General features: G+C 34.5%; 3 protein-coding genes, 3 long non-coding RNA genes and 1 other non-coding gene across 9 annotated transcripts; 4 read left to right on the top strand and 3 right to left on the bottom strand.

Annotated features, from left to right (window-relative positions):
• The first annotated feature begins 17,107 nt into the window (after window positions 1-17,107).
• LOC25479632 (uncharacterized) lies at window positions 17,108-17,694 on the top strand. Its single transcript, XR_003008647.2, has 2 exons — window positions 17,108-17,267; window positions 17,396-17,694. It is a non-coding gene; the product is annotated as an uncharacterized lncRNA (long non-coding RNA).
• Window positions 17,695-26,589: 8,895 nt separating this feature from the next.
• LOC112420615 (small nucleolar RNA R71) lies at window positions 26,590-26,696 on the top strand. The gene has a single exon (XR_003010788.2). It is a non-coding gene; the product is annotated as a small nucleolar RNA R71 (small nucleolar RNA).
• Window positions 26,697-28,936: 2,240 nt separating this feature from the next.
• On the bottom strand, window positions 28,937-31,342 carry LOC112419928 (uncharacterized). The gene is made up of 5 exons (XR_003010128.2): window positions 30,779-31,342; window positions 30,308-30,549; window positions 29,774-30,161; window positions 29,435-29,673; window positions 28,937-29,208 (listed from the first exon to the last, which is right to left on the bottom strand). It is a non-coding gene; the product is annotated as an uncharacterized lncRNA (long non-coding RNA).
• An 8,342-nt stretch (window positions 31,343-39,684) lies between these two features.
• LOC25483517 (uncharacterized) lies at window positions 39,685-40,186 on the top strand. The gene is made up of 2 exons (XR_003007549.2): window positions 39,685-39,821; window positions 39,982-40,186. It is a non-coding gene; the product is annotated as an uncharacterized lncRNA (long non-coding RNA).
• Window positions 40,187-41,390: 1,204 nt separating this feature from the next.
• On the top strand, window positions 41,391-42,909 carry LOC25483516 (11 kDa late embryogenesis abundant protein). The gene is made up of 2 exons (XM_013612212.3): window positions 41,391-41,552; window positions 42,221-42,909. Exons 1-2 carry the CDS (start codon window positions 41,445-41,447, stop codon window positions 42,656-42,658), a joined length of 546 nt encoding a protein of 181 aa, XP_013467666.1. The 5' UTR covers window positions 41,391-41,444; the 3' UTR covers window positions 42,659-42,909.
• A 1,498-nt stretch (window positions 42,910-44,407) lies between these two features.
• LOC25483515 (zinc finger CCCH domain-containing protein 44) lies at window positions 44,408-48,333 on the bottom strand. Its single transcript, XM_013612211.3, has 3 exons — window positions 48,051-48,333; window positions 47,049-47,103; window positions 44,408-45,402 (listed from the first exon to the last, which is right to left on the bottom strand). The coding sequence occupies exons 1-3, from the start codon at window positions 48,115-48,117 to the stop codon at window positions 44,643-44,645; spliced, it is 882 nt and encodes a 293-aa protein (XP_013467665.1). The 5' UTR covers window positions 48,118-48,333; the 3' UTR covers window positions 44,408-44,642.
• A 4,452-nt stretch (window positions 48,334-52,785) lies between these two features.
• Window positions 52,786-71,098, bottom strand: LOC25483514 (protein PHOTOPERIOD-INDEPENDENT EARLY FLOWERING 1). Of its 3 annotated transcripts, none has more exons than XM_024776938.2 (21): window positions 70,896-71,098; window positions 70,688-70,779; window positions 67,991-68,071; window positions 67,787-67,897; window positions 67,592-67,672; window positions 67,405-67,493; window positions 67,173-67,309; window positions 67,033-67,097; window positions 65,806-65,941; window positions 64,829-64,927; window positions 64,645-64,715; window positions 64,428-64,562; window positions 62,965-63,000; window positions 61,931-61,999; window positions 61,757-61,819; window positions 58,598-61,667; window positions 58,152-58,216; window positions 58,004-58,062; window positions 56,958-57,726; window positions 55,036-55,556; window positions 52,786-53,825 (listed from the first exon to the last, which is right to left on the bottom strand). In XM_024776938.2, the coding sequence occupies exons 2-21, from the start codon at window positions 70,745-70,747 to the stop codon at window positions 53,405-53,407; spliced, it is 6,138 nt and encodes a 2,045-aa protein (XP_024632706.1). In that variant the 5' UTR covers window positions 70,748-70,779; window positions 70,896-71,098; the 3' UTR covers window positions 52,786-53,404. The 3 variants fall into 3 exon arrangements, with proteins under 3 accessions (XP_024632706.1, XP_024632714.1, XP_013467663.1); XM_024776946.2 differs by having other exon boundaries at window positions 56,958-57,723; XM_013612209.3 differs by having other exon boundaries at window positions 67,033-67,094.
• Window positions 71,099-72,089: the final 991 nt, after the last annotated feature.

The following is a 72,089-nucleotide window of genomic DNA, read 5'->3' as shown; positions in this document are numbered from 1 at the left end:
CCGGTCCATACCCTTGCCTAGAAACCCCGATCGGAACCGTTTCTCATCGAACAAAACCTATGATCGGTACCTGAAGTTAATCAAGGGCACGTGGCATGACAAGGTGATTCGAATCAATCCCGTAGGACCTTATGCTCACCTTCTTCAGATGTTGACTGACAGGAAGTGGGACACTCTCCTAAGTCCAACCACCATGATCGACCCGGACATTGTGAGGGAATTTTATGCCAATGCCATGCCCGACTGTGAAAAAAGGGACATGGACACTCAATTCTCATACACGACCTTTGTGAGGGGGAAGACCATTCATTTTGACCGGGATGCTATCAATGCCTACCTTGGTAACCCGCTCACTCTACCACCACCGGAGGACCCCACGGTCCCAACTTTGTGTGAGTATGGTCGGAAAGATGAAGACAAAGAGTGGGACCATGAGGAGATTGTGAGGGATATTTTGTTGCCAGGAAGGCGTTACAACAAAGGGAAAACGGACGATGGAACCACGGCTAGTTATGCTGACATGACTTTTGAAGCCGCATTTATTCACAAATTCTTGGTGCACAATGTGTGGCCCAAGAGTCATGTCAGCACCACTCCGAAGGCTGTCACCCCTCTTATTTGGCATATTTTAAAAGGAGGGGAGGTTGATGTGGCTAGGATAATTTCCCGAGAGCTTAAGTATGTGGCTTTGAGTGGTCTGACTCATAAGGCCTCAAAAATGTCATTCCCGGGATTCATTATGGGATTGGTCAAGAACCAAGGTGTGGTGTGTACCAGACCCTTCACTGAGACTCTTGTGGGACCCATGGATGATAAATTTCTTAAAAGTCTTGAGAAGGCAGTGGCAGACAAACTTGAGGAGCCATCCTCCAGCATCCCGCACCCTAAGCATGAGCCAGAGTTACCTCAGCAGGAGCCATTTCAGCCCACAGAGCCTGGATCATTTGATTTCTCCTCTTTTTCCACTTATTTTGCTCAGCAAGAGCAAAGAGACCTGAGGCAAGAACAGAGATACCAGATGCAGGAGCAGCGAGATCATTTTTTAATGGACCAGAATGCTGCGCTTTTCAGAAGCCATCGAGGTATCTATCAGTCTCTCTATGATGCTCGCCAAAACCCCGCATACCAGATGCTCACACCTGAGTCATTCGTGGAGTCTTACATGTGGCCTGGGGACAGGCCTACTTTCTATGGAGGGGGTGAACACTATGGCGCAGCGGAAGATGATGAGAGGACTGCTAGTGTTCATGGAGTGGATGACATGGAGGATGATGCGGCGAACCAGGGAGCGCAGTTTTGAGTATTTTTTATTGATGCTTATTGTTTTTCTTTGACATTTTTTTTTTTACTTATTTCTTTTATTTTCATGTTGGAACAATTTATTTTGTCATTATGGTACTATGTTTCGGTATTTTTAGTTTCATTTATTTTGGTTAAATAACTTAGCTTGTTGTTGTTTTTAACTGATTTGCTTTGGATAAATTTTGTTTAATCTTGCTTTTGTTTCTTGAAAAGAAAATTGCTCATGAACATTAATGTTTGAAGTGCTCGGAAGAGCCAAAAGATTGAGCAAACAAACAGGTGTGTGATAATGATTTAGTTGTGAAAAAAAAGCGCAAAGCCAAGGTATTGGTTTCCTGTTTTTCTAGGTCTTTACTAGAATTTGAAACTAGTACTTTGCACAAAAAGTATCTCATCTAATTCTTTTCATAAACATGATTACTCTTGAACCACTTAGTACTTAGCCAAAAAGTGAGGTAGCTTCAATCTGTTGTATTATATGCTGGAGACTGACAATCAATGTTTAACTCGTTTTTGTTATGTTAAATCCAATAATTGTTTGAATTATATGAAAGCATGGAAAGGATCAAGGCACTTTTTGAATTTGAGTGAGACACTTGACCAAATAAAGCCTACCCGTGAGAAGAGCGAGTATCTGATACCCAAATCTGAGCCAAATGAATCAAGTCCTCAAACATGAACTGTCAATATTCATGAGCACGATGCTCATTGAAATTGCCCAAATTGTTAAAAATCCAGTTCATGTTTGTCGCACTGTAGGACTTTGATAATTTTACTTTGTTGAACCCTTAACCTTATTGTACTTTGTCCCTCGCCTTAGAGTTGGGGAACATTCAATTAGAGTTTTGTTGTGTTCAAGTTGGGGAGAAAGGGAGTTATTTTGTGTCAAGCATCATGGTGAATTATTGAAATAACCTGACAACATGGAAGTGTGAAAAAGAAAAGAAAAAGAAAAAGAAAAAGAAAAAGAAAGGAAAATCAAAAATAGAATAAGTTGTCAAGGTTATTGTATAGATTGTTAATCACCAAGGGTTTGAATGATTGGTAGGGAAGGTTATTGGTTTTAATTGTTAATACAAGGAATGTTCCTCTATGATAGGTTTTTTGATTTCAATTTTCCCACATATGACATTTCTTTTGTAGCCCGACCAAGTTATAACCCTATAAAGACCTTTTGATCCATGCTCTTGTGCTTTTTGAGATAATATTTGGATGGAAACCTAACTTAATCAGGATGTTTGCTTGATTGTTGGATGTGTGTTATTACCCTCATTTGTTGATTATTGCGTTGTCTCATCTACTTGCAAAGAAGTGTGTTAGGTGTGGTTCATAGACGATCTTGTTTTTGTTTTGAATTTTATGATGTAAATTTTGTGCTTAGGACTGGTTTCACATTCATAGTTTGTGCTTAGATTAGTGGAAGGCTTCATGCTTGCCCGCGCAATTACAATTGAATCACCACCTGAAATTTTTGTGTTTGAACTGAATGACACCGTGCTAAAAATTTTGTCCAAAGCCTTGTAAGTTTCCTTTTTGATTCTTTTGTTTGAGGACAAACAAAAAGCTAAGTTGGGGAGTGTTTGATAAGTGCTCAAAAGTAACATATTTCATGTGTTAACTTAGGAAAATTAATGACTTGTTTTGCAAGTTATATAAGGAAAAGCTACCATTTGAGTGCAATTTTACCATTTATGCTTTACATGCCTGATTCTACCCCATTTATGCAGGAAACGACAAGCAAGGACGAAAAGAAGGAAGCTCCTGAACCAAGGGCCGTTCGCTTAAGCAAACTCCTGTTCGCTTAAGCGAACCAGTTACAGAGAGCAACCGTTCTGTTCGCTTACAAACACGCTTCCAGTTCGCTCATGAAGAAAGGTCAGTTCGCTTAAGCGAACCATGGTTCGCTTAAGCGACCAAGTTCCAGTGAGCTCCAGGAAAGTTCGCTCACATGTTCGCTTATGCGTCGCTTAAGCGAAGTTCATCCAACTTCAGAGGATAGGGACCACGTGGCAGCACCTCAATGGTCAACTGGAGATTTCCTGGTTGTTCGCTTAAGCTAACTCTTCTTCGCTTAAGCGAACTGGCACGCAGTCAGCCCATATAAATAGTTTTCTCTTCTCTTTCCAAAGATGATTATTACATTTTTATTCATATTTTTCTGGTTTTAGAGAGAGACTAGGGCTTTTCTAAAGAGAGAAACACAAAGCAAGGTAGTTAGGAGTAGATTCAAGCCAAGATTTGTTGAGACATCATGGATCTTGTCATGGAATCTTCACCCTTTCTTCATCCTTTGCAAAGCTATCATAGACATATGTAGCTACATCTACTCTTGTAGTTTTGAGGTATTCAAACAAGCTATTATGTAATCTTTTGATCTTTTAATATATGGTTCTAGCTTATTTATTCAATATTGTTGTTTTTCTTGCTTTTATTGTTTTATTGAGATTCAAAATGATATGGACACATACTTTTGAATCTAGAAATAGAATAACAATCTATCTTAAGTTATCACTCTAGACATGGATGTTAATATTTGATAATCACTTTTAATCTAGGACTTAATGCTTTTGAGTAATTTAATCGGTTGGGAAATCGTCGATTAAATTATCCAATCGACTTTGTGATCGTTTAAATGTTTGGGAAATCGATGTTTAAACGATCCCTTAGAAATAACGATATCATTTGGACACGAATGATATTGTCGAGTGATTGTGATAATATGGTTTAAAAGGCTAGAATCCGTTAATTGATCGAGAGATTGCAGCTGTTACGCTTGGTTGATGTCTCTGACCGCAAGCGGAATAGCCCTATCTCTTCTCGTTTTACTTTTATGTCTATTAGGAAAATAGTTTTACACAAACAAACAATTTATACCCAAACACTTAACGTGACAAATATTGTGAAAATGCTTATGAAATACGCAACTCCCTGTGGACACGATCCTATTATACTTACGTGTAAATAGTTTTATGAGAGGTAAAAATCCTTCATCAATCTTCAGAAGTGTTTCATTCCCCGCTTGGTCGGAAGACGGAATGTCAAGAGTATTATTCCCCGGTTGGTCGGATTACGGAATATTAGGTGTTTCATTCCCCACTTGATCGGAAGACGAAATGTCAAAAGTATTATTCCCCGGTTTATCGGATTACGGAATATAAAGTGTTTCATTCCCCGCTTGGTCGGAAGACGGAATGTCAAGGTAATTATTCCCCGGTTTTTCGGATTACGGAATATAAAGTGTTTCATTCCCCGCTTGGTCGAAAGACGGAATGTCAAGGTTATTATTCCTCGGTTTGTCGGATTAGGAATATCAAGTGTTTCATTCCCCGGTTTGTCGGATTACGGAATATCAAGTGTTTCATTCCCCGCTTGGTCGGAAGACGAATGTCAACAGTGTCATCTCCCGGTATACCGGATGACGAGACGTCACTCAATTTCAGTCTTCTCAAGTTTTATCCCATTGTCTGTTCAGGTTCTGTCTTATTCGTCTTTACCAATTCTAAAGGTAATAGACATGTGTTTATCGTTCTTGTAATGTCATCTTTACCAATTCTAAAGGTAATAGACATGTGTTTATCGTTCTTGTAATGTCGTCTTTACCAATTCTAAAGGTAATAGACATGTGTTTATCTTTCTTGTAATGTCGTCTTTACCAATTTAAAAGGTATTAGACCATTTTTCCTCCCCAGTGGTATCTATCAGTTTTTTCCTCAGTCAATGTTTCTTTGTCATCCTTGCATTCATTATTGCATCATAGGCATTCATACTATTATGTTCATAAGCATTGCATCCTCAGCATTTTAATTGGTCAAAATTGGCGTACTTGATATTTAAGTCTCTTCAACCCGTTGATTTAAAAATTCTTTATTTTTAAATCCCCGTGACGGAGAAACTTAAATAGGGGCATCTGTCATACCCCAAATTTTGATCATTTAAAAAAATTTTACTCGTCTTTTAAACGCCGAAAAACCTCATCGTTTCAGACGAAATTTCGGCAGAGATACCCCAATTTTTGACCTAAGATTATATCATGGGGGTACATAATTGTGTGAACAAAGTAAGCACTAGAAAATTTTTATTTGGAAATGATAAATTAAATAATTAATTTGGTCATTATTAAAAAGTGCTTTCTTGGTCCCCAAGTTTTGCTAAATTATTTTAGAACGCAATCTAGAATATTTTGGAACACAATCTAAAATATTTTGGTAGGCAATCTAATATATTTTAGTGATTGATCTGAAATATATTTTGATACTCAATAATATATATTTATGTACTGAATAACATATTTATGTACTAAATAATATATTTTTGTACTCAATATGATATATTTTGGTAGGCAATCTAATATATTTTAGTGCTTGATCTGAAATATATTTTGATACTCAATAATATATATTTATGTACTGAATAATATAGTTTTGTACTCAATATGATATATTTTGGTAGACAATTGGCATATTTTTGTACTAGATGAATTACTTGTTCCAAAGTTTCTCACCTATCAGTTGTGAAGTTTCTCTATAAATATAGGGTTCACACAATGCATTCAGGACCCCGAAATACACAGTTGATGCTTCCTGTGCTTTTCTTCTCTTCTCCCTCTTTTGACTTGTGTTGACGAGTCTTTCTCCTTTTTCTACTCCTTTCTGCCCTTTCGGTTTCAAGGTATTTTATTTTATTTTTATTTTTCTTTATGTTATAAAAAATACAAAAAAAAAAAAGATTTTGTGGTAATCCAACGTCACTACAAAATTCTTTAACTACAAAATTCTCATACTTTTCATTGCTACATTAGTTTTATATATTATTGAAAATAACAAAAACATTCAAATAAAAAAAAACTTCAAAAATATTTTCTTAATAAACCTTGGTTTGTAACCCAAGTTGCTTTTTCTTTTTATTTTCTTAATCAAATGCTTAATTGAATTAATATTCATACTAGACTTGATTTTCTTGTAATTAAAATTTGACCAACCTCACCTTATTTTATCTCATGCCTTGAGGCGTCTTATCCCTTCTTAAAACTATTTTCTAAAATTTAAAATCAACGAACCCACCAAAAAGAAACTTTTTAGGTGAACTACATTGGTTTTGATCCATTTTCTTTAAGGGTATGTAGGCAAGGGATTTTTATCTTTCCAAAACAAATAAAAATAACCAAAAACATACTTCTTCTCCCTCCATTCTTTCACTTAGATTTTTTAGGTAATAATTTTCAAGTTAGCAAATGAATTTAGCACAAGATAATTTAGGTAAGAGGATCATATGGAATACCATAGACGCTTAGGGTGCTAGCACCTTCCCTTTGCGTAACCAACCCCCGAATCCAAAGTCTCAACAAGGGTTTTTACTCATTTTTTCCCTTCCCAAGAATAAAAATCGAGAGTTCAAAGATTGACGATTCAAATCAATTAACGGTTTGATATCCGAAAATCACGAGCACAATCATTAAAGTTTATTATCTTTAAAATTAATTAGGGATTTTGCTTCAACACTTCTGTTACTGATGTGGATTCTTGAGAAGCTTTTAAGGCAAGTGATTTTACCTTTCTCATTGGTTTATCTCCTTAAAGTATAACTTCATGAGCTCTTAGTGAACCATGAGTACTTCCAAAGTCAAAGAGTTTAAATCTTTGGCTTGAGTAATTGCAGTGACCATAGGCCTCCATGTACTTGGAAGACATCTTAGTATCTTCCTAATTCTATCATGAGTGCTATATACTTTGCCCAGATATCTCATTTCATTCACTATTGTTGTGAATCTATCATATATTTTATCAATGGTTTCATTTTCACTCATTTCAAAGATTTCAACTTTCTGACTCCAATGTCAATTCTTGTTTCTTCGACATGAGTGGTTCCTTCATGATGTACTTTTAAAGTGTCCCACACTTCTTTGGCATTTGTACATTCATCAACCCTTTCACTTTCTTCCAAGGTTAATGCACATGATAAAAATAAGCTAACTTTAGAATTTAACAATACCTTATCTTTTTCATCAGTTGTCCATGTATCTTTTTCTTTTACGACCCCTTCTGTAGTCTTAGGAACATAATCTCCATCTGTGATTACAGCCCACATGTATGTGTCTTGAGATCTGAGAAAGAGTTTCATTTTGCATTTACACAAATAATAGTTAGAACCATCAAAGAGTGGTGGTATGTTAAATGATCCTCCTTTTTTGATGTATTTGACTTTAGACATACTTTTTATTGAATATTTTCTCTAACACTTGTCAAAGCTCTGATGCCAATTGATGTAGATAATAGTCACGGGGGGGAGGGTTGAATTATGACCTTTTTAAAATTTATTCTTGTAACTTAAATTAATTCTAAAGTTGTTGACTTGAATTGAATTAAGTTAGTATGATAACTTCATAACGTTCTGAAGGTTAAATGTAAGAAATAGTTTAAATTAAATTAACTGTGTAAGTGTGTGTAATGTATACATGAAATAAGAGTATAAAGAAGAGAAAAATAACACACAGAGAATTTATAGTGGTTCACCCAATATGGGTTAGTCCACTCCTCGCAATCTTGTGTTGTTGTATCATATGATTATGGTAATCAGCTGGTTCAAACAAGCCTCCCATGTTTAGTGGAGATTCTAATACTTTTTCTTGGTGGAAAACCATAATGTATAGTCATATCATGGGTTTAGATGAAGAATTATGAGATATCCTTGAAGAGGTGTTGGTGATTTGGTCCTAGATGAAGAAGGTGTTGTTGTTGATAGGAAGAAACACATTGCTAATCAGAATAAGCTCTATAAGAAACATGACAAGATCATAGGCATTCTTGTTGCTTCTCTACCTCAGAAAGAATACTTAAAGATGAGTGATAAATCTACTGCTGAAGCAATGTTTGCTTCTTTGTGTTCAAACTATGAAGGTGACAAGAAAGTCAGAGAAACAAAAACTACCATGCTTGTTCAGCATTATGAACTGTCCAGAATGAAAGATGATGAAGACATTGAAACTATGTACTCAAGGTTTAAGAATCTAGTTTCTGAACTTCAGATTCAAAAGAAAAGCTATGTAGTTGCTGATCATGTGAAGAAGATTCTAAGGAGTTTACCTGTTAAGTGGAGACCTAAGGTGACAACTATTGAAGAAGTCAGAGATCTAAACACTCTAAGTCTTGAAGATCTCATAAGCTATCTCAAGTGTCATGATATTGGACTCAATGAACAAGAACATGTGAGAAAGTCTAAGTCTATAACACTGAAGTTTAAGGGAAAGTCTTCAAAAGTTCTCAAAGCTAATGAATCTGAAGATGAATCTCATACTAGAGGTTCTGAAGAAGATCCAGAAGTTGAAGAGATGGTTATGCTCTCCAAAAGACTCCATTATTTAGCTAAGAAAAACAAGAGGTTCTAGAGAAGAAGCAATGGTTACAAAGGTTCAAAAAAAAAGTCAAAAGGGGTGCTTCAAATTCAAGAAAATTGGTCATTTCATTGTTGATTGTCCTCATTTATAGAAAGAGAAATCAAAAGAGAAACCTAAGAAAGAAAATCTCAAATCCAACAATTTCAAAAGGCAAGTCAAGAAGAGTTTGATGGCTACATGAGAAGATCTAGACAATGAATCTGAATCTGAGAAAGATGAAGCTTAAGAAGAAGCAAATGTAACTGTGGGATTAGTAGCTACTGTAACGCCCACTTTCGTTTAATTAATTACTTAATCGAGTTTAGATGATTGTTTTATATTTATATAATATATGTGTGAATTTTGTTGATTTATGACGATTTAGATGATTTGGATGATTTTGATGTGTTTTGATGATTCGATGAGATTATGAGACTTATTTTATTGTTAAATAAAATAAGATTTGAAAATAAAATAAAATATTTAGTTGAGGGCTGTTTTGAGATTTTAGAGAGTTTTGGGGGAGAAAGTGAGATAAGATAAGATATTAGGAAGAGATATAAAAAGGAAAGACCTAGGTTTAGAAAACGTTTTGTACGTACGACTGTTTTTGGAGAAAAGGAGGAAAAGCCAAGAGAAGAGAGAATCACCTAGGGAAAGCTGCGATTTCTTCATACAAGGTAAGGGTGAGACTAATGATTCAGTAATGTTAATTCGTATGATTCTGATGATTAATTAGCAAGAATTAGGATTGAATTGGAGGAACCGAAAACTAGGCCAAATCCCTAAAATTGATGATCAAACGGTAAAAATTGATTATATTGATGTAGAAACTGTCCCTTGACCTTAGAATATGTTTAGAATGAATTCTGGAATTGAAATTAGGCTTAGAACCATGAAATTAGTTGAATTTTTGAAGAAAACTGCATTCTGCCCGAGCCAACATTCATCGCTCGCCCTAGCGAACGATGATCCTCGCCTCGCGAGTGATGAAGTTCATCGCTAGCCACGCGAGCCAATACCCCTCGCCTCACGAGTTACAAGTCATAGCTCGCCACAGCGAACAACCTTACTCGCCATAGCGAGCATGACCAGAGAGCATGTTGATTTTCGTATTTTGGACTTTTGAGTTGAACCTTAGATGTTTTCGAGTACCTTTAGATGTGTATTAAAGATTAGAGAATGACTTAGAACAAGATTGAACCTGGAACAACCAGTATTGGAATTCTGGCTTGTACTCGCCGTGGCGAGCTGATGCTCTCGCCTCGTGAGCACTTCCAGAATTGAGTGCTTTTGAGAATGTCGTGACCTGAGTTGAATGATTTGAGTAGGAATGGAACTTAGGGTAGTAATGTGACCTATTTAAGATGTTAACTGAGATCTGTGAAGTTGTTATGAATTTTTAAGCTGTTTGTAATGTGATTTAATGATTAAATGCATTACTTGATTTATTCTTGAATTACCTTGATGTTGTTGAAAATGAATTGTTATAATGAAGTTATAATGTTGTTGTGATTTGAATATGCTGCCTTTGTTATTTAACTAAGTTGTGTGAGTCATTATAAGATGAATAAGATGTTGTTGAGCTCCAAATTATTGGATGCATATTGAGATGTTGATTAAGATTATTTTAGATTGATTGAGTCCATGCATTAGCATTCATATGTTGGGGGCTGTCATACCCCAAATTTTGACCACTTTTCTCTATTTTTACAGATTTTGTTCGTACTTTTAAAACCGGAAATGTCCGTCGTTTTAGACGAAATTTCAGCAGAGATACCCCAATTTTTGACCTAAGATTATATAATGGGGGTACATAATTGTGTGAACGAAGTAAGCACTAGAAAAATTTTATTTGGAAATGATAAATTAAATAATTAATTTGGTCATTATTAAAAAGTGCTTTCTTGGTCCCCAAGTTTTGCTAAATTATTTTAGAACGCAATCTAGAATATTTTGGAACACAATCTAAAATATTTTGGTAGGCAATCTAATATATTTTAGTGCTTGATCTGAAATATATTTTGATACTCAATAATATATATTTATGTACTAAATAACATATTTATGTACTGAATAATATATTTTTGTACTCAATATGATATATTTTGGTAGGCAATCTAATATATTTTAGTGCTTGATCTGAAATATATTTTGATACTCAATAATATATATTTAAATTTATGTACTGAATAACATATTTATGTACTGAATAATATATTTTGTACTCAATATGATATATTTTGGTAGACAATTGGCATATTTTTGTACTAGATGTATTACTTGTTCCCAAAGTTTCTCACCTATTAGTTGGGAAGTTTCTCTATAAATAGAGGGCTCAGACAATGCATTCAACACACCAAAATACACAGTTGATGCTTCCTGTGCTTTTCTTCTCTTCTCCCTCTTTTGACTTGTGTTGACGAGTCTTTCTTCTTTTTCTACTCCTTTCTGTCCCTTTCGGTTTCAAGGTATTTTATTTTATTTTTGTTTTGCTTTATGTTATAAAAAATACAAAAAAAAGAAGATTTTGTGGTGATCCAACGTCACTACAAAATTCTCTAACCACAAAATTCTCATACTTTTATTTCATTGCTACGTTAGTTTTATATATCATTCAAAATAACAAAAACATTCAAATAAAAAAAATTCCAAAAATATTGTTCTTATTATCTTAGTTTTCTCTAATTTTCAACAAAATTCATCCTACTTGTTTCTTTTAATTTTTTGCTCATTTCTTCACTTGCTTTCAATTGTTGCTTTATTGTGTCTTTATATGATAATTTTTAATTGTTACTTGTTATTTTCACATGTCTATTCTTAATTTCTTGCTTATTACTTCTTATGTCTCATTCATCACAATTTTCCTTATGCTTACTAACGATTTAATCTTTGTTTTGAATCATAGAATGCACATTTAATTTTCTCATCATTTTATTTTGTCATTTACTTAGTGTGTACAAATAGGAAATTGATGTAAGTTTTATTTCTTGCATTTTATTTTGGCATAAAGGCCTTAGGGTTGTATTTAGGAATTGATGTAATAATGTAGGTAACACAAGCACCGACACTTCACATTTATTTATTGTACGTCGTTACGTTAGCTTACCGTTAGTTTAGAAAAAAACCTTTTTATCAAAAAACCTAAACATGTCAAATTCAAAAATCATTTTATTAACAACATTTTCTCTTTATTTTCTTAATCAAATTCTCAATCAATTTTAATTCAACTTCAACCATTTTTAAACTTTAAAATCAATCAACCTCACTTGTTTTCTTTATCTCATGCCTTGAGGCCTCTTTCTCTTCTTAAAACCCATTTTCAAAAATCTTAAAATCAACCTAACCCACCAAAAAGAAACTTTTTAGGTGAACTACATTGGTTTTGATCCCTTTTCTGTAAGGGTATGTAGGCATAGGATTTTTATCCTTCCAAATCAAATAAAAATAACCAAAAACATACTTCTTCTCCCTCCATTCTTTCACTTAGATTTTTAGGTAATAATTTTTCAAGTAAGCAAATGAATTTAGCACAAGATAATCTAGGTAAGAGGTTCCTATGGAATACCATAGATGCTTAGGGTGCTAGCACCTTCTCTTCGCGTAACCAACCCCCGAATCCAAAGTCTTAAGGGTTTTTACTCATTTTTTCCCTTCCCACGAATAAAAATCGAGAGTTCAAAGATTGACGATTCAAATCAATTAATGGTTTGATATCCGAAAATCACGAGCACAGGGGCTCATGCCCTGGAGCTTAATCCTCACCACGATGGAGCATTTGCTCAAATAAATGTTGGGGGCTTATGCCCTGAAAGTATATTAATACTAAACTGTTGGGGGCTCATGCCCTGATTGGTACCACATGCATATAAGAGGTTTAGATTTGCATTGTCGCATTGTCGAGTCAAAAGATGTTATGTTATTGATGATGATTGAATGATGTGATTACTTGATAATTGTTTATCAAAGATGCAATGATGCTTAAGATTGTTTATGTTGTTAATTATGATTTTGAATTATATTGATTAATATTATTGTTTTGAGAAATCTCACCCCTTCTGCTTGGAAATGTTACTCTTCGTATGATTAACTTGCAGGTGATCGAGCTTAGTGTGCAGTTTGCTGTCGTGAGTGGCCTTGCCTCACTTAGTCGTCTAGGTCGCTCTGATACGTAACGGGATGGGGTCTATGTTATGCATGCTTCTTCCCTTTACGTGCTCACTTATTATATTTATGATGTTGATTAACTTATTTGAGATATTGTGATGGGGCCTACGTGCCAAAACGATTTAAGGATATTTGAATTAACTCCGCTGCAATGTTTGAGATATTTTATCGAAAGTTAAATTGTTATTTAACTGTTATGCGAATATGTTTGAATGTGATATCCCGTTAATTGATGATTACTCTGATAATTGTTTTGAAATTTTTATATTGGGAAAACGGGGTGTTACAGCTATCGTGGCTTCTGATGCAGAATCTGGAACAGACTCTGAGGATGAAAATGAGGTATACTCCAAACTAACTAGATTTGAACTTCTTGCGTCTGTCAAAGAGCTTCCCAGTCATTTTCAAACTAGATCCAAAGAGTTGAAAGAGTTAAAAGAAAAATATCTTAGTTTGTTAAAACTATATTAGAAAACTACTTTGGAAATGGAAAATATTAAAAAAGAAAACAGATAATTTAAACAAATGACTGATAAGTCGTCCAAGAAACCCTTGAGTGAGAAAGACATTGCACTTCAAGAGTTTATTGTGCATGTTTATGAAGAATTTTTAAAATTTTGTAAATGCTTAAACTATTTAAATATTTTTATGACAATGAATTTTATCCACTATAAAAAGATCAAAGTATACCTTACCTCGATGAATATTATACACAATATTAATTTTATAATACATTATATGTATGCATAAACATGTTCTCACCCATTGATGCATTATTTCTAGGGACACATCACCTGAAGTAGATAATAGTCAAAAGAAAGGGAGAGTTTGAATTGTGATCCTTTTTAAAATTTATTCATGTAACTTAAATTAATTCTGAAATTGTTGACTTGGAATGAATAAGTTAATATGATAACTTCAGAACGTTTTTAAGGTTAAATGTAAGAAACAGTTTAGAGTAAATTAATTGTGTAAGTGTGTGTAATGTATAGTTGAAATAAAGAGTATAAGGAAGAGAAAAATAACACACAGAGTTTATAGTGGTTCACCCAATGTGGGTTAGTCCACTCCTCACAATCTTGTGAGAGTTTACACTATGGTATTTGAGATACCTTCTCAGATCCTTCACTTTACAAAAATGTTAATCTGAACATATACACACAATTGTATTCTCTAAGCCTCGGCAGGCTTGCAACCTTCTTGGCTAAGTTACCCACTTAGACTTTACATCGTTCTTGCTCAAACTAACACTTTAGTACCCTTAAAGCTAAATGAGACTTTGTTTACAATTTAAGAGGAGTTTGAATGAATTTAGACAAGCGAAGGAAGAAGAATAAGAAGAGAAGATAGTATTAATGATCACTTAAAGATTTTATGAATCTTAGTGATGATCAATTTTTTGTCGCAAGAGCTTCAAACAATCTTAGTTGTTTTCTTGTTTGTTTTGCAAAGGTGTGTGTAATGCAGAACTTTTGATCTCTATTTATAGAATTCTTGGGCTCCTGTAGCCGTTAGAGGGTGACCAATGGTCTTGTGCCATGTGTCATGGACCCCGCTAGCTTTTACTTGAAAATTTGGGTGAACATTATCACCATCTGAGTGTTGTTGTGTTCTTCAGGATGAACATTAGAATGTTGTTGTGTTCTTCATTAGAATATTGATGTTCATCATGATCTTCACCTGGGTTCATTGATGACAGTCTGTCATTCCACATTTTTAGAGTCTTTTTATGATATTTTTGAGTTCACAAGCAAGCATAAGCAGCAAGAAAAGCAAGAAAAATAGAAGATTTTGAAGAAAGTAAAATTGTTGAAAACGTGTCACGATTTGAAGCACAGGATGAGGTTCATTCGACATTGATTAAAATGTGTCACGATGGCTATTTCATGACACGATTTTAGGGACATGTGGCACAAGGAAAGAAATGTAAGCAAGAGAAAATATGATCAAAAAGAGCAAAACAAAAGGTGTCAAGAAGCAATGGAATTAAGAATTCATATGGGCTTATGTTTGATCCAAGAGAAGAAAACGTGACTTGCCACCGAGGGAACTAGGTTAGAAGGTTATAAAAGGAGCTGAACAAGAGGATTCAATTATTCACGTTTTGGCACAAGTGGATCACGTTTTGGAAAGAAAAAGGAACCGCACACATTACGAGACGATTGGAGAAGAGGCAAAGCTCAATTCAACGCATGCACAAAGGAACAAGCCATATCAAGTTTAAGCAATTATCAATATCAAACCATTGTAATTTCTTTTATTTATATTTCTTAATTCTTTTTATCATGTCTAGCTAATTCTCTAGATTAGATATGAGATGATTCTGATGGAACCCTAATTAAAACATGTTTATGTGAAACTCTTTATTATGAATGACAATTTAGTTTTTATTCAATTCAATTGTTCTTAATGCTTTTTATATCCTGATCAAATATAAACATGATTTAGTGAGAATGAATGACTACTGACCATAGCTTTCTACTTAGACAGAATTGAATTGTTCTAATAAACAGGAATAGTCTAGGAATGGATAATCATTTGTTAGTGATATTAGGTTAACGTGCTTAAACCTTCAAAGATTATTAGACCACCTAAGGAATTAGAGGCTATAGTTTGAGAAGAGGGTCCTAAGTCAAGGGATTGATTAGGACTATTTTGTTAACTATCGTGGAACTAGAAAATTATTCATAAGAATAGGTGCAGTATACCAATTAGGGGAACATAGATGATTCGAAAGACCTGATCTCATCTCTCTTCATATTTTCTAACCAAATCTATATTTTCTAATGAATCTTTATTTTATGTTATTTATTTTATGCAATCAAATCAAATCTAAACAAAATATTTTATAATCCTAAATATTTACTTTATTGCTAAATTGAAATTAACACAGTCCTCGTGGATACGAACTTATTTTATTACTTTGATGCATTTTTAGTACACTTGCTAAAATATCTATCATTCATCATTTATGAGTGTATGATGAGTTTCTAGGTTTATCCAATGTGTGCGTTATGATTTTCTGGGCATTATTCATGTGTTGTGTCTTTTGCACAAACATCAGAATGTTGCTTGGATAAAGTTATTCCAGATCTGCATTGGATTGTGTGCAGGAGAGAGAATAGTGGTTTTGCAGCTTCAGACCCATGTTTCTAGGAGATTTGCATGATATTGTATAGTAACAAATCTCATATGTGTCCATCTTTGATTGATTTGGACAAGATCTTCACTTTTGTTTTGCTTTTTAACTTTTCACCTACTGTATTGTTCACAGAATAAAGCATGTGTACAGCTGAACATTTTGACCATTAGCATATTCCATTTGTTTCACTTAGGATGATTTGTAAGACTTGTATTTGATGTAAACAATCCTAATAGTGAAAACATAACTGAAGTGCAGTGATTGCAACATCTAGGATGATATTCTTATTGGAATATTCGTAGTACTTCAATGTTCATAGTCTTAAATGAACCTTAAATATCCTTTTTGACATTAACCTTGTAAATGCCTCTATTGTTTGATTGATTCATGCAAATGTACTTTCCTGGATACTTATTCATGTCACGTGTGACTTGCATGATCTTGATAATGTTCTTGAGATTCTTGGCTTATATAAGAGAAACCTTCTGAACTCTGCTTGAACATTCTGATCAACTCAAACTAACTTTTTGAACTTAAAGTTAGTTCATGAATGCAAATGTCCTTTGATTTCTTGTATCTTTGGTAATATTTTAACCTTGTTCCTGTCTTAGTTAAACACTCAAGAGAACAAGTTAAATACCAAGACATTAATCAAAGTCCATTAATTTCTTTATCATTAAGGTTTATTATCTTTAAAATAAATTTGGGACTTTGCTTCAACATTACCATGGTCCAAAAAAAATCCTTTACTATCACGAAAGGTTAGAAATGTAATGAAACGTCAATTAAATAATATTTAATTCTTATGATTATAAAATTTATAATATGAACTTCTTTCTCAGTGTAAAAAATGGGACAAACACACACACAAATATACCTTCTTTTTTTTTATGAAACACAAATATACTTAAAAGGAATTTCGTAATGATTCTAATTTTTTGAAGGTTTTTTAAAATTTCATAAATGATAAAACCATTTAATTATTTTATGACATAATGGATAAAAATGTAATCAAAAGTCAATTGAATAATTTTTTATTCTTATGATTATAAAATTTACTATATGACCTTTTATAGTGATGTAAGGGACAAACACAACACACTAGTACACTTTAAAAGGAATTTAGTGATGATTCTAGTTTTAGAAGGGTTTTTAAAACTATTTAAATGCAAAGAGAAAAAAATATGACTGAAACTCTAAAGTTTGTGTGTGTTATGTTTCTATTTCTTTCCATGTTTCTTGTCACCAAAGTAACTGATTGTACCCCTCAAAAGAAAGTAACCGATGGTAAGTTATCAATTAATATGATCCACCATTTCATCCTTCTCAAATTTCCTTCTTTACTTCATAGTATATACATGAAATAAATTTTATTATGTTTTAGTAACAATGTTTCATTCTGTTTTTGATTGTAGTGTCTCATCCTTGTACAACGGATAAAGATTGTCCAAAAGTGCAACATGGATATAAACTTAGGTGTCGTAAAGGTCAATGTGTACACATCTAAAAATGTCCAACTGAAAATAATGAGTTCTTGTGCTATCACAATAGTTGTACAATATATCTTTTCTAGAATATTCCACAAGCTCTAATATACTGTTTGTGCATGCACCCAATAACTGGATTTTTTATCTGTAATTTCATGGACCTTGTATTTATTGTATTGTACTCTAAGATGCTAAGATGACAAAAATGAAATGAAATTAAGTAGAAATTTGTTTTGTTTATAGTGTTTACTTATCTCATAAATATGGTGGTATCACTATGGCCTACATTACAAAAATATCACATTTTTTTCAAACCCAACTACATATAAGAATCACATTAATAGTTAAGATGAAAAGTAATATTATCTTACTTTTCACAACAAAATAGGTATTCGATCATTAAAACTGGTAGAATACATTGCAGAAAACATAAATTCAACATCGTAAAAACTGAAATAGCTAGAAGAACCTGCAAACTTTGGTGCATAATTTAATCTTTTTGCATGTAACAAATATAAAATTATTTGATTTTGTTATAGTGTATAATGAAGATACTAAAAAACTCAAACAATGGCATGTTTGATTTGTTTTTATATATTTTAATATTAATATAATTTAGTCTAAAATTGAAAACAATGTTCTACTCAAACAACATTTTGAAAGACACTAAACAGAAAACAAAGTTTTAAATACTATTAGAAAGTTATTTATCAAAGAACTTTCGTTCAAATTAACAAAGGATTTATAAAATGAGAAACGATAACTACAAACATTTTAACACATATTTTTCAACACATTCTTCTTAATTGGTTAAAATTCACATTGGACCCACCAAATTCATACAGACCCACCTGATTTAGTGGGACACATGTGAATCTTAACAAATCAAAGAGAGTGTGTTGATAAGTGTGTGTTAAAATGTGTATTGTTAGCATTCCTCTAAAATGTGTGTTATAAAATATATTTGAAGATAAGATACAAAGAATAGTTAAAGATACAACAAGACAAACAAGAAATGAACACATTATGTTCATAACACTACAAACATTGGGATTTTGCACATACAAATGGGAGAATAAAAAAATGAGGCATTATTAGAATGGAACCAAAATTATCAAACACACTCTATTTGTTGTGATACAAGTCTACAAAAAATGACCAAGAAAATTGCAGTTCTAAAAAGTCTACAAAAAAATTAGCTAAAAATGCTAATTCTAGGTTTTGAAGTTTTCTTATTATATTCATTGTATGTACACAACAATTTTTTGAATTCTCATGTGTGAGTGAAAAATTGAGCTCTTGCCATAATGGAATCATACATTGTATACACGATTTACTCTTGTAATACAAGTCTATTTTTGTTTTGCTATGGGAGAGAGTTAGGAGTAGGCTTGGTTTTACTTTGCTTTGGAATTTGGCTATGTGGACCATCTGAAAGAATCGTAATGATTGGCCATGCCGGTTGAGGTTGAGAAACTTGTGGGAGGGGTCTCTGGCTTTGTTTCTTCTCCTTGGTGGTGGTGTTCTACTTGTGGTTGTAGCCTTGTTGTTGCTTGGGGTGTTGGTCATTTCAAGGTTGTTAAGGATCTTTTTCGATTTCCATACACTACAATTTTGAGATTTTGAGTGTTTAATACCTTTTGTTGATCTTTTAACTTGGATGTCTGAAACAAATTAATTCTTAAATTGTATTTTTCTAACAAATTGATCATTTAAGTAGATATTTTTTTATCTGTAGAGATGAGTGACTCTTGGTACATTTGTAATGTTTTCTATATTTGAGTCTGTAATCAGAGTTTTCTCGAAACATAACAATTTTTCGATGTTCTTGATGTAATTCATGGAGAAATCATGCAAATCGACAAAGCAAGAAATCCGAAGATTTATGTGGTCCTTGGGAAGACAAAGATTGAAGATTCAATAGGCCTCCAAAGACATTACAGAGGGAGGAATTTTGTTCCCAAGTTCCAAGACATCTTACATTAAAGATAACATCAAAACAGATGAAGAAGACATGCATTTCAGCAATGAATTTACACTGAAGCGCCTTGAAATTCTAGCACACTCGTTTTAAGATGTTCTATACAATGTTTCAACGTCAGATGCACAGAGAGCAGATGTTATGTTTAATGTTCCAACATCATGCAAATAAACAAATAAAACGCAAGAAAATAAATAACTAGAAAGTAAATAGCACAAGAGAGTTGTTAACCCAGTTCGTTGACAAACACAAGTACTCTGGGGGCTACCAAGTCAGGAAGGAAATCCACTAGTGTAGTCCTTATTCTAAAGTTCTCAGTAAATCACATTTACAACTTAAGACCTAGGACCTACCCATCTGGACTTCAACCTAGGAACTTCTAGATCTGAGATCCCATCTCACTATCCTACAACCAATCACAGCCCCTATGATTATCAGATTCAAACACAAATGGTGAAGTTAACTTCAAACACAATCTACAACCTTGCTTCAAAGCTTTGGTGTAGGATACGAGTTTACAACTCAATAAAAAGTCCTTAACATGTATCAAGAAGATACAAGAAAGGCTCACAATGAACAAACAGTACTAAACTTGCATCAACACGATACAAGAGTAGACACACAAACAACTCAAAACCCTAAAAACTATTATTTTGTAAAGCTATGGATTTGATACAACTCAACTACAAGTCCTTCCCAGTGTATCAATATGACACAAAGAGAAGCTCAAAAAAAAAAAAGCACAAGGCTTAACAATGAAACCCTAAAAGACTCAATTCAATAACAACCAGAACGCCGACCCGTGCGTCGCACGGGTCTTTTAGAATAGAAAATATAGAGGTGGAAGAAAATACATTAGAAGAATCGTCTTTAAAAAAATGATTTATTGAGAGTATCAAGACTCATTCACTATGCTCATTTACAACACAATCTCAAACATCTTTGTGTTCCACCATCATCAATTGGTGTGACTTATATTCCCTTTTCTCTTCTCTTTCCACTTGACTTGGTTGATGGAGTTGATGCGTCATTTATTGACTATTTTAATATGATTTTTAGTTTAGTTTTATTTAGATTTTATTTGATTTTATATTAGTATTATTTCCTTTTTAGGATAGTTTACTTTAAATTGCATTTTATTATATTTCAGGAATGAATATTGGATGGATTGAGTCTTGGAGCAAAAGAAAGGGACTTGTAGCCGATTGGATGCAAAAATATGAAGATTGAGAGACAAAAATATGTCTCCCCCAAGTCAGAAGCTTGGCACGGCCCGTGCTAGCCATGGCACGGCCGTGCCACCCTCCAGAGTCACTTTTGCTGCTTTTGCTTAGATTTTAAGCTACTCTATTTTTAACCCGAATGTAATAGCTTAGATTTTAAGTCGAACAAATGCTATAAATAGAGTAGCCATCCATCACAAATATTCATCTTTACTTGGAATACAATAAGTGACAATTGCTTTTCTAATTAAAGTTCTTTTCTTTTCCCCCATGTCTACGATGAACATGAGTGAGTAGACTTCTCCTTGTCTTGGGATTGTTGGATCAGTCTAAATGACATAATCCTAATCAAACCAAGCTCTAAGCCTTAATCTTATGTAACCCTAATTTCTTATCTGAATTCACCACTTTAACATGGATCAACCATTATCAAACTGTGGAAACGAAAGTGGAGGGTTTGATAATTGTTTATCCATTATTCCAAATATCAATTCATAAAACGAAAGTGGAGCTTTGATATTCGAACAAGTGAATTCAGACAAGGATTGCAAGGTTAGCGAAATAGGTTTTGCAATCTTTGAGACATATAGTTTCGATCTTCAAGGGAACTAATAACAATCAAGTCAGCGAAATAGGCTTGATTGTTAGAGGAACCAAAATCTAATAGTAATCAAGTCAGCGAAATAGGCTTGGTTGCTAGAGGAACATAAGAGAAACTGTCTTGAGAAATTAGGTCTAACATAACATTATAACCTTATAGTTTTGGTTTGAGAAGGACTTGCTATTTAGATGAAACCAACGATCCCAAGGCTCTTTTTATATTATTAATTTTCAACGCTTGAAAACCCCCAACTTATAATTCTTTTCTCTTCTAATCATCTCTAAAGGTTAATTGAATTGAACTACTCCCTGTCGGAACGATACTCTTCTTACTACTTCGATAGAACCGTGCACTTGCGGTTTTATCTCATCAGGAGTATTCACAGCTTTCAAACAATCCTATACAAAACGATAAAGTTAAATTTAAAACAAATTTTGAATTTCCTTTGTGTGTGTGATGGACACAAACTTATATCATAACCTAAAAGCAAAGTTAGTTTATTGTAGAACAATTAAATATTTGGTAAAGCACCCAATATAACAATATAACAATGATTTCAAATAAGAAAAGAATGACAATAACTTAATACAACTCAATTGACCACATGGTTCTTGTAGAAAAAGAATGTACACATAACACAACCAAGATTCATAAAGCACAACTTACACCAAGCATTATGGAGAGGATGAGGATATAGGATGCCGAAGTTTGGCTCCTGATGAGATAAAACGAAAAGTGCACGATCTTACCGAAGTAGTAAAAAGAATATCGTTCCGACAGGGAGTAGTTCAATTCAATTTACCTTTGGAAATGATTAGAAGAGAAGAGAATTATAAGTTGGGGGTTTTCAAACGTTGAAAATTAATAATATAAAAAGAGCCTTGGGATCGTTGGTTTCATCTAAATTACAAGTCCTTCTCAAACCAAAACTATAAGCTTATAATGTTATGTTAGACCTAATTTCTCAAGACAGTTTCTCTTATGTTCCTCTAGCAACCAAGCCTATTTCGCTGACTTGATTACTATTAGATTTTGGTTCCTCTAACAACCAAGCCTATTTCACTGACTTGATTGTTATTAGTTTCCATGAAGATCGAAACTATATGTCTCAACGATTGCAAAGCCTATTTCGCTGACTTTGCAATCCTTGTCTGGATTCACTTGTTCGAATATCAAAGCTCCACTTTCGTTTTATGAATTGATATTTGGAATAATGGATAAACAATTATCAAACCCTCCACTTTCGTTTCCACAGTTTGATAATGGTTGATCCATGTTAAAGCGGTGAATTCAGATAAGAAATTAGGGTTACATAAGATTAAGGCTTAGAGCTTGGTTTGATTAGGATTATGTCATTTAGACTTATCCAACAATCCCAATACAAGGAGAAGTCTACTCACTCATGTTCATTGTAGACATGGGGGAGAAGAGAGAAAGCATAAAGGTAAATGACAAGAAAATAAAGGAAAAGAAAAGAACTTTAATTAGAAAAGCAATTGTCACTTATTGTATTCCAAGTAAAGATGAATATTTATGATGGATGGCTACTCTATTTATAGAATTTGTTCGACTTAAAATCTAAGCTATTACATTCGGGCTAAAAATAGAGTAGCTTAAAATCTAAGCAAAAGCAGCAAAAGTGACTCTGGAGGGTGGCACGGCCGTGCCAAGGCTAGCACGGGCCGTGCCAAGCTTCTGACTTGGGGGAGACATATTTTTGTCTCTCAATCTTCATATTTTTGCATCCAATCGGCTCCAATTCCCTTTCTTTTGCTCCAAGACTTAATCCATCCAATATTCATTCCTGAAATATAATAAAATGCAATTTAAAGTAAACTATCCTAAAAAGGAAATAATACTAATATAAAATCAAATAAAATCTAAATAAACTAAACTAAAAAGCATATTAAAATAGTCAATAAATGACTCATCAAACTCCCCCACACTTGAATCTTTGCTTGTCCTCAAGCAAAAGGCATAAACGTAGTGGCATAAACAATTTTATCAAATGACAATTCGATTAAAGCACATGTCTCCTTAAGGGCTTAAATCCCAAATGTACACTAATCACAAACTCAAGCATTTCTTGTAATTTTTGTTCAACCCAACGATCAAGTTTTAAGTGAGTGTGTGTGTGAAGTCCAACCCTTTTCTTGCTCCTGTATAAGATAGGCATTATGAGGAAACATGGTCTAATCCTAGCACTAAACCAACCAAGAAAGATTCCTTCTATAATTCATATAAGAAAGATGGGAGTATTTGAGAATCTTTGTTCTTTGCCATTTGCACATTTAAGTTCTTTATTTAAGGAACAACATCTTCACATAGGAAGTCGGACGGCCTACCCCCTTCCCCAATCTAGATTCAATGGTATCCCTTAAAACATCATCTTCACGTAGGAAGTCGGAGGGCCTACCCCCTTCCCCAATCTAGATTCAATGATGCTTTTTAAAGTTTTTCTCAAGATAACGATCATCTTCACGTAGGAAGTCGGAGGGCCTACCTCCTTCCCCAATCTAGATTCAATGATGAGATCTTGGAATTTATTTGGCTTTTTGGCTTTTTATGAACTCCCCTATCTAACTTATACTACTGGCACTTTGAGAATCTTTAAAGGTCAATGCACCACTAAGATTAAAACGACTTTCCTTAAAATACCTATTCATACATTTACTCAAGGGAAGCAACTTTGTGTTTTTCTCATTGGAGAATTTTATTCACTTTAAAACAAGATGTGGGTATATCAAGAAGACTTGAAACACAAGAGTTTGCTTTCATGTACAAGAATCAACCAAATAAGAGGAGAGCTTGAAAATTTTGTGTCATGATATTTTCAATAAAAATTAGCTACTTAACCATGCCTTTTACAATAAAACTATACAAAAGAATAAAGTTCAAGGGAGTTTGGAAACACTACGACTAAAGACGCTAATTAGGCTCCCCCCCCCCCCCCCCCCCCCACACTTAGGAGAAGCATTGTCCTCAATGATTCAAGATAAAAGAAAAAAATAAAAGAGAAGGAGAGGTAGAAGAGTGAGATAGAGATTGAAGAGATAAGGTGAAAAAGAGGAAGAGGAAAGCTCACATTTTTATTGAGGTCCATAGGGAGGGCCTTGGAGGTTGAAGTGTTGCATCATGTTCCGAAGCATTTGGTTATTTTCTTCGGATATGCGGTTGCCCCTTAGGACATCATTTCTTAGCCCGGATAATTCAACACCTTGCCTTTGTTGCTCGGTGCTTATCCTTTGTACCTCGGTTTGTATCCATGCCCATCTTTTATTGTTGTCGTTATGGTCATGGGGCTCCTCTTCATGGTGCATGTGTGCACCTTGATTATGCTCTTCATGTACCTGTAATCCATCACCAACATACAACAAATTTTCCTCCACCTCGGGGTTAGTCCGAGATGGGTTAGGAAGTAGAAACAAAAGAGGTATGCGAAGTTGAAGTGCATAAGTCATGGGTGGGTGAATCTTAATGAAATTCATAGCAACAATAGTTTCAATATTAAGCCTATTGTTACCCTCAATTGGATTTATCCCATCTTCCTCACCCACTCCAAACTTCCTAGCTATGAAGGTAATGATACCACCGACTACTATCTCAGCTCTATTATCCGGTTTAGCACCTATGGAGGAAAGGTAATCAAGTAGGTAGAAACAAGTATTAACGGGATTGTTACTAAGCATTGCCCAAAGCATAAAAAGTTCATCCGTCCTAGTTGTTCCTACCTCTTTTCTACCCCAAATAGTACAAGCCATGACTCTCTGGAGGTATCTAAGGACTGGGTTGTGAATGTTACTAGCTTTATTGTTGCGAGGATTATAATGCCTTAACCCGGTAATGTGTTTCCAAAAGAGAGCGGGGTCATAGTCTGCCGACTTTAGATTTGGATTCCAAGAGTCATGGATGAACCCCACGTTTGCGAAGTCCATCTCTAAACAGAAATTTTCAAGAGACATCTCGTAATCCATATTCAAAAGTCGGAAGGAGACTCTATGGTCGGGGTTATCAAAGTTCACTTTATCCTTCGTAAATTCAATAGAACTTAAGAATTCATAGGTGAAATTTTCAAAACCTTTCATAGGTCTAAGCATGTCAACCCAACCTAAATTTCCTAGTAAGCTAAACACATTATCCCTTAGTCCTAGCACACTCAAAGTATAAGGATCTGGATATCGACAAGGGTGCAAAGGTTTAGAGAGAAGAATTTTATACATGTCCCTTTGCTTGGTGTCCTTGAAGATTATGCCATGATTCTTGGCTTGCGTTTTCTTCTTTGATTGTGGTCCTCGGGAAGAGCTTGCTCCACCTTTCCTAGATGCCATTATCCTTAACCTTGGTCGACCTTTTGTGTTTTGGGTGAAGGTTGGGTTTTGGGAAATGTTTTTGGTGGAAAAAGTTGGTTGGGTGAATTGGTGAAGAATTTGTGGGTTTCTTAGTTGGTTGAATGGGGGCTACGAATTTGATGATTTTTTGTTGGGATGGAGGAAAGTTGTTTTTGATGGAAGGGTTATGATTGAAATGTGGATTGTGGTTGATGGGGTGAAGAAATTTTGAGAATTGGTGAAGTTTTGGTGGAGATACGGAGTTTGTAAGGTTTTGTGGTTATGGAGGTTTTAGATAAAAATGGGAGGATGAGAGATGTTAGTGGTTGAGAATGGGGGATGAAGAAGATGAAAAGTTAGATAAAACTGAACCTGGGATCGGGCATGGTCGTGCCAACCTAAGCACGGGCCGTGCCAACTTTCTGTATTGTGGTTTAGTTTTTGGGAAGCAAGGTCTGGCACGGCCGTGCCAGTGTGGGCACGGGCTGTGCCAAGGTTCTGGATGGATTAGCTTCAAAAAAAATTCATTTTCTCGAATCATACTTGGACAGATACCTACAAAAACAAAATAAAAACAAAACAACAAAACAAAAGCAGTTAAATGCGTGGGTTGCCTCCCACGAAGCGCTTCTTTATAGTCATTAGCTTGACGTTGTATACCACAGATTTCACAAGGAGGGGATGCAGAAGAAGGTGTGACAGCATTAACATTAAGTTTTTCAAATTTTTGGGTTAATGCCTCAACCTTAGCAGCAAGGTGATTATATTCAGAGACTTCGTGTATACCTGCCTCTTTCTTAGAGGGAGTAGGAGCGGTGACGGCTCTCTCGTTGGTCCATTGGTAGTGATTCTGAGCCATGTCTTCAGTCAAAGCATAAGCCTCCGTATAGTTTTTGTTCATTAGAGCTCCACCTGCAGCTGCATCAACAGACATCTTAGTGGTATATGACAAGCCATTATAATACGTGTGGACTATAAGCCACTTCTCTAGGCCATGGTGGGGACAAAGTCTAAGCATTTCCTTGAAACGCTCCCACGCCTCATAGAGAGACTCCCCATCTTTTTGATTGAAACGCGTGATTTGATCTCTAAGTTTAGCGGTTTTAGATGGGGGGGAAAATCGGGCAAGGAATGCTCGCCTCATATCGTCCCATGAAGTGATGGAACCGACTTCTATGGAATGGAACCAAGCGCTAGCTCTATCCCTTAAGGAGAAGGGAAAGAGATGAAGTCTTACGGCTTCTTGGTTCTCTTTTATGGTGCCACTGAGTCTAAGGAAGGAAGAAATATGGAGATTTGGATCCTCAGTGGGTGATATAGAAAACTGATTTTGCTGCACTAAATGGAGTAGTGCAGGCTTGATCTCGAAGTTATTACCCTCAACCGTTGGGTACACGATAATAGCTTGTGGCTCTTCCGTTGAAGGAGTAGCATACTCTTTGAGAGTGCGTTCAGCCATAGCAGTATTATTTTGTGCCTCTCTCTTTTTCTTATGCAAAAACCTTTCGATCTCAGGAATAAATTCTCCGAGATTTTTACTTCTTCACATAAGAAACCGAGAACCCAAGAAGTTAGTGGTAATACAAAAGAAAAGGAAAAAGAATAGAAGAAAAAAAAAGAAGAGAAGAGAGTTCTAATCACAAAGAAAGAGTTAATCAAATTAGTTTACTCCCCGGCAGCGGCGCCAAAAACTTGATGAGATAAAACCGCAAATACACGGTCTTACCGAAGTAGTAAAAAGAGTATCGTTCCGACAGGGAGTAGTTCAATTCAATTAACCTTTGGAAATGATTAGAAGAGAAGAGAATTATAAGTTGGGGGTTTTCAAGCGTTGAAAATTAATAATATAAAAAGAGCCTTGGGATCGTTGGTTTCATCTAAATTACAAGTCCTTCTCAAACCAAAACTATAAGCTTATAATGTTATGTTAGACCTAATTTCTCAAGACAGTTTCTCTTATGTTCCTCTAGCAACCAAGCCTATTTCGCTGACTTGATTACTATTAGATTTTGGTTCCTCTAACAACCAAGCCTATTTCGCTGACTTGATTGTTATTAGTTCCCTTGAAGATCGAAACTATATGTCTCAAAGATTGCAAAGCCTATTTCGCTGACTTTGCAATCCTTGTCTGAATTCACTTGTTCAAATATCAAAGCTCCACTTTCGTTTTATGAATTGATATTTGGAATAATGGATAAACAATTATCAAACCCTCCACTTTCGTTTCCACAGTTTGATAATGGTTGATCCATGTTAAAGCGGTGAATTCAGATAAGAAATTAGGGTTACATAAGATTAAGGCTTAGAGCTTGGTTTGATTAGGATTATGTCATTTAGACTTATCCGACAATCCCAAGACAAGGAGAAGTCTACTCACTCATGTTCATTGTAGACATGGGGGAGAAGAGAGAAAGCATAAAGGTAAATGACAAGAAAATAAAGGAAAAGAAAAGAACTTTAATTAGAAAAGCAATTGTCACTTATTGTATTCCAAGTAAAGATGAATATTTATGATGGATGGCTACTCTATTTATAGCATTTGTTCGACTTAAAATCTAAGCTATTACATTCGGGCTAAAAATAGAGTAGCTTAAAATCTAAGCAAAGGCAGCAAAAGTGACTCTGGAGGGTGGCACAGCCGTGCCAAGGCTAGCACGGGCCGTGCCAAGCTTCTGACTTGGGGAAGACATATTTTTGTCTCCCAATCTTCATATTTTTGCATCCAATCGGCTCCAAGTCCCTTTCTTTTGCTCCAAGACTCAATCCATCCAATATTCATTCCTGAAATATAATAAAATGCAATTTAAAGTAAACTATCCTAAAAAGGAAATAATACTAATATAAAATCAAATAAAATCTAAATAAAACTAAACTAAAAAGCATATTAAAATAGTCAATAAATAACTCATCAGCTCACAAAAGACTCATGTCCTCATTGTACACACCAGACAAAAAACATACCGAGCTACCAATTCCTTTCAAAAGGCTAATCACAACTAACTATAACTTATAACACCTTTAGATCCTATTAAAGAATCAATGTCAACTAATCAACGCAACTACTATTAGTTACTATGCACATTTTTTTACAAATTTTTCCTCACATGCTTCTAATTTTTGATAACCCTATTCTTATGAATTTCTTTTTTAAGTTATGAAGATACTTTTTATGGAAGAACACCACTATAGTTAAAGTTACTAACTCCTCATTCATAGCTGTATAAACAAAATTAGAACCAACAGAGAGTCCTCGAAATAGTTTCCAAAAAGAAATACATATTACTACATTTGACAAAAAAATAAAATATTAGTGTGACAATAATATGGTCTTGGTCACACGGCTAAAGTATAGGAATGGAATAAATTACTTCTAAGTCAAAATTCAAACTGCAACATGGCAGTTCAGACAACATTAAAATTTAAACTATATTACACATAAGTAATCCTTACAACAACTAATTGTTTTTGCTGCCCCTTTACTTTACAAACTTGTACATACCAAAATCATGGTAGACCTTTGTTTCTTTATTTCATTCCTTAACATCTTGCACTCATATTCTTCAACATCATTAGTGTAATATTGATCATTGGCAGGGTCCTTCGGCAACCTTGTTGAACAATAAACTAATGAATGAATAGTGTAATATTGGTAATTTGGTATTCAAAAGAGTCGATAGACAAAAAAAAGGCTAATGCAAGTCATAAGCATTTCACAAAATAATGATTGAAGAACAGCATATGCAAAAAAAATACTTTTACACTGAGCTAGCCCAGTAAATATTACATAAATTACCAACTACAGTACTTCCTGTATCAGCCTGGATTTCAAAATACCTCAACTAAAAGTGGAATGAATAGAACTGACATTTTGGTGCATGAAAAGAAGCAGAAGAGAGGTGTACATGGTTCATTTATGACCATGCTGCAACCCTTTTCAATGACTCAGATCCCTTGTGAAGATCGGACTCTGAATGCGCTGCAGAAACAAATAATCTAATTCATAGAGGTAATCGACACTTGTCCAATGTCGATCTTCTGGAAGCCACCACAAATACAGAATCTTCTTTCAAAACCTATGGAATGCAGAACATTAAGTACCAACAAAACTGAAAATAAGAAATGTATATTGCTCAGTCAAAAAATAAACAAACATCTTCAGACTGCATTTCTTACATGCTCGGCAATATTTTCAAGCAGCTGTAGGTTATCTTTCAAAGAACCCATTGAATTCCTTAAAATCAAATAAACAATTGGCGACTCTGGATGACTTGCAGTTGTGAAGCCTGGTATTTTTGACAGCCCTGCAGTAGCCAATGTATCAGAATCAAAGTTCTTAAATTATAAAATCAATGTTTTATACGCTGGCAAAGGCATAAATAAACATCAATTCATGACAGTAGCAATGAGATCAAACCCTCCCTCTCCATAACACATCAATGTTGCTCTTCAACTTTGCTAATAGATTGGGATTTTCCTCAAGGACGTCAATAGTTGTAATGGCAGCACTTGCAAGATATGGAGGCAAAGAAGCAGAAAAGACATAGCCAGAGCTACTCAATCGCTGCCAAATTTGAAAACATAAAGATATTAGAGAAGGGAAATGGATGAGAAGGCATTATCAACCAAGATGTAAGTTATGCACATCACTTAATCATGCAAATTTTATAGTTCGGACCTGCAAATTCAGGTATTAATGAAGGTACTCACATGTCAATTCTTTTTGTGGTTGCTTCTTTTAGGTACTCACATGTCAATTCATTGTTCATGTCAATTCTTTTTCCTCTGCCTCTTCTAGCGATGGAGCACACGAATAATTAACTCAAATGCAAATTCTCAACAGACAGCCTCTATGACACTTTTTGCTAAAAGAAGTATCGGTTATTGGATCAATCCTACGAAACTACTTCTCGTCAGAGTACCAACAAAACACAATACATATTTGGATTGATCTGCATCCAATAAAAAGTATTAGTTATCTAGATCAATCTTACAAACCTATTCTTTCAAAATATAATCCAGAAAATATAGAGGAAGAGAATATAGTGACACTGATCAATATGTGATCAGTGGAAGAGAGATAGTTATCTGGATCTGCAAATAATTTTTTTGAAAAAAAAACAAACAGAAAATCTGTGAAAGAGAGAGAACAGAAGAAGAGCGTTAGCCTTCTTTACCCACCCTCCTCCTAGCCTGCGTTTCTACACAACACTTCAACCCACCACCACCATCAACTTTTTTCTCTGCTGTCCGCCGCCGTCGACGAAATCAAAACACAATTCATAACCTGGGTTTTGATCGTACTTTAATGGGTATTTGCAAATTTTTTATTGAATTTTGTTAAGGAGGGAATTGAAAATAACAGGGGTGATGGTTTCAGAGAAGAAAACAACACCAAAAACATTAATTTATCTCCATCGGAGATGAAAGGTTCCAACGGCGGTGGTAATGAAAGAAGAGCTGACGGAAACAAAAAACAACAACCACATGCCGATGTCGGTTCCAACCATGATGACAGTTGCGGTGGCGAAGAGCTCATCAAATGACCGTCATACATGTGAGGAGGGACGTGGTCGCTGGCAAAAGAGATAAAGATCATGGCGGTTTGGTAGATGTGCAGAGAGGAACCAGGAGAAATGGGTGTATTTCTTATGTTTTCATAACATTTTTTGTTTAAAAAATTTTGTTGGAAACAAACTTTGTTGGTATCCAGCAATTTTTGTTGGAAACAAAGATATGAGGTGGGTGCTATTAAATGCCATGCCATAATCCCTATGCTTTACGTACATGCATCGGCAAAATGCAAAGACTGTGGGAGGGAAATTTAGATTTTGAGCTTACCTTGCTGAGTAGGAAAAGCACTAACAAAAATTAAATGCTTGGTTGATGGAGGGAAAATATTAGGTTAGAATTAGGGTTACCAATAGCTTGACCAGACAAGCTTTAGTAAGTAAGATGAATTGGTAAATAAAACTAGGGTCTGAGTCTTCCTTATATAGCCATTCAGCAGCATGGGCTTTTTCTTCAAAGGCTAAACATATATATGTATCAAATATTCTTTTCAGAAATATATTGAAATAAATATTCTTTAGAAATATATCTTCCCACACAAGTTTGGATGTTCCAACATCCTTCACCACATCAGACTGGAGTACCTATCACACATATCAGTAAGGGAAAAAATAAATTTCCCATACCTACAAAGTACTGACATATATGTTTAAACATCCTACTCCACATTTTGTCAAACAGCTTGATAATTTTCAAGCACACAAATCAAAGTATCACTCCCCCTAAAAGTAACAACCTATCAGTGACTACTTACAGGATATTCCATTACTCCCACTGAATACATGCATATTAAGAAAATTTGAAACCCAAAACTCCTAATGCATAAAAAGAACTTCAGGACCTGGCCAGCTAATTCTTCAGAGAATATCTATCAAACAAACAGACTTTTAAAGTCACACAGACATGTTCCAACATTCTATAAAACTTTAGCAGGGAACATGCACAGAAACAAAAATACTGAGAACCAAAAAAAATTCCCAGAACATGTTCAAAATCAAGATGTTTCAACATCTGTGAGAACATCCACAAGAACCAGAGATAGTTGAAAAATAAATGCAACAATAGATAAACAGGCATATATGCAAAATAAATATAATATAGCACACAAACAGGCATATATAGAGAATATAGATATAGGAATATCATTACTCCCCCTTTTTTGCCACAAAATAAGCCAATAGCAGACCTCAAGAGTATAACATAACAATGTATACCCCACAGCTCAAAGACGTACAGCGAATACAGTAAAGAGAACGTCTTACAAGAACAGATCATTACGCCTCCTCATGCATGCAACTTCCCAACTTGCCCCTTAACTTTTCAAACTGTTTAGCATATAAAGCCTTGGTGAAAATGTCTGCCAGTTGCTCGTTTCATGCTCAAGTGTCACAACCTTCTCCTCAACAAGATCTCTGATGAAGTGATGTCGTATGTCAGTGTGCTTTCTCCTGCTATGTTGAATAGGATTCTTGAAAATATTGATAGCACTTTAATTGTCACAGTACAATGTCAGAACATCTTGTTCAACAATATACTCCTTTAGCATCTACTTCATCCAAACAAGTTGTGAACAGCTACTTCCAGCTGCTATGTATTCAGCTTCAGCAGTAGATAGAGACACACAATTATATTTCTTACTCAATCAAGAAGTCATATTATTCCCCAAAAAGAAACATCCTCCAGAGGTACTTTTCCTGTCATCTGCACTCCCTGCCCAATCAGCATCACAGTAACCAATTAACATAGAACTATCATTGTGCGAGTATAAGATCCCATAATCACTGGTGCTATTGATGTACTTCAGTATCCTCTTCACTTGAGTAAGATGACTCGTTTTCAAAAGAGTGATGGTTTTCTTTGATTCATCTTACTTGTTTTGAAGTTTATCTTTTTCTTCCTTTAGTTCAGAAAGTTCTTTCATTAAATAGTGACATCTATTTTTTAAGAAATATGAATCATATAAAAGACTATCAATTTTATTTTCAAGTTCTTTATATAAAGGGTTGTAGATGATTACCTCTTCTTCATCTTCTGATTGAGCCATCAAGCACATGTTGGCTTCCTAATCTTTTTGAGGTTCTGCTTCTTCCATGTCATCCCAAGTGATCATAGACTTCTTTTTTAAAGGTGGCTTCCTTCGTACCTTTTTTAGGTCAGAACATTCACTTTTGTAGTGTCTAGTTTTGTTGCATCCAAAACAAGTGACTTTACTTTTGTCAGTTTCAATTGTGATGTTATTGTAAGTGTTTGGAAACCTTTTCTTGATTTAATTTCTTCTCATCATCATTCTTTTTATTCTTTTGGTGATTAGTGTAAGTTCTTCCTCAACTTCTCTTTCATGAACATCTTCTATTTCTTGTGTTTCTTGCACATCATCTTCTTGAAGTAAATAAAATAGTCACAAGGAGGGGGGGTTTGAATTGTGACCCTTTAAAAATTGTCTTGTAACTTAAAAAGCAATTCTCAAGTTGAAACTTGGAATGGTTAAGTTAATAACAAACTTCAGAACGTTCTAATGTCTGAGTGCAAAACAGTTTAACAAAGTAAATGTGTTTGTGTGTGTTTATGTCTGCAGTACGTAAAGAGTATAAGGAAGAGAGAATCAACACACATAAATTTATAGTGGTTCCCCCAATGTGGGTTAGTCCACTCCTCACAATCTTGTGAGAGTTTCCACTATGATGTTTGAGATAACCTCTCAAATCCTGCACCTTACAATCTGTGTTCACCTAAACACTTACCACTCTATATTCTCTAAGCCTCAGCAGGCTTGCACCTAGTTGCTAAGTTAACCACTTAGACTTTTACAACCTTTACTCAAACTAACACTTTAGTACCCCTAAAGCTAGATGAGACTTGATAACAATTTGTGAGAAGTTTGAATGTTTGTGAAACAAACAGAGGAGGGGGAAGAGAAAGAAGTTATCTTTAATAGAGATAACAAAAAGTATTGATGTGCACTGTAAATAAGGGAAACAAAGCCTTCAGTGATTGATCAATTTCAATTGCAAGATTTCCAAACAATCTTTGTTGTTTTCTTGTATGATTTGCAATGGTGCAAGTTTTGTTAAGGTCTTCATCTCTATTTATAGAGTTTTTGGGCTCATATAGCAGTTGTAGGGTGTCCAATGGTGTTATGCCACGTGTTCTGGGCCCCACAAGCTTTTACTTGAAAATCTGGGTGAAAATTCTGACCATTAGAATGTTGTTGTGTTCCTAGGATGAACATCATAATGTTGTTGTGTTCTTCATCAGAATGTTGATATTCATGATGTTCTTCATCTGGGTTCATCAATGATGAATGTCTGATGATTTTCTAGATTTGTCCAATGTGTGACATAAGATTTATTTAGGTTTTATCCTTAAAAAGTTACTTCTTCATAAGCATCAAAAGTTGCTGGATAAAGTGGGATAAAGTTGCCAAATTTGTCTTGGACTTTGTGCAAGAGAGAGAGGATAGTGGATCTGCATCTTCAGACCCATCCTTCTAGGAGATTTGCTTGAATTTGTTCAGAGGACAAGTTATCTCTGATGCAAGATCTCCTTTTTCTACCTTTTTCATCTTTCCACCAACTACATTGTTCATAGCTGGAAGCATGTGCAGAGATTAACATTCTGACCATCAGAATGTTCCTTTTGTTCTTACTTTAGGATGATTTGTAAGACTTACTTTTAATGTAATCAATCTTAATAGTAAAGACAAAACTGAAGTGTAGTGAATGCAACATCTAGGATAATATTTTCATTGGAATAATCCTAGTACTTTAATGTTCATAGTCTTAGATGAACATTAAAGACCTTTTTGACATAGTTCCTTGTCCATGCCTTTATTGTTGATAGATCCATGCAGATGTACCTTTCTGGACCTTTTGTTCATGTCAAGTGTACTTGAATGTTCTTCACGTTCTTGATGAATCTAGGTTTGCTTATGAACACCCTTCTGAACTTTCATCAGAACGTTCTAGCCAACTCGCTGATCAACATTCTGAACTTCAGAGTTAGTTCATGAATTCAATGTCCTTTGATTTCTTGTATCTTGGTATGATTTAAACCTTGTTCCTGTCTTAGTAAAACACTCAAGAGCACAAGTTAAATATCAAGGAATTAATCAAAGTTCATTTAATCCTTAATCATTAAAGTTTATTATCTTTAAAATTAATTAGGGATTTTGCCTCAACACTTCTATTACTGATGTGGATTCTTGAGAAGCTTTTAAGGTAAGTGATTTTACCTTCCTCACTGGTTTATCTCCTTAAAGTATAACTTCATGAGCTCTTAGTGAACCATGAGTTCTTCCAAAGTCAAAGAGTTTAAATCTTTGGCTTGAGTAATTGCAGTGACCATAGGTCTCCATATACTTGGAAGACATCTTAGTATCTTCCTGATTCTATCATGAGTGGTATATACTTTGCCCAGATATCTCATTTCATTCACTATTGTTGTGAATCTATCATACATTTCATCAATGGTTTCATTTTCACTCATTTCAAAGATTTCAACTTTCTGACTCCAATGTCAATTCTTGTTTCTTCGACATGAGAGGTTCCTTCATGATGTACTTTTAAAGTGTCCCACACTTCTTTGGCATTTGTACATTCATCAACCCTTTCAATTTCTTCCAAGGTTAGTGCACATGATAAAAATAAGCTAACTTTATAATTTAACAATACCTTAGCTTTTTCATCAGTTGTCCATGTATCTTTTTCTTTTACGACCCCTTCTGCAGTCTTTGGAACATAATCTCCATCTGTGATTACAACCCACATGTATGTGTCTTGAGATCTGAGAAAGAGTTTCATTTTGCATTTGTAGAAATAATAGTTAGATCCATCAAAGAGTGGTGATCGGTTAAATGATCCTCCTTTTGTGATGTATTTGACTTTAGACATACTTTTTCCTGAATACTATCTCTAACACTAAGTGCTCAAACCTTTAGAGTCAGAGCTCTGATGCCAATTGAAGTAGATAATAGTCACAAGGAGGGGGGGTAAGTGTGTGTGGTGTATGCATGAAATAAAGAGTATAAAGAATAGAAAAATAACACACAGAGAATTTATAATGGTTCATCCAATATGGGTTAGTCCACTCCTCACAATCTTGTGTTGTTGTATCATATGATTATGGTAATCAGCTGGTTCAAACAAGCCTCCCATGTTTAATGGATATTTTTATACTTTTTCTTGGTGGAAAACCATAATGTATAGTCATATCATGGGTTTAGATGAAGAATTATGAGATATCCTTGAAGAGGTGTTGGTGATTTGGTCCTAGATGAAGAAGGTGTTGTTGTTGATAGGAAGAAACACATTGCTAATCAGAATAAGCTCTATAAGAAACATCACAAGATCATAGGCATTCTTGTTGCTTCTCTACCTCAGAAAGAATACTTAAAGACGAGTGATAAATCTACTGCTAAAGCAATGTTTGCTTCTTTGTGTTCAAACTATGAAGGTGACAAGAAAGTCAGAGAAACAAAAACTACCATGCTTGTTCAGCATTATGAACTGTCCAGAATGAAAGATGATGAAGACATTGAAACTATGTACTCAAGGTTTAAGAATCTAGTTTCTGAACTTCAGATTCAAAAGAAAAGCTATGTAGTTGCTGATCATGTGAAGAAGATTCTAAGGACTTTACCTGTTAAGTGGAGACCTAAGGTGACAACTATTGAAGAAGCCAGAGATCTAAACACTCTAAGTCTTGAAGATCTCATAAGCTCTCTCAAGTGTCATGAGATTGGACTCAATGAACAAGAACCTGTGAGAAAGTCTAAGTCTATAGCACTGAAGTCTAAGAGAAAGTCTTCAAAAGTTCTCAAAGCTAATGAATCTCCTACTAGAGGTTCCGAAGAAGATCCAGAAGTTGAAGAGATGGTTATGCTCTCCAAAAGACTCCAGTATTTGGCTAAGAAAAACAAGAGGTTTTGAAGAAGAAGCAATGGTTACAAAGGTTCAAGAGAAAAAGTCAAAAGGGGTGCTTCAAATTCAAGAACACTGGTCATTTCATTGTTGATTGTCCTGATTTACAGAAAGAGAAATCAAAAGAGAAACCTAAGAAAGAAAATCTCAAATCCAACAATTTCATAAGGCATCTCAAGAAGAGTTTGATGGCTACATGAGAAGATCTAGACAATGAATCTGAATCTGAGAAAGATGAAGCTTAAGAAGAAGCAAATGTAACTATGGGATTAGTAGCTACCGTGGCTTCTGATGCAGAATTTGGAACAGACTCTGAGGATGAAAATGAGGTATACTCCAAACTAACTAGATTTGAACTTCTTGAGTCTGTCAAAGAGCTTCCCAGTCATTTTCAAACTAGATCCAAAGAGTTGAAAGAGTTAAAAGAAAGATATGTTAGTTTGTTAAAACTATATTAGAAAACTACTTTGGAAATGGAAAATATTAAAAAAGAAAACGGATAATTTAAACAAATGACTGATAACTCGTCCAAGAAACCCTTGAGTGAGAAAGACATTGCACTTCAAGAGTTTATTGTGCATGTTTATGAAGATTTTTTAAAATTTTGTAAATGTTTACACTATTTAAATATTTTTATGACAATGAATTTTATCCACTATAAAAAGGTCAAAGTATACCTTACCTCGATGAATAGTATACACAATATTAATTTTATAATACATTATATGTATGCATAAACATGTTCTCACCCATTGGTGCATTATTTCTAGGGACACATTACCTGAAGTAGATAATAGTCAAAAGAAAGGGAGAGTTTGAATTGTGACCCTTTTTAAAATTTATTCATGTAACTTAAATTAATTCTGAAGTTGTTGACTTGGAATGAATAAGTTAGTATGATAACTTCATAACGTTTTTAAGGTTAAATGTAAGAAACGGTTTAAAGTAAATTAATTGTGTAAGTGTGTGTAATGTATACTTGAAATAAAGAGTATAAGAAAGAGAAAAATAACACACATAATTTATAGTGGTTCATCCAATGTGGGTTAGTCCACTCCTCACAATCTTGTGAGAGTTTGCACTATGGTATTTGAGATACCTTCTCAGATCCTGCACTTTACAAAAATGTTAATCTGAACATATACACAATTGTATTCTCTAAACCTCAGCAGGCTTACAACCTTCTTGGCTAAGTTACCCACTTAGACTTTACATTTTTCTTGCTCAAACTAACATTTTAGTACTCTTAAAGCTAAATGAAACTTTGTTTACAATTTGAGAGGAGTTTGAATGAATTTAGACAAGAGAAGGAAGAAGAATAAGAAGAGAAGATAGTATTGATGATCACTTAAAGATTTTATGAATCTTAGTGATGATCAATGGACCAATGGTCTTGTGCCATGTGTCATGGACCCCACCAGCTTTTACTTGAAAATTTAGGTGAACATTCTGACCATCTGAGTGTTGTTGTGTTCTTTAAGATGAACATTAGAACGTTGTTGTGTTCTTCATTAGAATGTTGATGTTTATCATGATCTTCATCTGGGTTCATCATTTATAAGTGTATGATGAGTTTCTAGGTTTATCCAATGTGTGCCTTATGATTTTTTTGGCATTATTCATGTGTTGTGTCTTTTGCACAAACATCTGAATGTTGCTTGGATAAAGTTATTCCAGATCTGCATTGGATTGTGTGCAGGAGAGAGAATAGTGGTTCTACAGCTTCAAGCCCATGTTTCTAGGAGATTTGCATGATATTGTATAGTAACAAATCTCATATGTGTCCATCTTTGATTGATTTGGACAAGATCTTCACTTTTGTTTTGCTTTTTAACTTTTCACCTACTGTACTGTTCACAGTATAAAGCATGTGCACAGCTGAACATTTTGACTGTTAGAATGTTCCATTTGTTTCACTTAGGATGATTTGTAAGACTTGTATTTGATGTAAACAATCCTAATAGTGAAAACATAACTGAAGTGCAGTGATTGCAACATCTAGGATGATATTCTTATTGGAATATTCCTAGTACTTCAATGTTCATAGTCTTAAATGAACCTTAAATATCCTTTTTGACATTAACCTTGTAAATGCCTCTATTGTTTGATTGATTCATGAAAATGTACTTTCCTAGACATTTATTCATGTCACGTGTGACTTGCATGATCTTGATAATGTTCTTGAGATTCTTGGCTTGTATAAGAGAACCCTTCTGAACTCTGCTTGAACATTCTAATCAACTCACTAAGCAACATTCTGATCAACTCACTAAGCAACATTCTGAACTTAGAATTAGTTCATGAATAGAAATGTTATGAAACGTCAATTAAATAATATTTAATTCTTATGATTATAAAATTTATAATATGAACTTCTTTCTCAGGGTAAAAAATGGGACAAACACACACATAAAATATACTTCTTTTTTTTTTATGAAACACAAATATACTTAAAAGGAATTTCGTAATGATTCTAATTTTATTTTTATGATTATAAAATTTACTATATGACCTTTTATAGTGATGTAAGGGACAAACACAACACACTAGTACACTTTAAAAGGAATTTAGTGATGATTCTAGTTTTATGAAGGGTTTTTAAAACTATTTAAATGCAAAGAGAAAAAAAAATATGACTGAAACTTTAAAGTTTGTGTGTGTTATGTTTCTATTTCTTTCCATATTTCTTGTCACCATAGTAACTGATTGTAGCTCTCCAATTAGAGTAACTGATGGTAAGTTATCAATTATTATTATCCACCCTCCCCTCAAAAAAAAGAATTATTATTATCCACCCATTCCTCCTTCTCAAATTTCCTTCTTTACTTCACAGTTTATACATGAAATTTTATTATGTTTTAGTAACAATGTTTCATTCTATTTTTTCAATTGTAGTGTCTCGTCCTTGTACAACGGATAAAGATTGTTCAAAAGTGGAATATGGGTATAAACTTAGGTGTCGTAAAGGCCGATGTGTACATATACCAAGATAGTTGTACAATATATATTTTCTAGAATATTCCTCAAGCTCTAATATATTATTTGTGCATGCACCCAATAACTGTATTTTTTATCTATAATTTCATGGACCTTGTATTTATTGTTTTGTACTCTAAGATCACAAAAATGAAATGAAATTAGGTAGAAAATAGTTGTATTTATAGTGTTTAACTATCTCATAAATCTGGTGGTATTATCATGTCCTATATTACAAAAATATCACACCTTTTTTTCTAAACCCAACTTCATATAAGAATAATGTTAATAGTTAAAATGAAAAGTAATTTCTACTCAAACCACATTTTAAAAGACACTAAATAGAAAACAAAGATTTTTTTTGAACAAATCAAAAAATAGAAAACAAAGTTTTAAATACTATCGTTAAGTTATTTATCAAAGAGCTTTGTTCAAATTAACAAAGCATTTATAAAATATACTCCCTCCGTGTTAAAATATAAGCAAAATTCACTTTTTAGGTTCATTCATTTAATGATGTATGTGGTCCATATTATAAACCACATACATCATTAAATGAATGAACTTAAAAAGTAAATTTTGCTTATATTTTGGCACAGAGGGAGTATTTGAAGATAAGATACAAAGAATAGCTAAAGACACATCAAGACAAACAAGAGATGAATATATTATGTTCATACAAACTTGGGATTTTGCACATACTAATGGAAACAATAAATGAGGCATTACTACAATGGAACCAAAATTATCAAACTCACTCTATTTATTGTGATACAAGTCTTACAAAAAAAAAATGAGCTAAAAAATTCCAATTCTAAAAAGTCTCTACAAAAAATGAGCTAAAAAAATTCAATTCTAGATTTTTGAAGTTCTCTTTTTATATTCATAGGACATAGTATGTACACTATAAATTTTTGAATTCTCATGTGAGTGAAAAAATTTAACTATTACCATAATGGAATCTTAGTTTGTATACACGATCTATTTTTGTAATACAAGTCTATTTTTGAATGTTTAATATCTTTTTGGTGTTCTTTAAATTGTATTTTTCTAATAAATTGATCATTTAAGTAATTCTTTTTTATCTGTAGAGATGAGTGAGTCTCGCACAAAATACGGCCATAGCCAATTCCTAACCTCCTAAAGGCAGTTGCTAATAATAAACTTGTCTTGTGAGACGTGATAGTTAGTTTCACTTGATGGCATTTAGAAACTTGCCACGTGTCCTGTGTTAGACACTTGTGAAGAATATAGAGGTTCATAAATATCTATATAAAGACAAGTTTTCCCTCATAACGTTCAAACTTGAAACTGACCCAATAGAGAAAGAGAGAAAAAGAATTTTATTTTTTTATTTGTGATTATTATTATTGAGAGTGAAAATGCAGGCAGCAAGGAAAGCAGTTGAGACCATTAAGGAAACAGCAGCCAACATTGGTGCATCTGCCAAGTCTGGCTTGGAGAAGACCAAAGCCACCGTCCAAGAAAAGGTTTTCTATTCATTTTTCTTGTTGGAATCTTTTTTGTCAACATGTTCTTTATTATCATCATTGTTAATGTTGAAATTTACCATCTTTTTTTGTGAAAAATCAATGATGTTTCCTATGATCAATATTGTTGATTTTTAAGAAAGGAAAATGTGGGCTTACTCATGAAAGTTTATATTTATTTTTACGGTTATATTCAAGGATGATTTGAAAGCTTCTTATATATTATGATGAATCTGTCAACAAAAAAAATTATGATGATTATTTTGGGTCACTTTGGTTATCGATAATTGATATTAATCACTCTATTCTCTAAAATAAATTTTCTGTTGGCTAAAATATGGTTTTAGTCCCTGCAAATATGTCTCGTTTTGGTTTTAGATCCTGTGAAAAAAAAAATTGTTTTTGGTCCTACAAAATTTTTTGTTTTTGCAAATAGTCCCTGGCCCTACTTTTGTGATGATTTACATACGTGACATATTATAACTTAACCAATTTTGTAGTTTTTAGTCCCAGCAAAATATTTTGTTTTTAAAAAAGGTTCCTCCAAAATTTTTTGTTTTTTAAAATAGTTCACATGGACTAAATCCAAAATGAGACATATTTGCATGGACTAAAACTATATTTTAGTCTTTTCAGTTTTATGACTCTGTGTATGGAATGTTTTACAGAATGAGAGGATGAGTGCAAGTGACCCAATGCAAAAGGAAATGGCAACAGACAAGAAAGAAGAGAGGATCCACCAGGCAGAGATGGAGAAACAAGAGGCACGTGACCATAATGCTAAAATGTCTGCAAGTGCTGTTGGTCACGTGACTGAGGGAGGACACCCCCACACCCACACCACCACTGGCCCTACCACTGAAACTGCTACTGGATACTCCACCATTGGTGACTATGGATCTGGACAATCATTGGCCACTGATCACTCATCAACAACTCCTGGGCTTGGGTATGGGCTTGGGCTTGGGCATGGGCTTGGGAATGAAGAGGTTGTGATGGGCTCACACCCAATTGAGACCAACACTGGAATTGGTGGCACAACCAAGGCTCATAGTGTTCGTGTGCATGGAACTGCCCCTGGGAGTGGACCTACTACTAATAATTAGTTATAAGTTTCAATGTTAATTTGTGTGTATTAAACTAATTAGGGTCATGCTCATGGATGTGTGACTTATGTTGTTTCTGTTTTTTTTCGTGTACTAATGCTACTAGTTACAAGTTGTTTGTCTCTAATTTAGATATGGTACTAAGTGTTGTATAAGTACAAACAAGTACATGGTACATCTTGTACCGTAGTAAAGTTGTTATGTCTGTTTGTTGTTTCATTAAATAATTAAAAGTGTGGTTGTGATGTTTACGGTTTTTTTCTAATTTTAGTTTTACTTTGTTTTAACACGTAAATAGAATAAGTCGATTTAAACTTCTAATTTTGGTTCAATAGCCAAAAAAATTATGAACAAAAAGTTTTGTTGTTCATCTCACAAGGAGAATGTTGTTTCTTACGGAATACCCAGTGAAGAATAACAACCCTTGATTTCCATTAAAGACAGAAATAAAAGTTTTATCTTTTTTAAAAATGTTACACTTAACCTCGTAAAATATACTTGTCAAAAAAAACAAAAAAAAACTCGTAAAATATAGCAATCAACGTCTCAAAGAGAATTATTTTTTAGAGTTATTTCAAAATAATTGGTGACGGTTAAAATTTAAGTAGAAAATAGTAGAAACAATCCCCATCAAAACTTAAAACTGTTTAAATCATCTTTGAAACTACGTTTCATCTTTAATGCTTTCAAAAGAAACTGAACACATTTAAGCTCTAGTATGTAACAGACATGATCTAGTACAGAGGCAATTCCGCAAGAAAATGTGTAAATAGTAAAAAACTCAAATGTACCATTTCTAACATAAAATGGTGATAATCACAGGCTAAATAAGAGACTCAAGAAAGACTTTGGAAGGATTGTTATGGGAGACACAGAAATGCAAACGATATGTGGAAATGAAGGTGACTGGTTTGTTCGCTCCATCTCTATAACAAATATTCATATCTCTATTCATTTTTTTCGAGTTTAGATCTTGAAAATAGTTGTAAAAATATCATTTCTCTTTTTTCTATCCACCCATTTTTATTGTTGTAGGGGCTGCATTTTAATTTGTAAAAGATGATTCTTTTAAAATGTTATTTAACATTGTCATTTGTAAAAACTGAGAAAATGCAGAATAGTTTAGAAAGACTCCAAAAAGGTGATCCTCAATGGTGATTCCAACACATACCATTGTTATATAACATTTATGCTCCTCAAGCACTAGTTACCGATCCATCCTAGAAATATAATTTTAACAAGTAACACTTTTAAGAGGTGAAAATTAGAGAAAATAGCAAACCAAAAGTCTCATGGTGTATGCACCTTGAGTTCATCATGCAAAACAACATGGATAAACGAGAATGTTTATCAAAGGTTTCAAGCAGGGTTGAGAAATGAAGGAGTATTTTAGATGCATTTTGTGAAACAAATGCCAACAAGAAAACAATATCAGTTTTACCAAGATGACATCATAGATGACCATTAGAATAAGACCATACAAGAAAAATACAGAATGAAATGAAAGGTTTAGACATATAGAAAGGTTTTAACAAGCATCGGTTAGAAGAAGAGAGACCAAAGAACACAACAAGTTAAAGCAGAAAAACACTCTAGATATTATTTTACGCAGGAAAAAAATAGTAGGCGTTATCTAATCCATGTAACCAACTTCATTTAATGGAAACAAGTTGTTATGCTAGTATTCTCTAATTGAGTTTTGTAATGAAAAAACTTATGAGCAAAGCTAATATTGTGAAAGCCATATATAAAGGAAAAGTAGTAGTAACAAACAAAAGTAGAAACCCATTTGCAGCAAACAACAATAAGTCGCTTCGAAAATAAACTTGAAAACAGTAAAACTATGACATCAGAAGTCATGTCAGTACCACTACTAAGTAGCAATCGACAACAATAAGATTAATAATAATATTATTAATAAACAATAGTAGTAATAGCCCTGACTAACAAAAGAAGAAAAAAGTACACCTGACCAAGGTCAATTTTAGACTCCTAGCTTTCGCAATTCAGCAGCTCCATGGGCAAAGTGACATCTTTCTCCAAATGTGCAGGATCCTTTAGCAAAATTCTCACACAGCTTGGTCTTGATGTTTCTTCCAGGTGCAGCTGGGCCACCACCAGCAGGAGCACCCGGGGTGGATTTAGGTGGGGCAGACACTGATAGAGTCAAAAGTAAATCTTTTACCATGTTACTTGCTTGTGCAATTTGATCAAACGTTCCCTCAAGTTCAATGTTTCTAAGATTTGGGTCAGTTTCATGGTCTCGAATTGAAAATTTGACTCCTGTTTGGCGACATATCTGCTTCGAGTGCACACCACCCTTTCCAATGATAGCTCCAGCCAAAGAAGCTTCTACACTGATCTTGGCAGTGGAATTGGCACCAAAGCTAGTACCGCCCAGACCAGAAGGAGCCTCAACTCGACCAGGCATACGACCAACATTTGTAGGTGCCATTAGACGGTGATCATCAACTGATGGAGCAAAAGGTTTACCGAGTTCCCATTCACCATGGGCAAAATGGCACTTGTCACCAAATTTGCAGCCTTCAAGAGAATTAAACTTGTTACATATGCGGCTTTTAACAGCATGTTGTGCAGAACCATTGTTAGAGACTGGCGGTGGGGCGGCAACATTTCTAGGAGGTGCAGCAGGTTTTAGATTCATCATCTGGGCAACAGCATTATAACCACCGGGAACATGATGCGAGAAGTGACAACCCTCACCAAATGGACAGCCAGCAATGCTGCAAAACAAAAAACAAAAAAACATTATGGCATAACACAATGAGATCATCATCATACCAAATTATTATTGATAAGAAAATTAATGCAATCTTCCCCTTTTTTATTTCCTGTTATCTACTATAAAAATAAACATAGTAATTAAGTAACGATATCCACCAAAAGATAGAAAATGCTAAATCACTATACTGGCAGCAGTTATTACACCAGATAAACTCATGGTGTCTGTTTCAAATAGTTGTAAGAGTCCTTGTACATGATGCAGAAGTCTTTCAATTGATGCAACATAACAGGTGATTAGACTTGACTGTGGTGCTAGTGTTTGCTCAACCCAACACCATGAAGCTTCCTTCTAATTAGAAACTTGAGTGCAAGGACTCATCTATTCAAATTTCTGAGAGTAAACATAGTGTGGTAGCAAAGATGAGAATGCTACAATAGATGTGTGGAAATACTAAATGGGAAAGGATTAAGAATGAGAGTATTAAAGAGAGTTGGAGTAGCACCTATTGAAGAAAAGATGATTGAATCTAGACTTAGCGGGTTTGGACATATGTTTGGGCATATTGTGAGGAGGGCATATGGTGAGAAGAGTACAACAGTTGGCGGGTAACCCAATTGCTAACTTGGGCATATAGTGAGGATAGTACAACAGTTGGAGGGTAAACCAATTGCTAAGAGGCAGAGGAAGACCAAGAAAAACTAAAAGGAAAGAGCAAAACCAGAGCAGTAGAAACAGAAGATTGGCTACTGCTCAAAAGAACAACCAAGACACTGCAATGGTAGAGAACAAGCACAACGAACCAGTTTTATGTGAACAAAACACACAGCATAGACTCATTATTCCTAATATTGAACTTTTTACCAAGAATTCCCAATTAATAATCATTGCAAATGCACCTCAGTCCTACGTAAACACTGAACAGGCAATCAAAGGTGAGTCCCAAACAAAATTTACGGTCGTAAAGGATTTTTATATCTTCTATACCAATGCTTCAAAGCAGATCAGGATGCCACCATTGCTCTGGACCAGAGGGTAAGACAGATTTTAAAAATTACAATCTGGCAAGTGTGGTTTAAAATAATGAACAAAATCTTGATCAGATACACCTCTAATGTTTTACCAAAAGCTTGATATAACTACTTAGTTGAAGTTATGGGTGACAATAAACAAACTTGAAAATATGTTACAAATCCATGAAGTTATATTTTAGACACAGACACATAATTTCGACAAAATACCTGATCCAACCAGCAAGTTAATTTATTATCTTGTAAATAGCTTACCGATTGGAAGGTGTGTTTATCAGAAATAAAACGGATTAAAGCTGATAAGTCATTATTAAATGGAAATCAACATTTACACTAATTAAGGAACTAAGGAACAGTGTATTGATGAGAAAATTAATCAATTATTTTGATTTAGTGTTCCCATTGCCATGGATCTTCCTGCAATTTATTATCTTTTTCCAACTCCATTAATAAACCATTATTCTGTTACAACTTGATTAGATCAATGAACAGTATGTACCTGTATAAAGCTTGGAATATCCAGTTAATATGCAGAATTAGATAATTAAGTTTTACGAATTATGACAATTAAAACGCTTAATTAAAAATATTTGTTTAGATAGGAATAGATTAGAACCTGAAAAACTTGGTACAAGGCTTCGTTTTGCTTCCTACACCAGTTGAGTCCATTTCTGTTGCAAAACATTAATTATCTTTTCTCAGTTAATGTTCTCTAAATTATTAAATGTAGTACACATTATTCCAAAAATCTTATTCTTTCTTTTAAGTAATAATATTTTTGGAATTAAAGTAAGTAAAAGTTATACCGCTACATCAACCTTCAACTCAGGGTCATGTGAAATTTTCCCACTTGTGCTTCCAATTGAAGCAATCATCCTAAACTTTGAACACTCTCTGATACACAACTCTGTTGTAATTACGGTTTAGAATTTTGGGTTTAGGTTTCTTTTAGATAAAGGTAATTGGCTTTGATTTGATGTATACGGTGTTTAAAACGAGGTTTTTTTTTATAAAGTTGTTGTTTTTCAGTTTACAATCTATTGGTTCCGAGTGAAAAACCGTTGAACGCAAATTCCAGTGACTATTTCGACAACAGAGTTTCAGAGGGTATAGCTTAAACAGTTTTTTAAGTTCAGGACGCTAATTGCTTCAACCTATGAAGCACGGACACTCCTCGGATTAGGCGTGTCCAGGTGTCTCCAACACCAACACGACACTTGTAATAACTTTGAATTATGTAATTTTCTCAAATTATTAGAGGTATTGTCGTGTGTGTCTGTATCCGTGCTTCATATCAACTAAAGAAGCATATGGTGAATTTCACATAACCATGACAAGCATGGAGCAATAACAATGAAGTGTATTTCACATAATAAGCAAAAAAACAATTACAATTTTATTTATATGGAAATTTTCAGCAAAATAAGCAAAAAAAACTCATGTATATCCAAACAAACATGAATCCAACAACTAAATTTAAAAAATAAATAAAGTGTATCTTTCAATTATTGTTTCTGAGATTTAAACAAAAGAATCACAAACACCATTCAAATACAAGAACACAGAAAATAAATAAATAAATAATAAAATAAAGAGTTTGAAGAGGTGAAAAAGAAACCTTGTTTGGTTTTCTTGACGGAGCCGTTAAGAGCAGCATCAACCCTCCCTCGTTTGCGGGCATCCATTGTAGTAAGAGAAAGGAGTAGATCGAGATCCAAAGAAGAAGAAAAAGTGAAACGAAACCCTAACCCTAGATAGAGATAAAGAGCTTGAGAAGAAAAACCCTAACCCTAACCCTAACCCTAAAGATGAATTGAACAGAGGAAGATGGGGTTTGGAAAGAGATGAGAGAAGCGAAGGCGATAGAAGAGAAGAGAAGAAAGGTTCCAAAGAAAAAACAGCAAAAGACACTGAGGATAATATTATTTATAATACTCTTCCAATCTTTATTTTTTTTATTTTTTTTTACTCAATCTTAAATTTTGTTTTAAAAAAAACAAATCTTAATTAATTTTATCATTATTAAAAAAACTAATTGTTTTCTTGAGAGATAAAAAAAAAAACTAAATATTAAAGATATCGATTCTATTTTTTCAAAAAATATTAATTTTTTTTATTGTTCTATATAGATTTTATTTTATTTTTATGGAAGAGATTTATTTATTATTTTATTTATATGGAAGGGATTTATTTATTATTTTATTTTTATGGAAGAGATCTATTTATTTTGGTAATAGTTTTATTCTCATTAATGGATTATACATAAAAAAAATTAAAAAGTCATAATTACTTTTTATAATTTATTTAACAATTTTTTAAAAGTATGATGTATATTGTTTTTTTTTATTAGTAAAAACTTGGAATTGTATCAATTAACATTGCGATGTCTCCGTGAACTTAGCTTAGTTGGTAAGAACAATGCATAATATATGCAAGGTCTAGGATTCGAACTTCGGACGCTACCAAAAAAATTAACACTACGATGTACAGTCCTTCAAAAAAAACACTACAGTGTAGATAGGCATTGACATATTCGTCTATTTGTGTACCTTAAATGAATACAACAGTCGACTTCCGTTAAAGTTGAAGCTATGCATGAAATTTTATAATTAAGTATGGTTATATTTATTATATATTTTAAATTAAATTTGAATTGAGAAATTTTTTTACGAAGAAATTTGAATTGAGATTATTTGATATTTAGTTTGTTGAGATTGATTTAATGATTTGATTCAAATTTAAATTAAATTATCGACTTAATTCCACTTTTAATCCTATACTCTCTCAACTGTGTGATTTTGACCCCTGGTTTATCATGTGCGATTTTTGCCCCAAATTTATCCCTTTTCTGATTTTGTAGTCCCACTCAATTTTTCGCTTAGTTGGCTTCTTTTATGATGTAAATGGAATAAAACGCAAGCACAATAGAGTAAAGTTGCAATGGTGCACGCGTATTTGTTACTCTTTTTTTAGAGGAACTTTCTCGAATACTTATTTTTTATTATTCTCATTTATTACCAATTTAAAGAAAATATTTTAAAAGAATTAACTTGTTTTTATTGGATTTAAGAAATTAAAAATGGCAAAAATTTCAACATATTTTAACCGGTCCTAGTTTTTTAGTCATAGAAATGTCAATTTTTCTTTAATCTCTATTCTTCTTCATCCGACATAAATGTGTAGTTTTGCGTCATTTTTTTGTCATGTGATCACCACTATACACTGTCTTTCGCTTCATTTATCCAAATAAGAGTTACTCATATAGTTTTGATTGTATGTGATTTAGTCATGAGTGTTTCGTATTATTTCATATTTAAGAATGTGGAATTCAATAATGAAGTGTATTTAACTCAAAACGGTTTTAGATAGCTATCTCCCGCATAAACTTCATACCATTGAAGATTGAAATTCACTATAGTGTGCAAGTAATTCAACAACTACATAATGTTGAGTTCATGATGACCTAAAACACCGTGAGATCATCACATTGAAATAATAGAAAACACAAAAGTAGTTTACATATCACATTTTCATCCAAAATTTTAATTCCATTTGATTTTTATTTTTTTTGAAGAAATCAATTCAAATTGAATAATATTATGATTGACATGCATAAATCAATAGAAAATAAATAATGATTGGTATTTCAAGATCATAAAAAATATGGATATAGATCACATTTTGCCCTTTCTGGTTTAGGCTTATTTCCATCGTTTAATCTAACGATTGATTGATCCACGCAGGAGGGAGGGAGGGAGGGAGGGAGGGAGGGAGGGAGAGAGAGAGAGAGAGAGAGAGAGAGAGAGAGAGAGAGATGATTGAAATTATGGCAGAATGGTTAGCATGAGAGAATGAGCAGGAGATGATCCAAATCCAAAGAATGGAAAAGTAGATGAAAAGTCTAAGATAACTAATATGTTGTTTGATAACTACACTTTTAACTGTTGTCTATTATTTTGGCGTCTTCTAGAAATGTTGATGGATAATGTTAAGAGTTTCAGTGATGTACTTACTAGGACTAGGATATCGCAACACGAGTCAGGGGCAACTAGTTACATTTGCTATGACCGATTGAAGCTTGTGGAAGAAACACAATCTTAAATTACGGGAGAACTAACATGGATCGGTTGATAATGTGTTGCAACGTCATTTTGGAATGGTTCACATATTGAAGCAAGCGTGTTGAATCAGTACGAGTGCAAATGCTATTAGCCAGGCAAAGAGTAATATCAGATGGCGACCACCATCGCAAAGATAAGTCAAATGCAGCATAGTTGCGACAATCTTTGTGGTTGATCAAAGCTTAGGCATGGGTGTGTGCCTCCGCAATGCAATGCATCAAGACAATTTTTGGGAGTTAAATTAGATGTATGCAACGCCATGATAGCTACAAAGGCTGAATGTTGGAGGCTTAATAGCACACTTGAATGGCTAGATAATTCGGAACACCACAACGACATATTGGAAATGGATTGCAGACTAGTTCTTGACGATGCGAATAAGGACAAGCTTAATCTTTCTTAGTATGGTGTGATCTTGCAAGATTACAAAACTCTCCTCTCACGTCACAATAATTACAAAATTGTGTTTACCAAACGTCAAGCAAATGGTAGTACTTATGCTCTTACAAGGGCGGCTTTATCTTACGCTTCTTGCAATATTTTTTATTTAATTCAACGTTGTATTGCTAATGAAATGTCTTAAGCTTGTTTGTGTAAAAAAAAACTTGTTTATTATTGGTTTTCGTTCATTTACATGTAGTCATTATCATTTTTTGGAAGTTGTTTGTTGAATTAATAAATAACACAAGGAAGATTTCACCTATCTGCTTGAATATCGCAGTGGACTAGTTAAACAATCATTTGTGATCAGATTTGGCTAGATTTTTATTTTTATTTTTTTTGGTAGATGGCTAGATTTTCTAATTAAGCAAAAATAGGATGGTTCTTTTAGTGTGAGGTTTCAACCAATGGTGCCTAAAATAAGCTATTGGACTACTCATTTAGACTAAAATAAGCTCCTTTGAAATTGTACTTTCGGAGGAATTTGTGTTGCTCTATTTGTCTCAACAGTACCTCCAAAAGTTTTCCTCTTTGATGTAAAATCTTTGTTTTTTTTACTTCTCCTTCTTTTGTTCATGTTGTCTCTTTTGCAATTATGGATTGATTTTGTTTGGCTTTGATGCCTCAGTTTTCTTTAATTTATCTTTTTTCAATACAATTTATCAAGGATAGTTTTATAAAATTTCTAATATCTTTTTTCTATACAAAATTAATTATATTTTTTAATATGTGTGAAATATCTAAAACGTCTTATAATATAAAACATGGGAGTACCGCCTAAAGCTAAAGGACAAAAAAAAATTGCAAGTTTTTTTCTTTTCTTCCTTTTTGTCTCTCTTTAAAGTATGCTGCACTGGTTGCTTCTTTTATGTAAAAAAAAAAAAAAAAAAAAAAAAGTATGCTGCACTGGTCTCTTTAACGCAGGCAGCATTTTTTATCACTTTAAAGTATGGCGACGGTTGACATAAATTTTAATAACCATATTTGCAATAAAAAGTTAAATGTTTGACGAAGATCATTGTTGCATCCATTTGCAAGAAAATATGATTAACTAAGTATTATAAAAAAAAAGTCATGCTGATAAGTGGTTTAAGGATACTTTTTTTTTTTTTTTTTAAGAGAAGTGGTTTTTTTTTTTGGCGTCCGGGATTCGAACTCCAGACCATGTATATATTATGGGTTATCCTTACCAACTGAGCTAAGCCCACGAAAGTGATTTAAGGATACTTGTCTTTATAACGATTTTTAAATCATCAAAAAATAAAGTATAATACACCACTTTTCAGGGTAAAATGTCTATATTAATTTCCTTAACAATGTTGCTCTAGGACACTCTAGCATTTTTCTTATTTTTTTTTTTAAATAAGCATTTTCCTTATAAAGAAATAGTTATTTCTATATTTTATTTTATTTTTTTGAAAGAAAAATTATTTTAATTGGTGATACTTTTTTAGGTGAAATATTTTTATTAACGCATTTACATGTAAAATTTTGTATCCAATGAACTCCTTATATTGTTTAAAGTATTGGATCTTAAAAAATATTTGAAAGAACATAACCCAATCCATTAACTAATCTTTTGTTGATTAAATTGATTACATGGATTAATGACTGGATGATTGAATAGTGGATCAATGGATGCAATTGCCACCCTGTTGGCTTTCGTGACTTTATTTTTTGATATAATGTTGGCTCGTTACTGAGATAGAGATATGTAGGTTTCTTAAATCGAACCGTACTTTGACTCCAAATTCATAACTATGTTTAAAGAAAAACTAAGGATTGACTCCATGCATATAAATTGACCAATTGATATAACTCATTTTCTAACCTTAAAATTAAAATAATCAAATATCGACCTAAATGGGATTTATGAACAACCACCACAGGACTAATTTGCACTAAACAAGAAGCATGCCTCGATTAAGAACATATATACGTGTGCATGCATATCTCGGGCACATCTACATGTGTCGTGGTAGGGTGATTAAACATAAATGAAGGCTTCTTACCTTTTCATTTACAACAATCAGTACCTACGTTAGGTCGTCCTACAGGTAAATGGTGTTGTTAAATTCATCCGCCAAACCAACACAGAATTCCCAGTGAGAACTTAAATTGGCAGCATTCTGCATCTTCATATATTATCGCGTCTTGAAAATGGCTTTGCTAGAATCCGCTGCCAACATAACTTCATAGAGTAATCAAGCTGCAAAACAGTGTTCACTACCTGGTTGTGTATCTGTGTATCCAAAAAATGGTATGCCCAGAAGAGCACCTTTTAGAACGCACAATTTCAATTGAAACCCACAGTAACTCATGAACTGACCAAGACTAACTTGTCAAGTGTATGCCAGTACTTAAATAGCAAAGGGCCGTTCAAAACTGCATTTCAGGCTTGGTTTGGTCCTTATCTAATATCAGTATATTCAGAGAATGCTATACAATCATCAAGGCCTGGGATTAACTCAGCTACATAATCATGGGGGACCACTCCAAAATTTTCCCTTTCCAATGAACTTTCCTCATTCAAATCAAAGGTGAAATTGCTATCCATGTTAAATCCAAATTCGTCCATAGTGGATGAAGGGAGATCCAGTGTCAGTTCATGAAGCGATGGCACTGGCGGCAATAACTCAGCCTGATGGCGATGCATTTCATTAGAATCCACTGAAGCTCTTTTGGTCTTTGACCTTGACAGCTTAGTAATGTCGGAGATGGAAGACCTTTGCTTTCCAGAAGATTGTATCTTGGAACCAGGTCGAGACCTTGCATCATTTGTCGGTGAAGCCCATCCAGAACTGTCTTCTTCACAAGCTTTTGCTATATCCCTGAGGGAAAAACATGCAAACAAAAAAGAGAAGCACCATAAGAAACTCTCCAACAGTAACCAAGAAAAAAATGAACACTTCATAAACTAAGCATTCAGGGAAACAAATTTTAGCATTTATTGACAGATCTATCAAAACCACATTATTTTCATAATTAATTTTTTGTTGAGGTAAACAATGGCCAACTGCAACATTGGAGATATATTTCACGATCACCTAGAATTTACAAGTGTAAATTATGAAGAAATTCAATGAGGTCTGAAGTAGCAAAAAAGAACATATACTTTATTGGATCATTCACCCTTGGATACAGAATATGAATATTTTTATTTCAGCATGACAAGGGTATACTTTGGCAAAAATAAATGCAGATCTTCCCCATAAAGCAAAGACTAGTCAAACTAGCTACAGTGCTAACTGTATAAGCCAAGAAGATCATAATTGCAAAGGGTGAAGTTAAAAACACAGGTCAAAACTCAAAAGTGTGCATCAATCTCCAACCACCAATATCAACCCTGTTGTCACATCATATTCCAGGCAAATTTATCTCGATACTGATTCATACATTTTAACAGAAGAACCAAGAAAAAGACCAACAATTCTCCAATGTACAGAGAAACAATAAAGGATATAATATGAATAGTTGAATATGTCAACCGTTCCTTGCCAAACGACACACTTCCTTGGAAATCAAATACTGAAGCAAACCAGGCCGGACAACTCACAAGAACCTAAAATTACTGGAAGATATAATTTGATACTAACTCCATCCCTAATTATAAGACCCTTTTGAAAATATTTTTGAAAGACCCCTTTGGTATTTCCAACAACATTAATTATTTCGCTGCCACTTGCCAACATAACCCTATTTATTTTATCTTTTTCTTCAATCAATAATAAATATTATGTTGGAAACATAAACTAATACTCTCTGAAGAGAATAAAACTGTAAAAGCAATAGTAATTACAAACAAATTAATACTACTATCAACTTTCTTAATTCCTGTGATTTGATCAAAAGGGTCCTATAATTAGAGACGGAGGTAGTATTGAACTTGATGAAAACTAATACATTCTTAGCAAAATTTGAACAGACCACACCACTGAACCGAATTTTAGTTTATAAATGATAAAAATTAAATCAGATACTCCAAACTTCATCGACACATTATACCATGAGCTAAAAACCATTACATGCATTCAACCGTACCTGAAACGATTCTCAGCAGCAGAATAACACATTTTAAGATGATCATCTCTTGTGTGCTTTAAAGACGGTGGCGCTTCATCCCCTTTTATTGATAACTTTATAACAGATGGAAATGAGGATAAGGAATCACTTTCCTCTTTCGGGAACTCCAGAGTTATATCCACCTGATCTGCACTCACCGGCATGTCTTCACCCTGGTTAGAGAGGAATATTTTGTCATTCTCTGGCCTACTTCTCATGTCATCCAGTGCAGCTGCAATTAACTTCTTGCTCTGGGCTGAATTAGCAAACGTCATCCTGTCATAGGGTTTGTTTGGGGGATTTTGTGAGTGCTGGCCAATTGAAGTGAAAAAACTCTGATCGAAATAGAGACCATTGCAAGTGGCAGGTGGATTTTGCCTGCGGTCAACACGTGACCCCACCTTCCAGACAGAAGAAAGCAACGCAAAAAAGTGCTTCTGCAGTAATAACTCTCTATTTGCCTGCTCAGAAGCAACATCTAACAATATCCGAATGTTATCCTGCAAAAAGAGACCATGTTACAGATCGATGAATAAAGGATATAGAGATAAGAGGAAAAGAAATTGAGAAAGAATTAAAATTTAGTTAGGTTAACAGCAGGAAGACAGATCCCTTTCAAGGGTTGCCCTGATTGGTAAACTGGACCCAAACCTAAGCCCAAAGTCCTACAAATCTATTCCCGCAGGTCCAAGATGAAAGGAGGTGCCAATTGGTAAGCAAGGAGCATAAGTGGGTCTGATAAAGGTGAAAAAAGCATGGTTAGGTATATAGCCCTCAGTAGGTGTGAGCATGTGCTGTTGTTCTTTGTAAATAATCCCAGTTAAACTCAATACTGTTGAAGAAAGATACCAGATTAGAGATGCAAACCCTTGAACCTCTCAATCAATTAAGATGGTTTCTATTGTGCAATTGGTAGAGCGGAAGTTCACTTTAATTGCAATGACAAGAAGCTCTGTAAATTGGTGGGAGCAAGGAGAATTTCAGGGGACACCATCACTGGCTAGTACCATGGTTAGTAGGTGGGATGAAGAGTGTGAGAGTAAGTACAGATCATCTCGCTTTCAGTTTCTGAAAGGACCGGAGAGGAGCCCGAAACCATAGAATGCTTCTAAAAAGAATTCTAAAGGCTCCCATGGGTTGTACCATGTATGTAATCTGCCTTACCAAGAACTCATTATGTTTCAAGTGTGGACAGAATTATAATCCCTACCCATCAATTGTTGGTTTCGGATCCACTCCAAAGGCCCATTAAGGCTGAGTTACTAAGGGTCAGCTATATTGTTATTAGTTGTATCATAGCGATAATTGTTTTCCATTTGCAATTTTGTAGAATTTTTCTTTTTTGTAAATATAGGAGTTAATTTGGAGTTAACTAGTTTCCTTATTTGATTATATACCCTAGGTTATTTATACCCTCATGTGTTTTGTATCATATCAATGAGAAATACAGAGAATTTCACATGGTATCAGAGCAAAAGTTCTAAACTTCTGTGATCCGTTATATGTACATCTCTATATCTGTACCCGACTACCCGTGTAGCTGATGTGTATAACTTGAGTGTCCAGCAGCAACTGCCAGTAAGAGTTGTTTAGTTTAGTTGTAACAGAATCCTGCTAAGCTTAGACCGCAGTTATGCCTCTATAAATAGCTCTCTGTTCTTTTAACATTACGAGAAGATTAGACACTTCTAAAATTTATAGTTTATATTTTCCGATCTCTACATTTTCCTTTTGCTTTCTTTGTTTTTTTCTCATTTTTCTTGCTTGAACAACTTTAAAGTTCAAACAACAAGTAAATAAAATTTGCAATACGAAGATAGGTTAAAATAGACGAGATCACTACTATGACCTGCAAATAATAAAATTGGAGATACAAGACATGTTAAAATAGCAGGTCTAACCTCTGTTACTTTAAGAGCCTTTCCAGAGGTTGTAGAGTTGATTTTCTCATGATTTGCATTGTCCATAGAGAACAAGATGTATTTTTGGAATAATTCTCTGAACCTCTCACAACAATGGACAGGATGACGAAATCTCCCCCTATATGCCCCCCCAGCAGTCATGCTATAAAGGATTTCACTAACAAAGCTCCAGTTAGGACCATATTCATGAACAACTGCACATAATATTGCATCCTCCTGAGGCAACCAAAAATCAGCTGATGGAATACAATCTTTGTACCAAATATTTCCCTTCTTCAGTTTTTCTGATTTTATTATAAACACACGTTTCACAGGCATTGGAGTGATGGTTATTTTTCCTCCCATCCTACTCCTGCCAACTGTTTTCTGTTCCGACACAACCAGACTTTTATATGGATCTGATTCTGCATGTTCATCCTGCATATCTAATGAGTTGGATTCTAAATCTGAATCATAGATGTCAAGAAGATCCCTCTTGGACTTTTTGGTCTTCTTAGATCTCTTTTCTTCTTCACCATCAGCTGTTAATTTAGACTTCTTGCGTTTTTTATGCATACTTGAACTTGGAGACACAAAATCAGGACTAGTGACAACATCATCATCATCTATGACCATTGGCACTGCTCGTAGCTCGTCTTTCACAGTTCTTACACCAGAGGTTAGAGATCCTTTCTTCAGAGATTTGAACTTTGTTTTCTTTGGTTTCTTTTTAGGCTTGGGCTTTGACTCACTTGGTGCTTGAGTCCTGCTGAAAAATGGAAGATACAGATATCTCAGGTATTTTCATATTTAGCGTTACCTTGTTTCCATCTATTTCAAACTATCACTAGAAGTCATAGGAGAAACTATCACAACTAAGCAGATTTTAAGCCAGGATTTATACAAAAACCCTACCCTCATCATAAACAGTCCATAAAATGATATTAGATTATAAGGTGACAAAGTTTGTTTCCATAGAGATGGTACAGATTATCTTTTTCAAAGCCAGTGAAGGAGGAAACAATGAAAGTTCAGTGCTGACTTACTTTTTCTCTTCTTCAGCTTCCTCTTTCAGTTTAGCTTCATATTCAAGTTCCTCCATTAACTACACGAACATTAAAGCAAACATATTAAACCATAACCACAACAAGTCAGGAAAGAGAACAAACGGAAATCAACGTTGGTCCAACAGACCTGATGTTGAGCCAAGGCCTCTACTTGCTGCCGATAAGCCGTTGTTGCAAAATCAGCATCCCAGCCTACAGGTCAAGAAAAGATAGTAGTAAATCCCACAATTGTATCATGCATACAGAACAAACAAATTTGGAAGTTTATTTTTGACTACTAATTAGCTGAATAAGTTGATATAGTAATAAACATTACAAGCATGGAAAGTCATCCCTTAGACCAATTTTAAATTTTAAGTTCATTTAAAAAGGACAAGGAACTTAAGTAGGTTTATAAATGGTTCCAGGTCTGATGAACGTGCAGAAGAACATAAATTATAGGTTATTATATAGCATGTCTTATAATTTATAAGCTAAAACTATGTTGGAGATATATTATTTGGATACTTCCGTAAAAATATCATAAATAGCAACAGTTTCAAAAAAAATTGAATCAGAGGGTTAGGTGCATACTTTCATATACAAGAGGCTCCTCATCTTCGTCAATTTCGGCTTCCATCTCCTCCTTATACCTTTCAATGCGATCCAATTCCCACTCAGTGTCCTCAATCCTGGCTTCAGATTCCAAGGCTGCCTTATCTATAATTGGATCCCACAGCTCTAGAAAACGAATGGCGTATCGGTCAATAGGGCGTAGCTCATTCTCAAAGGCTGATAAAGCCTGTCCAGCTGCAGCTGCAGCTTCCGCCATCTGTTTGACATCTGCCAGCATGTCAACATCATCATCCTTGGCAACAACAGCGGGTAGTTTATCTTCGTTAGGATCACCTCCATTTAACATTAATTCATTCTCTTTATTCAAATTGGAGACAGATTCACCCAACTCTTGAGGCTCATCATCCTCATTTACATACTCATCCTCTTCAAGTCTCCCACTGGCTTCTTCTGTAAATTCCTGGTTATCCACAGCTTCTTCCAGTTCACGTGTCTTCAGGGCCATATAATCTGCCTCATCTTCGACATGTTTTAATGCAGCATCTACATCTGCATTAGTTACAGAAACTTCTCCACTGTTCTGGTTTTTCTCCTTCGGCGTATCTTTAATTGAGAGTGTTCTATGACCTGAAAATAGTTCCATAGGATCAAGCTTCTTAAAGAACTCAGTATTATAACCCCCACTCTGTATAACCAGATCATCAAGTGCGCGCTTTTGCTTTGCTTTCTTCAAAATATTTTCCTCAATGGTGCTCTCACTAATCAATCGATATATATGGACTTCACGCGTCTGGCCAATTCTGTGGCACCGATCTTGAGCTTGTTGATCCATAGCAGGATTCCAGTCACTATCATAAAAAATAACTGTGTCAGCTCCAACTAGATTGATACCAACACCCCCACTACGAGTTGACAAGATGAAAAGAAAATATTTGGGGTTTGTGTTAAAACGCTGCATTAAGGTCTGCCTCTCCTCTGGTTGGGTTGATCCATCTAAGCGCATGTAAGTATAACCATACAAATTAATGAAGGCTTCTAATATGTCAAGCATCTTAGTCATTTGAGTGAATATCAGAGCTCGGTGACCTTCTGATTTTAATTTCCTCAGCAAAATCGCTAGCTCCTGCAATTTTCCACAGTCGAATTGTATAAGTCGCCTGTCTGGGAAATATACTTGCCGACGAACAATTGCGGGCCTGATGGGTGACAATAGTGGTGACAGAATATCAGAGCATTGCTGCTTGTAAGATGGGTGCAGAAACACTGTTGTCTCGCTTTTACTGCACCAGCAAACAGGAGGGGATGCTCGGGCAGCAGGAATCGCAAACATGAAACTTTCAACCACATCAATCATCCTCTGAAATCGTTCAACTGGGGAGAGAACAATGTCAGCCAGTTTTGATGGGAACAAGTATGAAACAGGGTTTGCCTTCTTTTGATGAATATCATATACAGGATGCCTTATGGTAACAAGGTCCCTTAGAGTCGTTGAGTAGATGGGTCTTTTTTTACACCTCAAGGAGTTCCACCATGCAATAGCTGCTGCACGTTCCTTTGCCTCTCTTATCCTCTCTTCCCAAATTGCCTTTTGAATCTCTTCAAAAATGTTTGTTCCTAACTGCTTTTTCTGACATTTCAGTCCGGGCTTAATTACTTCCAGGTCAGCCCTATCAGTGCGTTCCATAATTAAAGTTGCAGGGGTCTCAATAGCTTGCACTTCATCACTCTCCCAAGATGTCATGCTATAGTCAAGATGAGTAAATAGAAGACCCAAACCTTCTAAGTCGACTGTAGAAAAGGAGCTAGGCAAAAGCATGGAGCAAATAGAAGAACTTAACTGAGTATGAATCCCACACATATCAAAAGAACTGACGATTGGACGGCCCTCAAATAGGTCAGGATGATTACAAACCTTGCGAAGTTGCATGATGATACTAATCATCCCAAAAAAATTGGCATTCGCAAGAGTAGCTTGAGTCTCTGAGCTAGCAATAAAATCTTCGTACAAATTCCTCTGCCTCTTTGACAGCCTACAGTATATGACATGCTCATGTTTCATTGGAAGTTGCTTTTCTACATCTCTCTTCAATCGACGGAGTAAGAACGGACGAAGGACATTATGCAGGCGATCTACAACCTCCTTATTAACTTTTTCCTCTCCCTCGACCATTCCTGATATAGGATTACAAAACCAATCCTTAAACTCTTGGTGTGACTGGAAAACATGGGGCATCAAGAAATGCATGAGAGACCACAGTTCCATGAGATCATTCTGTAGTGGTGTACCGGTCAACAGAATTCGTCGTTTTGAATTGAAATTCAGCAGTGTCTGCCACCTTTGTGATTTCCAGTTTTTAATGAGGTGAGCTTCATCTAAGATCAAGTATTTCCACTTTTTGCGCTTGAAAACTTTGGAATCCTGAATAACTAATCTGTAAGTTGTTATGCACACATGAAATGAGTTTGGTTTTAACCATCCTTGTCTTTTATGTTTTCGCTCCTTTGCGCTTCCGAAATAGGTCAAAATTTTGAACGCAGGACACCATTTCAGAAATTCAGTCTCCCAGTTAAGCATCACACTAGTTGGCACCACAATTAGATGTGGACCCCAAATCCCCTTTTCGCAGGCAAGATGTGCAAGCAAAGCTATAGTCATAATGGTTTTTCCAAGCCCCATTTCATCTGCCAAAATTCCATTCAGCTTTTTTTCATACATTGTAACGAGCCAATCCAATCCAATATGTTGATATTCACGAAGAGAGTACTTGAGTAGAAAGGGAAATTTTGTACGCACTTTAGTTGTGGAGAAAGTGTTTCCAGTTGGTTGTACTGATCTTGCAGCAGCAGCTGCATCAGCAATTATATCCTCACTTTCTCTTTCCTCTGAATTTTCACAAGGTGCTTCCCCCTGTTCTTCTGCCTGTGTCTGTACAGTAGCCAGTTTCTCACTGGAATTCATATCTTCATCCACAGAAATATCAGGATCTGTCTGCTTAGCATCATCATGGACTGGTGAATTCCGCTGGTCTTCTGATGAAGCAGAAGCACAATCTGACTCATCTTCCTGATCCCAATCATCACTCAGGTCCTAAAAAGTAAAAGAGGAAAAAGTTAAATGATGGTTTTAATAATAACAAATTCAGCCATAAGTAACAACTAGAGATGAATACCACCTACCTTTTTATACCTTGCAAGCAGTTCCTCAACAGGCATGTCACTCTCTTTTTGTAGTAATGCAATCTACATATAATAGCTTAGTTATGAGGATAGAAAACTTTGGTAAATATTCTTAAACTCTAAATTAATATTCAGAAGTATCCTAGACGGAAAATAAGCTGATTAGCGCTTAACCTCATCCTTTGGATCAATTGCATCAACTCTGTCCAGTTTTTCTTCCTCGGATAAGGTTGTTTCATCGTCCTGATCATTGTAATAAAGTTAAGACACAGGTTGCCAACCACGAGATGAAAACAAGTAATTAGTAAAACCTTCAAGATAGGTAAACAAATTATGCAACCAACAGCTTCTTTAATATAAAATACTATCCATTACAAGTATTTAACACAATTCTTGACTCTGAAAAAACTTTATTTTGAATGGAAGAAAACTATAACTCTGACTAGCAAAAACTCATCACACAACGTTTGAATTTGGCAACTTATGAAGCAAAGTCTTGTCACAAGGCGATCACCTCACATCTAGCCGTTCATCTATTACACAACTAATAGCAAAGCCCTGCTTCTCTTCATGTGCAAAGCCTTGATTTGCACACACTAGAGGACACTGAGCATCATAACAAATAGTAATTAGGATAATTGTGAATATCTAGCTTGGGAATAGAACTTGGTTCACTGCCCCAAGACCTTGCTGAGGTTGTGGGATCCATGATATTTACGACCCACCTCCAAGTTATCCATCTACTCATATCAATTGACAATGTTATATGCTGATAATTGATATGCTGTCAAAGATTATGTAGGAACATTTCTCCACAAAATGTAGTACATTAGACTGACCCCCCAAAAAAATAAAAATAGTCCCACATCCTCAGCTGCCTTGTTTGTAGTAAGCACCAGTGAGTTTAAATTATATGCAAGTTCCTATGCATCACTTGTGCAATTTAACAGGGAGATACCAATAGCCTTATACAATTCATAACTTCATGTATTATTTCAATCTTATAATTAAATATAAAACGTTGAAGTTTTCCTGAACATAAGGTAGCAGTTGTGGTTGCTATGAAAATCTCTTAGCACAGCTCAGACATACAGCTGAAAATCATCATTTGTAACTACCAACAACACCTACCGCATTGGTGATCAAAAGCAATCAAAACAAACATAAACATGGAAATATGACAATTATGTCCTCACACACAGTTGTACCTTATCCTCTGTGCCAAACAAAAAGTCGCCGTCTTCCTGACAATATTTCATAACACACCAACAAAACAGTTAGCATAATCAAGTAGTTGGAAGCTGATAATAGCAAAAGAAAAGTTCAAAAAGGGTAAAATATTTTAAGAGTGAGGAAGCGGATAGAGATTGTTGATATAATATAAACTCAGATTAAAAAGATAACTAATAAATCGGAGGCAAGAAGAATATTGCTCATATTGATTGAAACAGAAATATGTGGTACATATAAGTAAAGCAGGTCAAAGATCTAAGTGCAACATTATGGAGTAACATAGTTGGTCTCACTATATTCACTCAAACACTCGAATCTAGATCTGCGAGAACGGATAAACCTGGCTCATTCAGGTTGGTCCACCACGGGCTGAACACAAGTGTGAGCCGTGAGAGCACCCTATGGTTACATCCAAGCAGAGGTATTAGCGATATGTTTTTTATGAGAAATACATTTTTATACTTCTCATGTATGTGAGTTTGCCCAAATCAACCTGAGATAAAACCTGTGGAACAGTCGGCCGGGTTGCCTCACAGGTTAGAGCCTACTTTCACAACAGTACTCCAATCAATCTAGTTCTCCAGTAATTTGTATCATTAGTGATAGAGCTTTTAACACGTTATTTCATTAACTTTCCTTGCATGCAAAACCACTAATCACAGAAAGATCTCTACCATTGCTGGTACAAAATAGTTGTTTTTTCTCAATCATACCAAGGGATTTCTGATAGATAATGAGTAATTATACTAAAAGGCCCAGCAGAGCCTGATATCTAAACAAAGATAATATATATTTAAAAAAAAAAAAAAAAAAGGACCAGATGAACTTGATATTTTCTAAAATTGAAATTAGAGAACAACTGAACTAGAACAATGGTTGGTCAAGTTGAAAAATACTACTAGTCATGGATTAATTCAACAATAATTATGCACTAACAGCATGAACATTTCTTCTTTTCTAAGAGCATTGAGAAGTCATATGTACTTTTGATAATTGGCTCGTGGTTCCCTGTCCCTAAAGAACTAAATAAGACTTCATTTTGGAGCAATTTTTTTCTTAATTAATGAAGTTCCATGAGAGAGAGAGAGAGAGAGAGAGAGAGAGTGAGAGGAATGTAGAGAGAGAACAGTGGAAGATGAAGTCAACACAAATATGGACTTTTGAGATATCAAACAAGAGAGATGGACCCTTGAGTTGTCTGATGGATTTATTCTATATCATAATTGATGTGAGTAATGAATTATGAAGAGGTGCCCGATAGGAGCTGATATGAAAATTCCATAGTGTCTCAAATAGAGTTGACAATTTGAAAGCATTGCAGCAATTCTTAAACAAATGGGAATTATATCTGTATAAAAAAAAATAAAGAGGACAAAAATGAAACTTGAACCAAAAATGGATCAAGGGTACATGTTTGCCAAGAAAAATGAAATTTCACCTCTTCGTCAGAAAAATCAAATGGAACATTTTCATTGGCTGCCTCACTGGGAACCTCTTTGAGATTTTCAGATTGATGAACCTCATTTTGAGATAGATTATTTGTTGGTGTAGCCACATCACCGTTACTGTCATCCTGTAATTAAAAACTGAGCATTACACTAAGCCCTTAACTCATTATGACATTCAACGCAGGAAATTAAACACATACAACTTACACAACGTCGACCGAGGACCGTGCTGGAGTCGTTTGTACATATTTCACTGATAGATATATGATCTCCATTTTCTGCATGTATTAGCCATGCCTTATGTCAGAAACAAGCATACAACAACAACAACAACCAAGCATTATCCCACTAAGTGGGGTCATAACTTGTGCAAATTAAAAAGACCGCATACCTGATGCAAGTTCTTCCTGGCCATCAGGATCACCAGTTCTAACTATCTGTCCACCATCTTCACTACTCTCTGGACTACTTTCCTGCCTTGCCAATTCTCCTAATTGCAAAGAAACCAATGGCATAATAAATGATTCAATGGTCTATTAAGGTAATCACACTAGATATACTGAGGCAGAGCTGGCCACAAAATGGTTTTCTTTTAAAAAAAGGTATATATTACCATCCTAGCTATCACTAAGTAAAACTTTTATATCGTTTATATTGCCCTCCATTAAGTGAGAACAACAAAGAATTCCATAATGAAAAAAAGGTCGGTTTATATAATAAAAATTTAATATCCTATCCTTCTACTAAATAGAGGGGTAACCTTGGCGCAACTGGTAAAGTTGTTGTCATGTGACTGAAAGGTCATGGGTTCAAGTCCTGGAAACAGCCTTTTGTGTAAAAACAGGGTAAGGTTGTGACAATACACCAAATGGTGGGACCCCTTCCTGGACCCTGCTTGAGTGCACCAGGTTGCCCTTTTTATCCCGCTACCAAATAGAATATTTCTTATCCTAGGGATGCTGCCTTCGTGAATCGGGAGGTACGTTTGTAGCAGCGCAAACGATGTGGCAGCAAGCACATATGTCGGTTTTAAAGGAAGAGGTGATGGCCCTTTTGGAAGCTATCCAATTTGCCCGTGCTAAGGGGTGGGGTAAAGTGATTTTTGAATCAGATTATAGTACTTTGGTTAACGCCCTCTCAACGCAACCACATGGAGCTTCTGAGTTTTATGCAATAGTTTCTGTTATTAAGAACCAGTTATCTATAAATTTCAACTTCGAGGTGAAGTTTATTAGGTGACAAGCAAGTATGGCTAGTCACCAAGTTTTTGAGTATTCACCTACTTGTATTGAACCTTTTCTTCATGATATTTAACTGTGCTTCTGTCAAAAAAACAAAAAAAGAATATTTCTTATCACGAAAAATCACCTTTATCTCCAGCATAACGTTTGAGTAACTCCTCAATTGGAAGATCCATTTCGCTGTGCAAAGCTGCCAATTCCTCTTGCCGTTCTTCTTTAGTTATAAGAGCCTCATCTTCCTCGAGCGTTTGCTCATCATCATCCTGGAAATATTTAAGTCCATATATGAGATTGGACCAGTATTCACCCATTGGAACAATAAACATGATAATCAGATGAGAAAGACGGTAATAGTCTTGTTCAACTTCCAATAGAAAAATGATGGTTGCAAAATACTCTTTCATGCGCACATGGTTAAATTAAAATTTTCCTAATTAGAAAATGCAGATATCCTATTACATAATGTTGTTTTAAAGATACAATCTTTTTTTAGCACATGGTAAGTTAACAACCAGAGAAAAGAAAATTCGCACTTAAGGTGCTAACTCAGTCGTAAAAGCTTAGCCTTGCAGCTTCAAGGTACTTAGCTCAAATCCCTTCGGGGACGGTTGTAAATGGCCATTAGTGCCACTTTTAACTGATAAAATTTCCCACTAGCCCTATTTTTTTAAAACAAAGTTAACAACTAGAAGTCAACCACAAAGCTTGTATCCCACTAAAGGGACTCAACTACATGAATCAAATGACGTTATAATACATGAATAAGTTAAATATGTCACAATTAGAAAATACAGAAAGCATATTAAATAATGTTTTTAAAATAAAAACCAAATAATAATATAGCTTTATCTTTGGTTGTAAAACAGCCAAAATAAACCTGTGTAGTGGAACCTTATATATCTAAACTAGCAAGCAAACTAAATATTTGTTTCAATGTCAGAATGAAGGCAAAGCACGATCAATTTCCATTATCATGCAGCAGGAATCTGGTTTAGTTATTCCAACAAATATGGATTCAGTCGAACAAACAATGTGCAGAGTAACAAAACATATGAAGCAGGAATCTGGTATTAGTTCTTCCAACAAATATGGATTTCAGTCCAACAAACAATGGGCAGATTAACAAAACATCAAAGCCATTTTAAAGCTCATGCAGAGTGAAACCAATAGAACCTGTCTGTGTTCTGTAATAAATTCCATAATAATGATGATAGCATGCACTTGATATAATAAATAAAATAAATATTATAAAGTAGAAAATCTATCCGGGCTTCTGAGAGACAAGTTAAAATCTTAGGCAAACATGTCAAGAAGTAAAGAATCTGAGAATGGTCTTCAGGAAAGAAAAAAATACCGATACATCGTCAGATTGTACATCATATTCTTCATCATGATCAGGTGCATCGGATTTATACTCTGCTACAAAATGGATTGAGAAGTTAGAAAAGGAAGTAAATTCTACTTGTAACTTTAAAGCTACATCTCTCTACCCACCAACATTAGCTTCCTTAGGTTCATTGATAATGTCTCCGCCTATATCTTTGCATTGAAAACTCATCTGATGCTCTGCAGAATTTTTCTCTGCTGGTGCATTAGCATCCACAAGATTCTCGGCCAACATAGTTGAGTATCTGAAAACAAAAGAAATTTGAAATAAAAAAATGTCAGAGCCAAGTAGACTGCTTGTTATTGCAAAAGAAAATCAGGAAAAATAAAAGGAAACTACCTCTCAGTTTGCCCTAAAAGAAACTCAAGCTGTTTGTCAAGTGCCTTTTTCTTTTTCTCATCAAGTTCCATTTGATGTTTGTAAAGAACCTAGGAGCACAATAAAGGATGAAATGAAGGACGTCAAAGGGCAATCATGAAAATGATGCCGGCAATCAAATCATTTTAATTTTAATAATTCACATTACCAGCTTTTCTATTTTTGTCCAAAATTTCTTAACATCCTTAGAAATATTTAGTGCAACTTTTCTTAACCGCTGCTCTTCTTCCTGTACAAGATGCAGTTCTCATCACACAACAGTACAGTGGGGGTAAAAAAAACATGCACAGTGATGATTAAAAGCTTTCTGTAAACAATTTATTTATAGAAGAGAAATCAGAACCTTCATCTTCTTTTCACCCCTTGCAGCTGGATCTAACATGCCTTCTTTGCTGGCTTTTAAAGCAACTTTCTTTGCCTGAGCTAATTTCCATTTCCTCTCTGACTCGAAGTCCTGCGAAAAAAAAGTATAGCAAGCAAAATCGTATAAACTAAAATATACAATGTAGAAATCATTTCAGATGTTGAAGTTGAAACAAGTAGGTACCTTTGATAGCCACACCATCTCTTCTAAGACATGGTCCCAATGAGTTTTGGGTCGTCTAGGCTCCCTTGAAGCTTCAACAGCCTGACACAGCAAAATTCAATAATTTAAGAAGAAAATGGGAAGCAAGGAATACTAGCAAAAAATAAAACAATAAAAAGTTCCCATTTGATGATTTCTTTCTTCTTCTTTTGGGTGAGTATTTCTCATCTCCTTTCTTGTTACTCTCATCATGAACCAACTATCCCAAAAGCTTAAGTTGTTGGGTAAAAGCAAATTAATGGTTTTATATCTAACACCTCTCCTCATGCAACATCCCCTACTTGAAGCTTGGAAATGCAGATGCCCACCTACATTGTGCTTAAATTTAATATTTATTTAGAAGAGTACAAGCAGGAAGGATCTAACTCAACTCAATCACTTGGCCAGAGAGGCTCTAATACCATAGTTGAATTACTAAGGGGCTGTGCCTAACTCAACCTCAAAGCTAGCACAAGGAGTAAGGATTGAAAGAAAAATTTATATCTAGTGATAGAAATATAAAATAAAACAAATCATGTGTTATCAGCCTAAGCTTTTGGAATAGTTGGCTCATGACATGATATCGAAACCCCTATTGAGTATTGACCACTAAAGCTCGATCATGTTGCACCCATTCTTCTAATAACAAGTGAAATTTTAATTCATGGTAAGAAAGCTATGTACAATCCACGCTTCAAACCCAAAGGGCTCTTGCATCTACTAGAATTCCATCCCAGAAGGGGGAATCTCCGTCAATAGACTGAGTAATAGATCTTGACACCATATTTTGACCTAGAAAACTTTAAGACTGAATGCAAACAACAATCCACAAAATTATGGAGATGTCAATGAAAGGCTCTAATCTAATCAACAAATGGCATATCCAAGTATCGCAAAACTAGATGTTAACAATGTATTCCTTCCTAGATTAAAATACACATGCACCAACCCCTACACTTGAAGACACACACAAACCCCTAGTCTACAAGTTAAACGAAGGAAACCATGGACTCAAACTAGCTCATCTTGATTGGTTTGAATGTTTTGCTACAATCCTAATCAAGATAACTTTAAGTTAAAGCAAATGAGATGATACTTATCGGAAAGTATCTTAGGAGTATCCACGAAGTGTCTCAAACATATTCGGTAATATATAACTTTTAAAATAGTAAAAAAAAACTGATACTTCGAGGATACATATCCGTAAGTATCCTAGGAGTATCAGTAACTGCAGATACTTCTCCTATTTTGAAGTATCCAGGCATCATAGGTTCTAACGAATTTTCACCACTGCCTTAGGGTTCTAGTCATTGAGGATGACGAAGTTAGTCTTCCATAATTGAGAAGCTCATCTATATGCCCAACACCCGCAGGGGAAGTATATTCAAGTTATATCAGCAAAAACTCACATGTCTGACTCCACCACTGGTGTTAAGAATATCTTCTTACAATTCATGTCATTGCAATTAGTTTAGCTTAGAGATCAACTAAGCTGCATGTATGCAGTGCAGAATTTAGTTACAGATGTCATGGAACAAGATATGTTAGTCTATTGTTCTGTTATGGAGTTGTCAGATTCTGCTATGGTCCATTAGAGAAGGTGTTCAGATCAATTTTGCAGATCCTAATTTCTTGCTGCTCCCTATAATAATTCTAATTTCCTTTCATTTTCTGCTCGCTTTCCTTCCTGCACTGAATTCTCTCACAAAAGCAACAGTTTAAATTTCACACACTCGCCCACACAACCTAGGGAAAGGATATCACCCTTTCATACTAAAAAATGGATTAATCCATAAAGCAAAAGATTCATCCACAGAAACCTATGCTGTTAATATATTAAAGAGTAATTACTCACCTTCACATCTTTTATGCATACAACTAAAACCTAACCTCAATTCCATACCTCTACCTTTTCATCTCTACTAATATCTTCTGTGCTTATTTGCATCAAACAATTCTAATTCACCGATCTCAATAAGTTTTATTTCAGTTAGTTTTACCACACCCTAATTTCTAATTCCACCCGTTAAGTAACCCTTTGTTGAATATAAATAAATCAGTGTTGTCAAATAGCGCCTATAGCGCTTTATAGTGTTATAATATCGCAGAATTTTAACAAACCACTATTGTTCCACGATACGTAATCTAATACAAAGTATTGTCAAGTAGCAGCTATAGCAGCTCTATAGCAATATAGCGTAGCAGAATTTGAACAAATAGTTATATTTTGCAATTCACAATTGACAACACTGGTATATATGTCAAAATGACCAAAAAGTGCAATACATAATTATTGCCAAATAGCAGCTATAGCAGCAGCCCTACAGCACAGTCGCATAGCGGAATTTGAACATACATTAATTTTCCGCGATCTGCCAAATATATTTCCAAATTACCAAAAAAACCAAGCCTCAAATTTAAAGAAACAATAACAAACATAGCAAAAACTCATCAAAATCGGTAACTACGATATACATCATTCCAGAGGAAAATAATGCATGAAACCTAAAAAAGCCAAGTCTCAAAATTAAAGAAACAATAACACACATAGCAAAAAATAATCAAAATAATTAACTACAATATACATCATTCCACATCAAAATAATGCATGAAACCGAAAAATTTTAAAAAAATTAAACAAAACAAAAAATAACAGAGAAATTAAAATCAATAACTAACCTTATGCCGTTTAACTTTATACTCGGGATCAATCTTAGACCTTGGACCTTTCGACGCCATCGCATTCACCAAAACTCAAGCATCTACAATATCTATATACATAAAATTAAAAAAAAAATTAGAAAAACTGATAAAAATCACAGTGATAAACAACCTAATTCGATGCATGAAGAAAACGTGAAAAGCGTTTCGGATGAAGAAATCGTACCGTGAAGGGTGAAAAAGTAGAAATCCTTCGTTTGAAGAAGTTAGCGTTGGAAAACGGTGAGAAGAAGGAAGAGATAGTGATAATGATGAAGGAACGAAGTGGTTGTGAAGAGCGTTGAGAATGGTGAAAGTGTGAGTGAGGAAGATGGAAAAACCTAACGAAGAGAGAGAACGATGATGGTGAAATTAGAAGAAGCTAAATGGTGACGTGGAATAGAGAGGTTTTTAGTTTTGATGAAACGGCGTCGTATTGGGTTGGATTAATTCACTAATCTCGATGACACCTCTGTTCTTTTTTGTTTCTTTCATTTCCTTTTAAGAAACTTAAAAAACCCTTATAACATTAATCAATTCCTCTTCTCTGTTTATTATGGTCGTTAAACTCTATGATATGATAATTAACTGTACGTGGGCTGTTTTTAATTGACTATTTTTTATTTTTATTTTTTGCTTTTTTGTTGAAAATTTGTGTGATTATAAAAATAAACAATTATCCTCTCAAATTTAAAACTTATATAACAAATACTCCCCTCAACTTTAAAACTTAATGTTCCATTTCCATTCTAGATTTCATGTGCATAATTATCAAGTTCTTTTCAAGCTAAAATTCATCTACCCTTTTGAACAAAATAGGTTCACAAAACTATCTTATCTTGAAATTCTTCTTAGATTGTTTGTTAGTAGACTTTTAGGATACATCGTCATGTCGACGATACAACGATTTGAATTTATTTGAAGAGAGGAGTTTTGATGAAAAAAAAATCAATTTGGTGTCTTAGTTGATAATTTTGTTGCTCTCTGTGATTGTGAAGGTTCTTCACTTTGTAAAGCAAATTGCGAAACAGTTAACCTTCCTGGTTGTGATGGAAGTGTTGAAAAATGCTATTCTCCCAACAAGTTTTGTTCATTCTCAACCAAACTTTCGAAAATGCCCCTTGCGTGAGTTAAGTCACGCTGAAGGCCAACTCACGTTGCGTGTCCTTTTAAAGTTCAGACAAAAGCTGATTTTCTCATTTCCCATCTAAAACCTCAAAAATCTCTCTCAAATCACTCAAATCCAAAATTCCTTCAAGTTTGTATGTTTTCACATTGAATTCCTTTGTATAGGATGAGTGGGGCGTAAGAGAATGCACCTCATTCCTTTTATGTCCCTACTCAATGTGATAACCTATAAAGTTGATTCAGTAGAATACAT

This window comes from Medicago truncatula, chromosome 1, assembly GCF_003473485.1.
Source record: "Medicago truncatula cultivar Jemalong A17 chromosome 1, MtrunA17r5.0-ANR, whole genome shotgun sequence".
Lineage (NCBI taxonomy): Eukaryota > Viridiplantae > Streptophyta > Magnoliopsida > Fabales > Fabaceae > Medicago > Medicago truncatula.
Note: the sequence above shows the minus strand (reverse complement) of the source record. Positions and strands in the feature narration are given on the sequence as shown.

Bases quoted from the DNA above. Each gene is read 5' to 3' on its own strand.
- LOC25483516 (XM_013612212.3), top strand. From the start codon at position 41,445: ATGCAGGCAGCAAGGAAAGCAGTTGAGACCATTAAGGAAACAGCAGCC. The intron at 41,553-42,220 runs GTTTTCTATTCA...AATGTTTTACAG, and splicing joins AAGCCACCGTCCAAGAAAAG to AATGAGAGGATGAGTGCAAG.
- LOC25483515 (XM_013612211.3), bottom strand. From the start codon at position 48,117: ATGGATGCCCGCAAACGAGGGAGGGTTGATGCTGCTCTTAACGGCTCC. The intron at 47,104-48,050 runs GTTTCTTTTTCA...GTTTTGCAACAG, and splicing joins CGTCAAGAAAACCAAACAAG to AAATGGACTCAACTGGTGTA. The intron at 45,403-47,048 runs GTTCTAATCTAT...TTTGTTTTGCAG, and splicing joins CCTTGTACCAAGTTTTTCAG to CATTGCTGGCTGTCCATTTG.
- LOC25483514 (XM_024776938.2), bottom strand. From the start codon at position 70,747: ATGGCGTCGAAAGGTCCAAGGTCTAAGATTGATCCCGAGTATAAAGTT. The intron at 67,310-67,404 runs GTAGTTTCCTTT...TTTTGTTTTCAG, and splicing joins CTTTTAGGGCAAACTGAGAG to ATACTCAACTATGTTGGCCG. The intron at 53,826-55,035 runs GTACGGTTGAAT...TTTTTCCCTCAG, and splicing joins GCTGCTGAGAATCGTTTCAG to GGATATAGCAAAAGCTTGTG.